At 36.7% G+C, this 72,089-nt stretch overlaps 3 protein-coding genes across 3 annotated transcripts; all 3 read left to right on the top strand.

Moving 5' to 3' along the window:
• Positions 1–25,754: 25,754 nt before the first annotated feature.
• On the top strand, positions 25,755–26,690 carry LOC102285563 (olfactory receptor 4F3/4F16/4F29). Its single transcript, XM_014481306.2, has one exon. It carries the CDS (start codon positions 25,755–25,757, stop codon positions 26,688–26,690), a length of 936 nt encoding a protein of 311 aa, XP_014336792.2.
• Positions 26,691–46,868: 20,178 nt separating this feature from the next.
• LOC102285856 (olfactory receptor 4F3/4F16/4F29) lies at positions 46,869–47,801 on the top strand. The gene has a single exon (XM_070378536.1). The coding sequence runs from the start codon at positions 46,869–46,871 to the stop codon at positions 47,799–47,801; it is 933 nt and encodes a 310-aa protein (XP_070234637.1).
• Positions 47,802–63,333: 15,532 nt separating this feature from the next.
• On the top strand, positions 63,334–64,272 carry LOC102284451 (olfactory receptor 4F3/4F16/4F29). The gene has a single exon (XM_005905312.2). It carries the CDS (start codon positions 63,334–63,336, stop codon positions 64,270–64,272), a length of 939 nt encoding a protein of 312 aa, XP_005905374.2.
• Positions 64,273–72,089: the final 7,817 nt, after the last annotated feature.

A 72,089-nucleotide genomic window follows, 5' to 3' on the forward strand; every position in this document is an offset into this window, starting at 1 on the left:
CTCTTATCAAAACTCTGTTAGCCTTTGCTCTGCTTCATTTTGTACTCCAAGGCCAAACTTGTCTGTTACTCCAGTTAACTCTTGACTTCCTACTATTGCATTTGAATCCTCTATGATGAAAAGAACATCTTTTTTGGCTTTAGTTCTAGCTGGTCTTGTAGGTCTTCTTAGAACCATTCAACTTCAGCTTCTTTGGCATTAGCGGTTGGGGCATAGACTCGTATTACTCTGATATTGAATGGTTTGCCTTGGAAAGGAATAGAGATCATTCTGTCATTTTTGAGATTGCACCAAAGTACTGCATTTCAGAATCTTTGTTGACTATGAGGGCTACTCCATTTCTTCTAAGGGATTCTTGCCCACAGTAGTAGATATAATGGTCATCTGAATTAAATTTGCCCATTCTCATCCATTTTAATTCACTAATTCCTAAAATGTCAATTTTCACTCTTGCCATCTCCTGTTTGACCACTTCCAATTTACCTTGATACATGGACCTAACATTCCAGTTTCCTATGCAGTATTGTTCTTTACAACATTGGATTTTACTTTCACTACCAGACACATCCACAGCTGGCCATCATTTTCACTTTGATTCAGCCTCTACTTTTGTTCAGCCTCTTCATTCTTTCTGGGGATATTTATCCCCACTCTTCCCCAGTAGCATATTGGACACCTACTGACCTGGGGGGCTCATCTTCTAGTTTCATATCTATTTGCCTTTTCAAAGGCAAATAGGGGTTCTCAAGACAATAATACTGAAATGATTTGCCACTCCCTTTTCCAGTGTACCATGTTTTGTTAGAACTCTCCACGATGGCCCGTGGATTTCCCCAAACCTGACAATTCTGAGACCTTCATTTTCCTTACCCCCGATTATCTCCTATATGCAATGCTATGTTTCATTAATACTCTCTTATGTTTAGCCTGACTGTTGCAGTTTTATCAAATCATAGTCACCTTTTCCTCAAGCCCTAATAAAACTATCTAGCTTTTGTAGCTCAGCTCAGGGAGTGTGAATGATCACAAAGCTTGCGCTATGAGAGCAAATAGCAGAGTTAGGACAAGCCAGAAAGAGATCTGTGAGGCAGACTCTAAACATGGATGAGCTAATGCAATGTAGCAAACAAAATTCTATGTGATATTAGTAAATCATTGTCCATGCCATGTTCACTTAATGGTTCTTGGGATGTCAGAAAGAACACTGCATTTGAAAACAGAAGACTTGTGATCAATTCTTAGCCCTAAGTTTATGGGAAGTTGGAGTAAGTCCTTTCTCTCATCCCTTCCACACTCAACTCACTTTTTAAAAAGAGTTTCATAACTTTATGGTTGCTACTCATATTTATGAAGATTTCATAAAATTGCAAATAGTTGCAATACAAAAGGCAGTTATTACAATGCAACATTGTTCATCAGCATCTCTTGAAAAACCCAGTATAATTATTGAGCAACAATATTGCATGGGGAAATTGAATAACTGTCAGTTCAGTTCAGTTCAGTCAGTTGTGTCCGATTCTTTGAGACCCTGTGGACTGAAGCATGCCAGGCCTCCCTGTCAATCTGTTTTTCTAAATTGAGGCATAATTTACACACAATAAAATGCACAGATCTTAAGAACTCAGTTTTATAAGTTTTAGCAACAATAACTCCTTGAACTTAGTTTCACCATCTAGAAAATAAAGGAACTGAGCAGGTGACACTAAAGCATCCTTTCAAGTCTAACATTTCTATGACCTTATAGCACAATGCCAGTCCAGTACCTAATGAACCTGACTGTAACGATGGTATTCTCTGTGCTGAGTCCTACCATATTCACTTCTTTTCCCTCATCTTCAGTTGATTATAAATCCCGTATCCCACAAAAAGCCATCCCTTTGTATTATATTAGTCTTCCTCTTCTCTAGTTACTTTCGTCACTCTTACAGGATTATTTAGCATATTATTGTAAATCCTCTATGTCATTTATTTTGCCCTTTATCATAACTATCTGTAATCAATCAATAAGCATTTTCTAGATAAATACTAAGCACAAGGTATTGTTCTAGGACATTAAGGATTCCATCAATTATTATATTCTTTGCAGCCAAAGATGGAGAAGTCAGCAAAAACAAGATCAGGAGCTGACTGGGGCTCAGATCATGAACTCCTTATTGCCAAATTCAGACTTAAATTGAAGAAAGTAGGGAAAACCACTAGACCATTCAGGTATGACCTAAATCAAATCCCTTATGATTATACAGTAGAAGTGAGAAATAGATTAAGGGACTAGATCTGATAGACAGAGTGCCTGATGAACTATGGACGGAGGTTGGTGACACTGTACAGGAGACAGGGATCAAGATCATCCCCATGGGAAAAAAATGCAAAAAAGCGAAATGGCTGTCTCAGGAGGCCTTCCAAACAGCTGTGAAAAGAAGAGAAGCAAAAAGCAAAGGAGAAAAGGAAAGATATAAGCATCTGAATGTAGGGTCCCAAAGAATAGCAAGGAGAGATAAGAAAGCCTTCCTCAGCGATCACTGCAAAGAAATAGAGGAAAACAATAGAATGGGAAAGGCTAGAGATCTCTTACAGAAAATTAGAGATACCAAGGAAACATTTCATGCAAAGATGGGCTCAATAAAGGACAGAAATTGTATGGACCTAACAGAAGCAGAAGATATTAAGAAGAGGTGGCAAGTATACACAGAAAAACTGTACAAAAAAGAGCATCATGACCAAGATAATCATGATGGTGCGATCACTCACCTAGAGCCAGACATCCTGGAATATGAAGTCAAGTGGGCCTTAGAAAGCATCACTATGAACAAAATTAGTGGAGGTGATGGAATTCCAGTGGAGCTATTTCAAATCCTGAAAGATGATGTTGTGAAAGTGCTGCACTCAATATGCCAGCAAATTTGGAAAACTCAGCATTTGACACAGGACTGGAAAAGGTCAGTTTTCATTCCAATCTCAAAGAAAGGCAATGCCAAAGAATGCTCAAACTACCACACAATTGCACTCATCTCACATGCTAGTAAAGTCATGCTCAAAATTCTCCAAGCCAGGCTTCAGCAATACATGAACAATGAACTTCCAGATGTTCAAGCTGGTTTTAGAAAAGGCAGAGGAACCAGAGATCAAATTGCCAACATCCGCTGGATCATGGAAAAAGCAAGACAGTTCCAGAAAAACATCTATTTCTGCTTTATTGACTATGCCAAAGCCTTTGACTGTGTGGACCACAATAAACTGTGGAAAATTCTGAAAGAGATGGGAATAGCAGACCACCTGACCTGCCTCTTGAGAAACCTATATGCAGGTCAACAAGCAATAGTTAGAACTAGACGTGGAACAACAGACTGGTTCCAAATAGGAAAAGGAGTACATCAAGGCTGTATATTGTCACCCTACTTATTTAACTTATACGCAGAGTACATCATGAGAAATGCTGGGCTGGAAGAAGCACAAGCTGGAATCAAGATTGCAGGGAGAAATATCAATAACTTCAGATATGCAGATGACACCACCCTTATGGCAGAAAGTGAAGAGGAACTAAAAAGTCTCTTGATGAAAGTGAAAGAGGAGAGTGAAAAAGTTGGCTTAAAGCTCAGCATTCAGAAAACGAAGATCATGGCATCTGGTCCCATCACTTCATGGGAAATAGATGGGGAAACAGTGGAAACAGTGTCAGACTTTATTTTTTGGGCTCCAAAATCACTGCAGATGTTGATTGCAGCCATGAAATTAAAAGATGCTTACTCCTTGGAAGGAAAGTTATGACCAATCTAGATAGCATATTGAAAAGCAGATATATTACCTTGCCAACAAGGTCCATCTAGTCAAGGCTACGGTTTATCCAGTGGTCGTGTATGGATATGAGAGTTGGACTGTGAAGAAAGCTGAGCGCCGAAGAATTGATGCTTTTGAACTGTGGTGTTGGAGAAGACTCTTGAGAGTCCCTTGGACTGCAAGGAGATCCAACCAGTCCATTCTGAAGGAGATCAGCCCTGGGATTTCTTTAGAAGGACTGATGCTAAAGCTGAAACTCCAGTAGTTTGGCCACCTCATGTGAAGAGTTGACTCATTGGAAAAGACTCTGATGCTGGGAGGGATTGAGGGCAGGCGGAGAAGGGGACAACAGAGGATGAGATGGCTGATGACATCACTGACTGGATGGACATGAGTTTTAGTGAACTCCGGGAGTTGGTGATGCCAGGGAGGCCTATGCTAAGTCACTTCAGTCGTGTCTGACTCTGTGGGACCCCATAGATGGCAGCCCACCAGGCTCCCCCATCCCTGGAATTCTCCAGGCAAGAACAGTGTAATGGGCTGCCATTTCCTTCTCCAATGCATGAAAGTGAAAAGTGAAAGTGAAGTTGCTCAGTCGTGTCCGACTCTTAGCGACCCCATGGATTGCAGCCTAACAGGCTCCTCCGTCCATGGGATTTTCCAAGCAAGAGTACTGGAGTGGGGTGCCGTTGCCTTCTCCGGCCAGGGAGGCCTGGCATGCTGCTATTCATGGGGTTGCAAAGAGTCGGACATGACTGACAACTGAACTGAACTGAACTGAACTGAACCCTTAAGGCATTTACATATTTTCACATACTAAAAATATAAACAATAAAAATTCTTACATAAAAATGTCAAATAAGTGGCATGAGCATAGAATTTTTGAGGCATAAATGATACCTATGAATTGGAGTGATCAGGGCTGTCTTCAGAAAGAAATCAATATCTGTGATGCAGTTTAAGATTGGATATAATTTATTTTGATATATAAATTCATATCTGCCTCTTAAAAAAATTACTGAGATGTGATCAGAGAATATCTCCCAGTCTGAGGCATTGTTTAATAAGCTAGCTACAAAAATAATGATAACAAGCAGAAATAAAGTAAAAACAGTAGCTACCATGGGTAAGATATAACAATCACATCTTTACAGACACTATCTTGTTTGATATTCACAAAAACCATAAAAGTTACTATCAACTCCTTTTCACAGTGAAGGAAATTGAGACCACAAAGGAGAAAGCCATAGGTTAGTACAGTAAGTGGTGGAACTAGTATTAATTCCCTAGTCTTCCTCTCAACCAATACTATTCTCATGATTTTCTGATTATTTAACATACCTTACTCCCTTTCTGGATACCTTGTATTTTACTCTTAGCATCCTAGGCAGATCCCCAGTGAGAGAGATGGAAGCTTTGTCCTTAAGTATTTACAAGCATTTGAGTTTCTTAAGCTGTTTCAAACACATTCATAAATTCATCATGGTTATTGAAATAACCATTGTAGAAAAAGGCAAATCTGTGTAATACCTGCATCTCAGAGCTCCTGGTTGAGTTCCCAGACTCAGTTCTCATCCACATGAACTCTTTTAGTTTCCCATAGAGGAGACTCTGCTCATATGTGCACTCTCATTAACAGAGAAAACAAAGCTGCTCAGTGTCCACATTAAGAAATAAAGCCCCGCATTACACTGAGTCAAATTCTATTCCCACTTACAAAACTGCCTTCCTGCCTTCTCTAATTCCCTTTCTTGAATTTCAATCTTGGATAACAATGAATAAAAAAAAAAAAAAGTAACTTCAGTTTCTGACTGCATATGCTGTTTCCTATCATTTGTATTAATTCTTGCTCATTAAGCTCAACTGAAGCTGCTTGTACAAGGTAGCAATTAATGTCTTTACAAAATGATCCTGTCATCAAAAATGTCTTTTCAGTACTGGCCTCTGGGGACTTCAACATGGTACACCAGTATCCTCAAGCTATTTCTATATTTGTCACCAACCTACTCATATAAAGACGTAACAAGACCCAACTCTGTTACCAAAGAGTTAACCACCTTCAACTTTTCTTGGTTAAAACTACCATTGCTTAGTGTTCAAATAGCTGTAAAATGCTATTGTTATGAAAGATGTGACTAATTAGCACACAGGAGAGTCTGACCAAATAATACTGCAGAGACTTTGGACTGCCAATATGAGTTCATTTAATCAAGGGAATTGTCACCCAGAATCCTGACACACCAGCAGAGGAAGGTATAGGTTAGTCACAAAAGGGAAGAAAAAGAGATCAGAAAAAGTTTTACCAGCTTTACAACAAATGCTAAAGGAACTTCTCTAGGTGGGAAACACAAGAGAAGAAAAAGACCTCCAAAAACAAACCCAAAATAATTAAGAAAATGGTAAAAGAAACATACATATTGATAATCACCTTAAATGTAAATGGATTAAATGCTCCAACCAAGACAGACTGACTGATTGGGTACAAAAACAAGACCTGTATCTCTGCTGTCTACTGGAGACCCATTTCAGACCTAGGGACAAATACAGACAAAAAGTGAGGGAGTGGAAAAATATATTCCATGAGAATTGAAAAAAAAAATCTGGAGTAGCAATACTTATATAAGACAAAATAGACTTTAAAATAAAAAGACTGAATTCAATCATTTAATAAAATCTTTATAAATTAAAAAAGATAAAATATTATTAAAATTTTAAAAAATTCTTACACTTGGACCTTTTCAAATGTTGTGATCTGAACTCTTTGAATTACATGCATCAGAATTCAATAAAAGCAAACCTAAATAACCTAGAAAAAAAAGAAATGTAGAGTTTCAGATTTATGAGGAAAAGATTTAAAAATCTTTTTTTGTGTGTGTATATATATATATATGAATATATATATGAATATATTGAACTGCATTGCATTAAAAATGGCTGAGGTGGTAAATTTTATGTTTAAAAATTTAAACATATATTTATTTATTTAAATTTAAAAAAATATATTTAAAAAGGAACTTATTGACTCAGCTTATTGGGATGTCCAGTAGTGGAGCCAGCCTCGGGGACTCCAGGGAGTCACTAACTTGCACACTTTTAGATTTTGCTCTGTCATTTACTCCATTTCTCTTGTTCCTTTCCCCACCCCCCCTTTTTTTTTTCTCTCTTCCTTCTCTATTGACTATCTCTTTGCGAGGATGCTAAGTCGCTTCAGTTGTGTCCTACTCTTTGCAGCTATGTGGACTGTAACCTGCCAGGCTCCTCTGTCCATGAATTTTCCAGGCAAGAATACTGCAGTGGGTTGCATTGCCTCCTCCAGGGGATCTTCCTGACCTAGGAATTGAACCCACATGTCCTCTGTCTCCTATATTGATAGGTGGGTTCTTTACCATTAGTGCCACCTGGGAAACCCATTTATCTCTTTACATTGATCTTATTTTCCTCTGCTGCACATGGACTTTTTTGTGCATGGTGTGGAGAGAAAGGAGAGGCTGTAAATAACTCAAAGTTTAAGTCATTCTAGCAGAGTGACCCTGTAGAAAAGGGAAAATTATTCTTTCCTAGCATCTATAATGAAACACAGTGAGAGAATCTTAATTGTCATTGTTTTGGCTCCATGCCAGGGCACTCATGGGCTAAGTGTGGACACATGCCCACCCTAGCTGCAGGGGCCAAGGTTATCTTGTTCACAACCTTCAGATAACTATGTGAATTTGAGGAGGAACATTTCCCAAACATGGAATGTGGGGTAAAGCTATCAGTGGAAGGAGAGAAGTGATTTAGGGCAGCCAAAAAGTTTTCACATATCACTTTTTTATTTGAAATAGAAGTTAATAACCACTGCTGTGGTGTTCTTCCTCCCCATCCTCACAGGTAAATTACTAGTTCTAAAATATTGATTTACCAGTCCCTCACACATATTAAAGACATCAACTCCTATATCATATTTGTGTTCAAAATGCTTCCCTAATTTGTTATTTTCTTTTTAATTTTGCTTATTATATTTTGCAACATTAAAGTTGTACTTTTCATGATTCTAACTCCATTGAGCTTTTAAATTGTGATTTCATAGTTTTATTTTCAGGAAGTCCTTTTCCATTCCAATACATAATGAATATTTATGAACATGTATTTCTGAAATATTTATCCACCTGAAATATAATAGGAGAGGATCTAAATTTTTCAGATTTGCTTATTAATTTTTTAAGCACCATTCAGTGAATAATCATTTCCTTTCTGGTTTGTAGCAATTTATACTACATTATTATATAAAATATAGTCTTTGTCTCTCAGACCCACATGTAACATGTCTTTGGACATTTTCTCTTGGATGCTTCATATGTCTTTTGACTGAACAAATTCAAAACAGTATTCATTATCATCACTGAAGACCATGTCCTCCAATATCATCTATTCAGTCTTAAAAATAAGAAACCCAGGAGTGATTCTTTCACTCTCACCTTCTTCCTCTCCCTCTTCCATTCTTTCTCTCTTTTTATCTTAATTTGTTACTCATAAAGCAAACATCTTGTGCCTACTAAGTGCTAGGTGTTATGTAGGCTTTTGGGATGAATCAGTAAATAATTTAACAATTTGTTTTCTTGTGAACCTTATATTCTAGTGGAGCTATCCAGACAATAAGTAATAAGCAAAACAAACAAATTTTGTAGTAAGTTGAGAAGAAATAAGTACAGTAGTAATATAATAGTGTAGGCTAAGATGAATCTGAGACATCAGACTGAGGGGAGAGAGTTGCATTTCTTAGAAGGGTGGATTAGGTAGGGATCATTGGGAGGTGTCATTGAGCAAAGGCTTGATACAGATGAGTGAGTTAGTAATACAGAAAAGGCACCCACCCCATCAGAGATATAGCCAGTAAAAGGCTGGTGTTCTTAGGAAAGATCAAGATGTTTACTGTGTCTTTGTTAGTATAAAAAAGTAGGAGAATAGTAAACTATTCAAGGAGGCAAAGGGAAGCAAATTTAGGGGGGTTCTGTAGACCACTGTAAAGAATTTGGCTTTTACTGTAAGGAAGGTGGGGGGGCCTCTGGAGGGTTTTGAGAAGAGAGGTGATATGATATCACTTACATTTACAATTATTTTTATGTCTGGTTGTCCTGCTGAGAATAGCTTAGGAAAGGTGGTGCAGTGGTGTCAGCAGTGATGTTAGGAGTCTATTGCAGAATTTAAGGGACAAGAGAGATAGTGGCTTGGGTAGCAGTACAGATGCTAAGATGCTAGTGGTGATATTTTGAAGGATTGGTGTTTAGTCAATAAGTCGTGTCCAACTCATTTGTGACCCCATGGGCTGTAGCCCACCATAGTCATCTGTCCAAGGATTTCTTAGGCAAGAAGAGTGGAGAAGGTTGTCATTTCCTTCTCCAGGGGATCTTCCCCACCCCAGGATTGAACCCCAGGATCTGCTACATTGGCAGGTGGATTATTTGCTACTGAGCCACCAGGTAAGTCCTTTGAAGAGTTAACAAATAGGATTTTTAACTGAAGGAATAGTGGATGTAAGAGAAATGATTTCAAGTTTTTTGACTTAAGCAACTGCAAGGATGAATTTGTCATCATTTAAGATGAAGGGGTAGGTAAGAGCAGAAGCTCAATTTAGTACTCTTTGCATCTAATATGTTTATGGTATGTGCAAGTGCAAATGTAAAGTAGGCATCTGAATAAACAAATCTCAATTACCTAGTAGAGAGCAAGAGACTAACACACAAATGTTATTAAAAGATGTGATACTAGGTGAGATAACCTAGAGCATGAATATAGTTAGAAAAGACATGAAGTTAAAGACATGAGCCCTGATATCCTCTAACATTAAGAGTTCAGAGAAAACATGAGTAATAATTAATAAGACAAAGAAGGAGCTATTGGGTTCAGTTCAGTTCAGTTCAGTCGCTCAGTCATGTCCGACTCTTTGCGACCCCATGAATCGCAGCACACCAGGCCTCCTTGGCCATCACCAACTCCCAGAGTTCACTGACACTCACGTCCATCGAGTCAGTGATGCCATCCAGCCATCTCATCCTCTGTCGTCCCCTTCTCCTCCTGCCCCCAATCCCTCCCAGCATCAGAGTCTTTTCCAATGAGTCAACCCTTCGCATGAGGTGGCCAAAGTACTGGAGTTTCAGCTTTAGCATCATTCCTTCCAAAGAAATCCCAGGGCTGATCTTCAGAATGTTGGACCTCCTTGCAGTCCAAGGGACTCTCAAGAGTCTTCTCCAACACCACAGTTCAAAAGCATCAATTCTTCGGCACTCAGCCTTCTTCACAGTCCAACTCTCACATCCATACATGACCACAGGAAAAACCATAGCCTTGACTAGACAGACCTTTGTTGGCAAAGTAATGTCTCTGTTTTTGAATATGCTATCTATTTCTTTTAATTTCATGGCTGCAGTCACCATCTGCAGTGATTTTGACGCCCCAAAGAATAAAGTCTGACACTGTTTCCACTGTTTCCCCATTTATTTCCCATGAAGTGATAGGACCAGATGCCATGATCTTCATTTTCTGAATATTGAGCTTTAAGCCAACTTTTTCACTCTCCTCTTTCACTTTCATCAAGAGACTTTTTAGTTCCTCTTCACTTTCTGCCATAAGGATGGTGTCATCTGCATATCTGAGGTTATTGATATTTCTCCCAGCAATCTTGATTCCAGCTTGAGCTTCTTCCAGTCCAGCATTTCTCATGATGTACTCTGCATATAAGTTAAATAAGCAGGGTGACAATATACAGCCTTGACATACTCCTTTTCCTATTTGGAAGCAGTCTGTTGTTCCATGTCCAGTTCTAACTTTTGCTTCCTGACCTGCAGACAAATTTCTCAAGAGGCAGGTCAGGTGGTCTGGTATTCCCATGTCTTTCAGAATTTTCCACAGTTTATTGTGATCCACACAGTCAAAGGCTTTGGCATAGTCAATAAAGCAGATAGATGTTTTTCTGGAACTGTCTTGCTTTTTCCATGATCCAGCAGATGTTGGCAATTGATCTCTGGTTCCTCTGCCTTTTCTAAAACCAGCTTGCACATCAGGAAGTTCACCGTTCACATATTGCTGAAGCCTGGCTTGGAGAATTTTGAGCATTACTTTACTAGCATGTGAGATGAGTGCAGTTGTGCGGTAGTTTGAGCATTCTTTGGCATTGCCTTTCTTTGGGATTGGAATGAAAACGGACCTTTTCCAGTCCTGTGTCCACTGCTGAGTTTTCCAAATTTGCTGGCATATTGAGTGCAGCACTATCACAGCATCATCTTTCAGGATTTGAAATAGCTCCACTGGAATTCCATCACCTCCACTAGCTTTGTTCGTAGTGGTGCTTTCTAAGGCCCACTTGACTTCACATTCCAGGATGTCTGGCTCTAGGTCAGTGATCACACCATTGTGATTATCTCGGACATGAAGATCGTTTTTGTACAGTTCTTCTGTGTATTCTTGCCACCTCTTCTTGATATCTTCTTCTTCTGTTAGGTCCATACCATTTCTGTCCTTTATCGAGCCCATCTTTGCAGGAAATGTTCCCTTGGTATCTCTGATTTTCTTGAAGAGATCTCTAGTCATTCCCATTCTGTTGTTTTCCTCTATCTTTGCATTGATTGCTAAGGAAGGCTTTCTTATCTCTTCTTGCTATTCTTTGGAACTCCGCATTCAGATGTTTGTATCTTTCCTTTTCTCCTTTGCTTTTCGCTTCTCTTCTTTTCACAGCTATTTGTAAGGCCTCCCCAGACAGCCATTTGATTTTTTTGCATTTCTTTTCCATGGGGATGGTCTTGATCCCTGTCTCCTGTAGAATGTCACGAACCTCATTCCATAGTTCATCAGGCACTCTATCTATCAGATCTAGGCCCTTAAATCTATTTCACACTTCCACTGTATAATCCATAAGGGATTTGATTTAGGTCATACCTGAATGGTCTAGTGGTTTCCCCTACTTTCTTCAATTTAAGTCTGAATTTGGTAATAAGGAATTCGTGATCTGAGCCATAGTCAGCTCCTGGTCTTGTTTTTGTTGAGCTACTGGATTCATAGAAGAAAAACCAGGATTGTGCAGTGCCTGGGAAACCAAATAAAGAAAATATGAAGATTGGAATAAATACCTAGGTTTAAAAATGGGACTAAGAGTAAATCATTAGATTTAAATATGGAGATAATTAGATAGCAGAAAAACAAGTGTTAGGGGAAATTTTTCATTGAAATGGATTATTTGAGAGAATGCAAAAGAAGAATTAGACAAAGACAGCAGAGACAACTCTTTTGAAGAATTTTACTGTAAAAGTTTTTAGAGAAATGGAAGTAGCAGAAAGGAAAGTCATATCAAAAATTTTAGTAAGACAGCAGCTGTAGCACATGGTAAAAGCCATGGGGATACAGTAAAGAGGGAAACATGGGCGATGGTGAAGAGAGATGGAAAAGCTGGAGTAGTTCTTGTATGCACAAGAGGGAAGGGTTGTATTGAGTGAAGTAGAGTTTGGTTAGATCCTAATTCCTTTGGCTTAGAAAGAAGAGAAGAAACTTATCATTTGCCATCCTAAGCTGCAATCCTGTGTCTATTTTCAGAAGTGGTGTGGCAGCTAATTTTCTTTGTTATAGTTGTTGCTTTTGCCTGATAATTTGATTTTGCTTTATAAAACAATGTGAATCATTTTACCTTTATTCTGTTGGAGAAGGTATGCTATAGAGAAGAATAAGAAAGAATGTTTTTGGTTATCATTTTAAAGATGAAGCTAAGCTTTATTGACTGTATAATTTGGCTTAATACATAGATTGAAATTATGCTATGAAAACCTTACTCTGTGCTGTTCTGAGGACTCAATAAAATAATATACAAAAGGACTGGTTTCCAAAGTCACTTTATTTTCATATTTTATTTATTTTTAAAAATTTAACTTTACAATATTGTATTGGTTTTAGAATATCAAAATGTTATTTTGTCAAAATTTTGTCCTCAAGTCTTTAAAAATATTTTTCTGTGTTTTTCAAATTCTTAAGATGAATATGTACTACTGAAATTATCATAAAATAATTAAAAATGGAAAGATCACTTTAAATTTTGCTGTGCAATGCATATTCAGTCACCATAAAATAAAGATTCAAAATAGTTCTAGAGTATGACAGAAATTCTCTTTGTCATAAGAAAATGATAAACCTCTTATTTCCTCTCATTAACAGCTTCTTTGCTTGAACTATACTAGGAAAAACATCATAGGTGATAACTCCCCAGGTCAAGTGGTTTCAGTCTCAGTAGCATCACTTGGTCACTGCCCTCTGGGGCTGTAATTAGCTTCCACTCTTACTGTGACATCATTTTATACACAGAAGTATTTGTGTCTATAATTATCCTGAGTATGATCTGGTTGATTTTTGGATAGAGATATCTGAATCTTTAGCAGATCTCTTGGTTCCTTTGGCAAAACAGGTAGGTGAGGGTTATTTAAATAGTATGAAAATCAGAGAGCAAAGTTTCCTATGTTCTAAATTTAGATGATTTTGGTGATGTGATTAAAATGTTCTCAAGTCAGATCTGCTTTATTACAGCAGCCTCTAGATTGGCTTCTTCTCTTTTTGTCCCTTCATTCCAGTTTATCTGTCATATGACAAATCAATCACTTTTTTTTTGATTTCTGGTCTCATCATTAATTCCTTGCTTCTAAGTCTTTGCTCATCTCCATTAACTATACTCCACGATCTTAAGTTCAAACTCAAGGTCAGGTAAAACTAGTCTCAACTTTCTTATTTTCCACTGTTCTCTTAATTTCCATTCACCAAACAACTTGCATTCTTCACCGGTATCCCAGAGCACCTTGAACTTGTCATTTCTCATAGTGTAGTATCTGCTTGAAATGATTGTTCAAACTCTATCTCCATGTATCATAATATTTACTAGTCATAAAAACTCTTCAGTGCCCTATTTCCCCCTTTGTCTTCTCTGATCAACATCGCCCTGGTTTTCTCCTTCCACTTTACTCAGGTATTTCTAAGTCTGTAACAGTCTCTTACTGGGCCTAATAGATTTATGTAAAATGCTAGATAGGCATTGTCTTTCTAAACAAATAACACAGGATGGTCAGTAAACATATAAATAAGAAGGGATGGTAGAACAGGAATTAAGAGATCTAGGATTACATTCGTTTGAGTTGCCATCTGGATCCATAACATTGCTTGATATGCATATAAACTGTCTTTGTATTTTCCACTTGTACAGGGTTGCCAACAGCTATGGCTAAATGATGTCAAGTGAATGTTGAAAAAGATGGTAGTTTAGCAGCAAAATTCTTATTTCCTGAGGGGCACATATTTGTGGGTTTGCTTCTTCCTTCTAAGCAAATCTATGTGAATTTTTATATGATCGAGCACAACCTTTGAAAAATTCCAAGAAGCATCCCCCCCCTATAGATGCAAATGAACCAGTGTTATCTGAGGTGGTCAGAAAAGGCTTCAAAATAGTTTTTATGAGAATTTATTAATAGTTTTGGCTGTAGGAGAGGAGTGTTGGGGAAATGTACAGTCTGACATTATGTCTCAGAGCATAAACTTCTTACAAAACAAGCCCTTTGTTTTCATTTAGGAGTTCTTGGGAAATAATCCTCATAGAACCTTTAAAGCTACAGGAGACCAGTATAGACATGAAAACCTGACTTGACACTGGCTCCACTTAATCATCTTACACTAACAAACTCAGAAGTAAAGGTTTTTTTTTTTTTTTTTTTTTAAATATTTGGAAAAGTTAGCTGGTAAAGAATCTGCCTGCAATGTGGGAGACCTGAATTTAATCCCTGGGTTGGGAAGATCCCCTGGAGAAGGGAATGGCTACCCACTCCAGTATTCTGGCCTGGAGAATTCCATGGATTGTACAGTCTCTGGGGTCCAAAGAGTCAGACATGACTGAGTGACTTTCACTTGAATACTTGGAACTTAGAATTGGGACATATAGCTAGATGGTCCTTATATTGTATTCAGTTCAGTTCAGTTCAGTTGCTCAGTTGTGTCCAACTCTTTGCGACCCCATGGACTGAAGTGTCCCAGGCCTCCCTGTCCATCACCAACTCCCAGAGTTTACTCATACTCATGTCCATTGAGCTGGTGATGCCATCCTACCATCTCATCCTCTGTCATCCCCTTTTTCCTTCCACCTTCAATCTTTCCCAGCATCAGGGTTTTTTCCAAATGAATCAGTTCTTCACATCAGGTGGCCAAAGTACTGGAGTTTCAGCTTCAACATCCGTCCTTCCAATAAACACCCAGGACTGATTTCCTTTAGGATGGACTGGTTGGATCTCCTTGCAGTCCAAGGGACTCTCAAGAGTCTTCTCCAACACCACAGTTCAAACCATCAATTCTTTGGCACTCAGCTTTCTTCATAGTCCAACTCTCACATCCATACATGACTGCTGGAAAAACCATAGCTTTGACTACATGGACCTTTGCTGGCAAAGTAATGTCTCTGCTTTTTAGTATGTTGTCTAGGTTGGTCATAACTTTTATTCCAAGGAGCAAGTGTCTTTTAATTTCTTGGCTTCAGTCACCATCTGCAGTGCTTTTGGAGCCCAGAAAAATAAAGTCTGCCACTGTTTCCACTGTTACCCCATCTATTTCCCATGAAGTGATGGGACCAGATGCCACGATCTTAGTTTTCTGAATGTTGAGTTTTAAGCCAAGTTTTTCACTCTCCTCTTTCACTTTCATCAAGAGACTCTTTAGTTTTTCTTCACTTTCTGCCATAAGGGTAGTGTCATCTGCATATCTAAGGTATTGATATTTCTCCCAGCAATCTTGATTCCAGCTTGTGCTTAATCCAGTCCAGCATTTCTCATGATGTACTTGGCATATAAGTTAAATAAGCAGGGTGACAATATATAGCCTTACTCCTTTTCCTATTTGGAACCAGTCTATTGTTCCATGTTCAATTCTAACTGTTGCTTCCTGACCTGCATACAGATTTCTCAGGAGGTGGTCATGTGGTCTGGTTTTACCATCTCTTTAAGAATTTTCCACAGTTCAGTGTGATCCACACAGTCAAAGGCTTTGATATAGTCAATAAAGCAGAAATAGATGTTTTTCTGGAACTCTCTTGCTTTTTTGATGGTCCAGTGGATGTTGGTAATTTGACCTCTGGTTCCTCTGCCTTTTCTAAATCCAGCTTGAACATCTGGAAGTTCATGGTTCACCTACTGTTGAAGCCTGTCTTGGAGAATTTTGGGCATTACTTCACTAGCATGTGAGATGAGTGCAATTGTGTGGCAGTTTGAACATTCTTTGACATTGCCTTTCTTTGGGATTGGACTGGAAACTGAACTTTTCCAGTCCTGTGGCCACTGCTGAGTTTCCAGATTTGCTGGCATATTGAGTGCAGCAGTTTCACAGCATCATGTTTTACTACCCCTTATTGTGCTCCCACTTATGGTAGGTACTGATTACATATATTTTATGCATATCATACCAACTAGTTCCCACCATGCCCTACAAGGTAGATATTGTGAGGAAACAGGGTCGGAGAGGTTAAGTAACTTTTCCATGCTCACATAGCAAGTGAGTAGTGTAATCTGGATTTAAAAACAGTCCTGATAGAAACCCAAGCTACTCACAGCTGTACTGTAGTCATCTCAAATCAGGATAGCAGTTGTAATTCACATTTGTGTTGCATTGTAAAACATGATCTTTCTATTCATTATCACATGTGATATTCACAGAAATTGTGTGAGCCTGGCTAGGCAAGCACTGAAGGAGTTTGCCTTTTCAAACTGAATCACTTGCTTAGTGGTGGGAGCCAGATATTTACTTTTATCTCAACTCTGGTACTCACGGTGAAGAACCTGCTTGCCAATGCAGTAGACATGAGAGATGCAGGTTCGATTTCTGGGTTGTGAAGATCCCCTGGAGAGGGAAATGACAATCCACTCCAGTATTCTTGCCTGAAGAATTCCGTGGACAGAAGAGCCTGATTGGCTACAGTCCATGGGCTCAAAAGAGTTGGACATGACTGAGTGACTTTCACTCACTCACTCTCTCCTTTTATACTCTCCTGTTTTTTAACTCTTCCTTTTATCATCATATTGCATATCTCTCCTAATTTCTCCCTTTCTGTGTCTTTCTCTCTTTCATTTTTTTTTCTATTTTCTCTGTTCTCTATTCCTCTCCACCTCTCAGATTATTGCCAAACTTCATGAAATTGAGTGTTGTAAATTCAGAGAAAAGTTTCCTCCTATTCCAAAGCAAGATATGTTATAGAGTGTGGGTGCCTCTAGATGGAGACTGTTAGTTGTGGTTGCTCTCTATTTTTTTTTTAAATTTTTTAAAATTTTATTTTATTTTTTAACTTTACAATATTGTATTGGTTTTGCCATACATCAAAATGAATCTGCCACAGGTATACACACGCTCTCTATTTTGAGATGAGAAACATTCTTTGCATTTGGAATTTATTTGAAAAGATGATGGAGAGAGGAGAACAGCAGAGTAATGGCTTCTGGAGTGTGTAGGGGTTACTAACCAACCTCTCATTCTGAAACAATACACTCACTTTCACACCTAGTTATAAACTTTGGGTGATATGCAATTGAAAATTTTAAAGAATTATGGTTAATAGCAATAGATCCACAGGTTACACACCAAGGTGTTAGCATTCATATTTAAAAAGACATCACATCCATCCTCTTCCTGAAATCCTTTCCCTGTAGATGATACTAGTCCCTCCTTTGAATTTCTATTGTTCTTTTCCCTTCACACATTCAAAAAACATTTTTCTCTACTGTTTGTATGGCACATATTGTATATTTACTTATATTGTAGCTATTATGTGTGCAATTTATGTCTTTCCAATGGATTTATAGAGTTTGTGACTTACAGAAGCTAGGAAAAAACACCCAGACCATTTATGGCCTGTAACTGTCAAAAAAACTTTATGAAATAATTAAAACTTTTATTAACTTTTGAGGAGAATAAACATAGAGAGGCAGATATGATAGTGTGATAGTAAATATTCTTTTAAATATTTTGTTATTGTCGTGTCATTTCAAATAAGCCACAAAATAAGAAGAGTGAGCACACAGTCTGGCAGTAATGAATAATCCTATTTTTGTATACAGTTTATTTCTAACATTCAATGGGTCACCTTTTTGGTATTTAGTTATTATGGTTATGCAAAATAATTTATTGCCTATCATAGGGTGTTTTGTAAATACTGGTGTTGTCAGTTTTAAGTCAAAGAAATTACATTTTTAATTTTGATTTTTTGCCTTTTTTCTTAGGCTGTCTTCTACAGGATCAATAATTTCTGGATCAGGAATCCAGATGCCTGGGTTCTTGTCTGCAGTTCTGTGAACTGAACAATTCATTTTTCATTTTAAAAAATTTACTTATTTTTATTGAAGGATAGTTGCTTTACAGTACTGTGTTGGTTTCTGCCAAACATATACACAGTTTTTATTTTTGAGTCTTAGGTTTTTCATCTGAATAATGGTAAATCTGGACTGGACCATGTCTTAGATCAAAATATTGGGAAGAATCCACTGGTTTTCTTAAGCCTCACCACACAGAAGTCTTCATGGTTTTTCATCAGTTGCTGAATATTTCTGGCTCTTTCCCCAGTATTTCAGTCATTCTTTCACAAATTTTTACCTCACTGGCCCTTTTCATTCCATTTCTTTCCCATAATGAACAGGCTATGTTGTTGTCAGTTCCCTGGCCCAGACTCAGATTTCTGATGCCTGAAAAGATTGATACTATAGAAAGTGGGTACCTTGAGATTATAGACTGTAGGATCAGGAAGTGATGGCAAAGTCATTTGGTTTAATTGACTGTAGAGAGACTGAGTTCTGTAGTGGTGAGTCAGAATTGGGGTCATATCACAGTGAGAGCTTCTGCAAGTTTTGGGGGAGAGGGATATTTTAAGATCATGAGAACATCAACTTGATATGCATATTTTTTTTTTTGAGAATATTCTTTAAATTTCTGGAGCTGTGTATACAAAAGAAGAATGTTATTAAATCTTTTCTTTGCATCCCAGCATCTTCTAAAGGAGCAAAAGCTCACTAACTGTTTTCAAGGCTCACCTTCTACCAGAAATTCATTATGGTGGGTATTTGGACACAGAGCAATGGACTCTTCTCTCCCCCCTCCATGTCCTCTCCCCCAAACACACAAACATACTTAAAGCTTAAAAAGCACTAACTCTTTAGTATCACACTTGGGTGTATGTGCTCAAGCCAAAGAGATGACTCTGGTGCCCTCCTATAATGTTACTAAGGTTTTGACATTCTTCTCATTTCAGAAATAAGCTAAAAATGTAAAAGTGTAAATGATCTTGGAGATATAACACACCTGCATGGATTTCAGACACAGTAATCATGATGATATCAAATATCAAAGCAGGTACAATAAAGGAAAATATTGAATACTTTAAGAGGATAGAGATACCACAGAGCAGGGAAAGAGAGTGGGTAGGTGAAGCTGAGACATTGATGAGGAAAAATGTAATATTTCAATATTTCCAATTGCTGGCAATGAACACCTTAATATGTGTGGACTAATAGAGACTATTTGCAGGAGTATTTCACGTCACCTGCCGTGATATAGGCATACGGTTTAGCAGAAATGAGGGTGAAATCCCAAATATTTGTACATGTCTTAGGCCTGAATTAAAGTCTTGCAGGGCCAGGTGTAGGCTCTAGAGGAAACTTTATTGAGTAGTGTGGCCAGTAGAGAGCTCTGTGTGATTTTGATAAAACTTTTAAAAGATGGGGAGATTTACCTTGAAGATATTATGCTAAATGAGATAAACCAGTCAGAAAAAGATAAATACTGTATTGTTCCTCTTGCACGAGGTATGTAAAGTAGTCAAATTTATATAAACAAAGTAGAATGTGGTTACCAGAGGGGCTGGAGGAAGGGGGAAAAGGAGTTGTTGTTTCATTGGTTTAGAGTTTCAGATTTTCAAGATGAAAAAGTTCTGAAGACCAGTTACACAACAGTGTGAGTATGCTTAATATTACTGAAAGTGAAAGTGAAGTCACTCAGGCATGTCTGACTCTTTGCGACCCCGTGGACTGTAGCCCACCAGGCTCCTCCATCCATGGGATTCTCCAGGCATAAATACTGGAGTGGGTTGCCATTTCCTTCTTCAGGGGATCTTCCCAACTCAGGGATTGAACTCAGGTCTCCTGCATTACAGGCAGACACTTTAACCTCTGAGCCACCAGGGACCTATTCTCTTAAAAAGGATTAATGTTCATTTTTTTAATAGTTGAGTAATAGTCCATTGAGTATATGTACCACAGCTTTCTTATCCATTCATCTGCTGATGGACATCTAGGTTGCTTCCATGTCCTAGCTATTGTAAACAGTGCTGTGATGAACATTGGGGTACATGTGTCTCTTTCAGTTCTGGTTTCCTTGGTGTGTATGCCCAGCAGTGGGATTCCTGGGTCATATGGCAGTTCTGTTTCCAGTTTTTAAAGGAATCTCCACACTGTTCTCCAAAGCGGCTGTACTGGTTTGCATTTCCACCAACAGTGTAAGAGGGTTCCCTTTTCTCCACACCCTCTCCAGCATTTATTGCTTGTAGACTTTTGGATAGCAAGCATTCTGACTGGCGTGAAATGGTACCTCATTGTGGTTTTGATTTGCATTTCTCTGATAATGAGTGATGCTGAGCATCTTTTCATGTGTTTGTTAGTCATCTGTATGTCTTCTTTGGAGAAATGTCTATTTAGTTCTTTGGCCCATTTTTTGATTGGGTCATTTATTTTTCTGGAATTGAGCTGCAGGAGCTGCTTGCATATTTTTGAGATCAATTCTTTGTTGGTTGCTTCATTTGCTATTATTTTCTCCCATTCTGAAGGCTGTCTTTTCACCTTGCTTATAGTTTCCTTTGTTGTGCAAAAGCTTTTAAGTTTAATTAGGTCCCATTTATTTATTTTTGCTTTTATTTCCATTATTCTGGGAGGTGGGCCATAGAGTATCCTGCTGTGATTTATGTCAGAGAGTGTTTTGCCTATGTTTTCCTCTAGGAGTTTTATAGTTTCTGGTCTTACATTTAGATCTTTAATCCATTTTGAGTTTATTTCTGTGTACGGTGTTTAGAAAGTGTTCTAGTTTCATTCTTTTACAAGTGGTTGACCAGTTTTACTGCACCACTTGTTAAAGAGATTTTCTCCATTGTATATTCTTGCCTCCTTTGTCAAGATAAGGTGTCCATAGGTGCATGGGTTTATCTCTGGGCTATCTATTTTGTTCCATTAATCTATATTTCTGTCTTTGTGCAAGTACCATACTGTCTTGATGACTGTAGCTTTGTAGTATAGTCTGAAGTCAGGCAGGTTGATTCTTCCAGTTCCAGTCTTCTTTCTCAAGATTGCTTTGGCTATTCGAAGTTTTTGTATTTTCATACAAATTGTGAAATTATTTGTTCTAGTACTCTGAAAAATAATGTTGGTAGCTTGATAGGGATTGCATTGAGTCTATAGATTGCTTTGGGTAGTATACTCATTTTCACTATATTGATTCTTCCAATCCATGAACATGTTATATTTCTCCATCTATTTGTGTCATCTTTGATTTCTTTCATCAGTGTTTTATAGTTTTCTTTATATAGGTCTTTTGTTTCTTTAGGTGGATTTATTCCTAAGTATTTTATTCTTTTCGTTGCAATGGTGAATGGAATTGTTTCCTTAATTTCTCTTTCTGTTTTCTCATCATTAGTGTATGGGAATTTGAATCCATTCTAATGAGGTGGATGAAACTGGAGCCTATTATACAGAGGAAGTAAGTCAGAAAGAAAAACACTAATACAGTATATTAACACATATATATGGAATTTAGAAAGATGATAATGATGACCCTATATACGAGACAGCAAAAGAGACACAGATGTAAATAACAGACTTTTGGACTCTGTGGGAGAAGGCGAGGGTGGGATGATTTGAGAGAATAGCACTGAAACATGTTTATTACCATATGTGAAATAGATCACCAGTCCAGGTTCAGTGATAAACAGGGCCTCAAGGCTGGTGCACTGGGATGACCCTGAGGGATGGGATGGGGAGGGAGGTAAGGAGGGGGTTTCAGAATGGGGACACATGTACACCTATGGCTGATTCTTGTCAATGTATGGCAAAAACCATTACAATATTGTAAATAAATTAGCCTCCAATTGAAATAAAGAAATTAATTTAAAAAAAGGAAAAAAAGGATTAATATGGTAAATTTTTTATTATGTGTTTCTTAACCACAATAAAAAAAATGGCAAGATTCATAAGAGCAGTGAGTCTGACTGACAGGATAAAAAGAATGAAGTTATATCTTCAATAAGACCCATTTACTCTTTCTTTTAATATTCTTGCCCATATCTGATGTTTGATATTCCTCAGCTTTATTTATGTTAATCTCAGTCAACCCACTATTCTATAGTTTGTTTCTTCTTAATTCATTTCCATCTCAGGTTTCAGAAAACTCTCACTCCTAGGTGATGATCCATCAATTAAGCAGTTTCCCTCCAACATTGCTCTATGAGGATAAATTATATGGAGAGAAGAAATTGAAAATGATCATAAAAGAGAGAGGGACAATGTATGTTTATTTTTAATTTTTTAAGGAACTTCCATACTATTTTCCATAATTGCTGAACCAATTTACATTCCCACCATCAATGAGGGTTCTTTTTCTCCACATCCTCTTGAACACTTGTTATATGTTGTCTTGTTGATAATCAGCATTCTGCAGTTGTGAGGTGGTATAATGTGGTTTGATTTGTATTTCTCTGATGATTAGTGATGCTGAGCATCTTTTCATATGTCTGTAGCCATCTGTATGTATTCTTTAGAAAAATATTTATTCATGTCTTCTGTCCATTTTAAAATCAGTTTCCTTCTTTGATCTTGAATGAATTCCTTGTATATGTTTGATATAGACTCCTTATTGAGTATATCATCTGCAAATATCTTCTCCCATGCAGTAGCCAGCCTTTTTGTTTTGCTGATAGTTTCCTTCAATGTGCAAAAACTTTCTGGTTTGATGTTTTTCCAATTTTTTATTTTGCTTTTGTTTTCTTTGCTTAAGGAGACAGATCTACCTCCCTAACCCCAAAATATTGCTAAGACAAATTCTTAGAATGTGCTGCCTGTTTTCTTCTGGGAGTTTTTATGGTTTCAGATATTAAATTAAGCATTTTATCCATTTGAGGTTATTTTTGTATATAGTGTTAGAAAGTGGCCCAGTTTTATTCTTTTGCATATAGCTGTCCAGTTTTCCAGGACCATTTATTGAAGAGAGTGTCTTTTCCCCACTACATAGTCTTGGCTCCTTTATTGTAAATTAGTTAACCATGTAAGTTTTATTTTGGGGGGGGATGGCTTTCTATTCTGTTTCAAAGATTCATGTGTCTGTTTTTTTGTGCCAGTACCATAGATTTTTTGTTTTTATAGCTTTGTAATAAAGTATCGGAGAAGGCAATGGCACCCCACTCCAGTACTCTTGCCTGGAAAATCCCATGGGTGGAACAGGCTGGTAGGCTTCAGTCCATGGGGTCGCAAAGAGTTGGACACGACTGAGCAACTTGACTTTCACTTTTCACTTTCATGCATTGGAGAAGGAAATGGTAACCCACTCCAGTGTTCTTGCCTGGAGAATCCCAGGGATAGGGGAGCCTGGTTGGCTGCCATCTGTGGGGTTGCACAGAGTTGGACACGACTGGAGTGACTGAGCAGCAGCAGCAGCAGCAGCAGCAGCAGCAGCAGTAGCAGTATAGTATCTGGTCCCATCACTTCATGGCAAATAGATGGGGAAACAGTGGAAACAGTGGCTGACTTTATTTTTGGGGCTCCAAAATCACTGCAGATGGTGACTGCAGCCATGAAATTAAAAGATGCTTACTCCTTGGAAGGAAAGTTATGACCAACATAGACAGCATATTAAAAAGCTGAGACATTACTTTGTCAACAAAGGTCCATCTAGTCAAGGCTATGGTTTTTCCAGTGGTCATGTATGGATGTGAGAGTTGGACTATAAAGAGGGCTGAGTGCAGAAAAACTGATGCTTTTGAACTGTGATGTTGGAGAAGACTCTTGAGAATTCCTTGGACTGCAGGAGATCCAACCAGTCCATCCTAAGGGAAATCAGTCCTGGGTGTTTTTTGGAAGGAGTGATGTTAAAGATGAAACTCCAGTACTTTGGCCACCTGATGTGAAGAGCTGACTCATTTGAAAAGACCCTGATGTTGGGAAAAATTGAAGGCAGGAGGAGAAGGGGACAACAGAGAATGAGATGGTTGGATGGCATCACCGACTCAATGGACCTGAGTTTGGGTAAACTCCAGGAGTTGGTGATGGACAGGAAGGCCTGGCGTGCTGCAGTTCATGGGGTTGCAAAGAGTTGGACAAGACTGAGTGGCTGAACTGAACTGAGTATATTTTGAAATCAGTGAGCATGACACAGCCTGCTTTATTCTTCTTGCACAAGAATGTTTTGGCTATTTGGGGTCATTTGTGTTTCCATATAAATTTTAGAATTGTTTGTTCTAGGTCTGTGAAAAATACTACTAGTATTTTGATAAAGATTGTATTGAATCTGTAGATTGCTGGGTAGTATGCACAATTTTAACAATATTTTAATAATATGTCCAATCCATGAGCATAGTATATGTTTTCATTTATTTGTGTCTTCTTCAATTATTTTTTATCAATGTCATGTAGTTTTCAATAAAAAGGTTTTTCACTTCACTGGTTATGTGTATTTCTAGGTATTTTGTTCTTTTTGATGTAATTATAATTGGGATTGTTTTCTCAATTTCTCTCCCTGATTGTTTTTCCTATATATAAATACAACAGATTTATGTATATTGATTTCTATATCCTGAAAACTTACTGAATTTATTTATTAGTTCTATTTTTTTTTTGTGTGTGAAATCTATAGGGTTTTCTGTATATATTATCATGCCACCTGCAAACAGTGGCAGTTTTATTTATTCTTTTTATTCTTTTATTTATTTTATTTTTATTTATTTATTTTTTTATTATTTTATTTATTATTTTTTTATTATTTTTCTTCTTGTCTGATTTCTATGGCTTAGATTTCCAATAATATGTTGAATTAATGTGGCATTGGTGGGCAGTCATCATCTTCTTCCTAATTTTAGAGCAAAAGCTTTCAGTTTTTCATCATTGAGTATTTATGTTAGTGGTGTGTTTGTTGTATATATCCTTTATTATCTTGAGGTATATTTCCTCTATACAAACTTTGTTGAGAGGTTTTTATCATAAAAGGATGTTAGATGATATGGTTTCTTGAGTTATATGTATGTCTTCATCACCATCATCACCATCACCATCATCATTTTCATGATTATTTAGCAAGTGTGAAGAATATATTATCAAATATTTGTCATTTATAATGTGAACAGTACCACATAAGTACAAGCATACCACATTTTGTTGTTCTTCACAGATACTGTGTTTCTCACAAAGTGAAGGATTGTGGCAATAATGCATAGGGCAAGTCTGTTGGTGCCATTTTCCCAACAGTATTTTCTCACTTAGTGTCTCTGTGTCACATTTTGGTAATTTTCATAATATTTCAAAAATTTTCATTATTATTATATTTGTTATGGTGATTTATAATCAGGGTTGATCTATAATCAGTGATGTTACTACTATGACTCATTAAAGGCTCAGATGACAGCTAGCATTTTTTTAACAAAACATGTATTTTTAACTTAAGGTATATATATATTGTTTTATACAAAGTGCTATTACATATTTAATAGACTACAATATATTTTAACAAAGCTTTCATATGCACTGGGAAACTAAAGGTTCATATGACTTGATTTTCTGTAATATTTATTTTATTACAGTGGTCTGCAACAGAACCCATCTTATCTCTGAGGTATACTTGTAATTAATGCCACTCTTATCACTAATAATAATAACTTCTTTCATATTTTCTTAGTTCTCATTATTTCAGCAGCAGCCCTGTTGGCTGGATTGATGGATGGAGGGAATCACTCGGTGTCTGAGTTTGTATTTCTGGGACTCACTTATTCATGGGAGTTCCAGCTGCTCCTCCTGGTGTTCTCCTCTGTGTTCTATGTGGCAAGCATGACTGGAAACATCCTCATTGTGTTTTCTGTGACTACTGATCCTCACTTACATTCCCCCATGTACTTCCTACTGGCCAGCCTCTCCTTCATTGACTTGGGAGCCTGCTCTGTCACTTCTCCCAAGATGATCTATGACCTTTTCAGAAAGCGTAAAGTCATTTCTTTTGGAGGCTGCATTGCTCAGATCTTCTTCATCCATGTCATTGGTGTTGTGGAGATGGTGCTGCTCATAGCCATGGCCATTGACAGATATGTTGCCATATGTAAGCCTCTCCACTATCTGAGCATCATGAGCCCAAGGATGTGCATTTTGTTTCTGGCTGCTGCCTGGGCCCTTGGTGTCAGCCACTCACTGTTCCAGCTAGCATTTATTGTTAATTTGCCCTTCTGTGGTCCGAATGTATTGGACAGCCTTTACTGTGATCTTCCTCGGCTCCTCAGACTGGCCTGTACAGATACTTACAGACTTCAGTTCATGGTCACTGGCAACAGTGGGTTTATCTGTGTTAGTTCCTTCTTTATACTCCTCATCTCCTATATCTTCATCCTGTTAACCGTTTGGAAACGCTCCTCAGGTGGTTCACCCAAGGCCCTGTCCACTTTGTCAGCTCACATCACTGTGGTTATTTTGTTCTTTGGTCCAACCATGTTTGTCTATACTTGGCCACACCCCAATTCCCAAATGGACAAGTTTCTTGCTCTTTCTGATGCTGTTCTCACTCCTTTTTTAAATCCAGTCATCTACACATTCAGGAACAAAGAGATGAAGGTAGCAATGAAGAGAGCTTTCAGACCATTCATGATTTTTAGGAAGATTTCATAAATAGTGATAGAAGAATTTTATCCTGATCATCATGTCACCTGTATCTGAAATTTTAGAATTAGCTTTTTTGTTCATTAGAGATTAATTTGAGTGTTACCACAGTCTTTAAGAATGCTCCTCTTCCTTAAAGATGATGAAGATTTAAACAAATAAAACTTTAATTCAAAACTTATGTTGATGCATATGGGATTGCACATATGTGTACTAATTATAATTATAAATCATTTCTTTCTAGGTAGTTTCTTTGCCTCTCTTTTCTCTTGTAACTATAAATTTATTATTATTTCAATATATCCATGTATTTACTCATAATCTGCCTCTTGAGGTAACTTATATGCTAATTATTCAATTACCATTAAATCTAAGTAGACTGTGAAAGGATAGATATGCATATTACAGTCTCCTGAGACTCACTGAACAGCAACAACAGCAATAACAAAGAGATATAATGAAAAAGTTGATAGAGACATTTAAGTCAAATCATAAAAAATACATAAATAATCCAAAAAAGAGACAACAAGGGGTAAAGAAAAGAACAAAAACTGGGAGAAACAGAAAATAAATGATAAAATGGTAAAGCTAAATGACCATTTTAATAATCTCATTAAATATAAAGGTCTGCATACTAATTGAAGACAAGTCATCAAATTAGGGGAAAAACCCTAAATATATGCTGTGTACAAGAAACTCACTTTAAATATTATATATATGTGTGTATATATGTATATATATATGTTATATGTAGAAGAATGGAAAGTATACCATGTAAATGCTAATCAAAAGAAAATGGGAGCAGTTATATCAGTTAGGAAACAGGAAACCTATGTAAGGCTATCAACCAATTTTATCCAGTAATCATTTGCAGAAAAACCTACCTGACAACAGCAAAATGTATACTCTTTTCTCAAGTGCACATGAAATATTCTTGAAGACAGAACATATTCTGGACAATAAAGCAGACTTACCAAATTAAAAGAATTAAAATTACACAAAAAAATTCTCTGAAAGTAATAGAATTAAACTAAAAATAAATGGAAAGATATCTGAAAATTCTCCTAATAATTGGAAATTAAACAGTATACTTCACATAATACATAGGTCATAAAGAAAGTGATAAGGGAAATTACAAAGTATGTGAGTTGAATGGAAATGAAAATACAATATCAAAATTGGTGGAATTTGGCTAGAGCAGTGTTTAAAAAGTTTATACAATTTAAAGCTAATATTAAAAAATAAAGAAATTATTAAACCAGTTAATATTTCACTTTAGGATGAGAAGAGAAAGTTAAATACGGATAAAGAGAATGAAGAAAACAATAATGATAATAGAAAAAAAAAAACTTCTTGAAAATAGAAAAATCTATAAAGAAATAACATTGAAAAAAAGGAAAATTTTTTCTAATTTTATTTTATTTTTAAAGATAATTGTAACAAATATCAAAATGAAACACAAAATGTGTTCCCCATCCTGAAATACCATCCTCTAATTTTTGAGAAATATCAATACAATTCAAAGAGATTGCTGAGAAGGTTAAAATGTCATTATTAGAAGGGGAAAATGTTATCTCACTATACTCTAGACACATCAAGAGAATAATCATAAGATATTATGAGTAATTACCCATACTTTTAATTCTAATGAAATATTTTAATTCTTGAAAAATATGAAATATACAAGTTGACTTAAGTATAAACAAACAACTTGAATAGTTTTATATTAGCTAAGGAAATTGAATTCCTAGTTTAAAACCCTTCATCCAAAATCTCTAAAAGTCCAGATAAATTTTACTGGCAAATTCTGTCAGACATTTATGGAAGAGATATATCAATTTTACACAAATTTCCCAGAAAATCATAGGGAGGGAACTTCCCAACTTAGTTTCTGAGATCAACATTGCTGTGATATAAAAAAAAAGACACTATAAGAAACAAAGAAAAACAAAAAAATACAGATTAATATCCACCATAAACAGAGACACCAAATGCTCAACAAAGTATTTGACAGTCAGGATAGGATATAAATAGATGTGATAAATACATCATAACTAAGTGGGGTTTAGTCAAGGAATGAAAGGCAGGCTGAAGAGTTCAGTATCAATTGACAGAAAAAAAGATTTAAAACTACATGATTGTCTTAATAGATGTAAAAAGAAAAGGACAAAATTAAATACCTAGGGGCTTCCTTAGTATCTCAGTCAGTAAAGAATCCACCTGCAATGCAGGAGACCTGAGTTCACTCCCTGGGTCAGGAAGATCCCTTGGAGGAGGAAATGGCAATCCACACCAGTATTCTTGCCTGGGAAATCCCATGGACAGAGGGACCTGGTGGGCTACTGTCCATGAGGTCTCAAGAGTCAGACACGACTTACCAACTAAACCACTATTCATGATAAAAATTCTCAATAAAGGGAAAAAAGGAATTTCCTTAATCTGATTAAGACCATCAACAAAATCTTACAGCTAACATTATACTCATTGGTGAAAGACTGAATATTTCATTCTAAGACTGGGAACAAGGCAAAGATCTGCATCCTTACCACTCCTACTTATAATCACACTAGATATCCCAGCCAGTGGAATAAGGCAAGAGAAGAAGAGACATGCAGTTTAGAAAGGAAGAAATAAAATTGTCTCCATGCACTAAAGATAAGATTTTCTATATAGTAAATTCTAATGAATGTGTAAAACAAGCTTCAAAAACTAAAGTGAGCTCTGTAATATATAAAATTCAGTTGTATTTCTACATACTGGAGATGAACAGTTGGAAACCAAAATATTTATTTTAAAGATGACATTTATGATAGCACTTATAAACATGGAATACTTAACTGTAGATATAACAAGTGTATGCTGATAATTACAAAACACTGATGCAATAAATCAAAAAATATATAAGGTGGCTGAGATGGTAAAGAATCTGCCTTCAGTGCAGGAGACCTGGGTTCCATCCCTGGGTTGGGAAGATTCTCTGGAGGACGGTGTGGCAACCCACTCCAGTATTGTTGCCTGGAGAACCTCCATGGACAGAGGAGCCTTCTGGGCTATAGTCCATGGGGTAGCAAAGAGTTGGACACAACAGAGTGACTAAGCACATCAGAAATCATAAATTGGAACACTGTGACGTTAGTCATATGTCAATTCTTGCCAAAGTCATCCATAGATTCAACAAAGTCCCAGTCAAAACACCATCATTGTCAGGTTTTGGTATTAGGGTGATGGTGGCCTCATAGAATGAGTTTGGAAGTTTACCTTCCTCTGAAATTTTCTGGAAGAGTTTGAGTAGGATAGGTGTCAGCTCTTCTCTAAATTTTTGGTAGAATTCAGCTGTGAAGCCGTCTGGTCCTGGGCTTTTGTTTGCTGGAAGATTTCTGATTACAGTTTCAATTTCTGTGCTTGTGATGGGTCTGTTAAGATTTTCTATTTCTTCCTCGTTCAGTTTTGGGAAGTTGTACTTTTCTAAGAATTTGTCCGTTTCTTCCACGTTGTCCATTTTATTGGCATATAATTGTTGATAGTAGTCTCTTATGATCCTTTGTATCTGTGTTGTCTGTTGTGATCTCTCCATTTTCATTTCTAATTTTATTGATTTGATTTTTCTCCCTTTGTTTCTTTATGAGTCTGGCTAATGGTTTGACAATTTTATTTATCCTTTCAAAGAACCAGCTTTTGGCTTTGTTGACTTTTGCTATGGTCTCTTTTGTTTCTTTTCCATTTATTACTGCCCTAATTTTTAAGATTTCTTTCCTTCTACTAACCCTGGGGTTCTTCATTTCTTCCTTTTCTAGTTGCTTTAGGTGTAGAGTTAGGTTATTTATTTGACTTTTTTCTTGTTCCTTGAGGTATGCCTGTATTGCTATGAACTTTTCCCTTAGCACTGCTTTTACAATGTCCTATAGGTTTTGGGTTGTTGTGTTTTCATTTTCATTCATTTCTATGCATATTTTGATTTCTTCTGTGATTTGTTGGTTATTCAGCAGCATGTTGTTCAGCCTCCATATGTTGGAATTTTTAAAAGTTTTTCTCCTGTAATTGACATCTAATCTTACTGCACTGTGGTCAGAAAAGATGCTTGGAATAATTTCAATTTTTTTTGAATTTACCAAGGCTAGATTTATAGCCCAGGATGTGATCTATCCTGGAGAAGGTTCCATGTGCGCTTGAGAAAAAGGTGAAATTCATTGTTTTGGGATGAAATGCCCTATAGATATCAAATAGGTCTAACTGGTCTATTTTATCATTTAAAGATTGTGTTTCTTTGTTAATTTTCTGTTTAGTTGATGTATCCATAGGTGTGAGTGGGGTATTAAAGCCTCCCACTATTATTATGTTATTTAATTTCTCCTTTCATACTTGTTAGCATTTGTCTTACATATTGGGGTGCTCCTATGTTGGGTGCATATATATTTATAATTGTTATATCTTCTTCTTGGATTGATCCTTTGATCATTAGGTAGTGTCCTTCTTTGTCTCTTTTTACAGCCTTTGTTTTAAAGTCTATTTTATGTGATATGAATATTGCTACTCCTGCTTTCTTTTGGTCTCTATTTGCATGGAAAATCTTTTTCCAGCCCTTCACTTTCAGTCTGTATGTGTCCCCTGTTTTGAGGTGGGTCTCTTGTAGACAACATATATAGGGGTCTTGTTTTTGTATCCATTCAGCCAGTCTTTGTCTTTTGGTTGGGGCATTCAACCCATTTACATTTAAGGTAATTATTGATAAGTATGATCCCATTGCTATTTACGTTATTGTTTTGGGTTCAAGTTTATATACCGTTTATACAGGCCAATATCACTGATGAACATAGTTGCAAAAATCCTTAACAAAATTCTAGCAATCAGAATCCAACAACACATTAAAAAGATCATACACCATGACCAAGTGGGCTTTATCCAAGGGATGCAAGGATTCTTCAATATCTGCAACATTAACCACATTAACAAATTGAAAAATAAAAGCCATATGATTATCTCAATAGATGCAGAAAAAGCCTTTGATAAAATTCAACATCCATTTATAATAAAAACTCTCCATAAAGCAGGAATAGAAGGAACATACCTCAACATAATAAAGCTATATATGACAAACCCACAGCAAACATTATCCTCAATGGTGCCACAAAAATTGAAAGAAATTTCCCCTAAAGTCAGGAACAAGACAAAGGGTGCTAATCAATCATTCTCACCACTACTATTCAACATAATTTTGGATTGGAAGAATTTTGAAAACAGCAATCAGAGCAGAAGAAGAAATAAGGAGGGAATCCAAATTGATCAAAAAGAAGAAGTACCCCCAAAAAACCTCTCACTGTTTGCAGATGACATGATCCTCTGTCAAAGAGTTAATAGAAAACCCTAAAGACTCCACCAGAAAATTACTAGAGCTAATCAATGCATATAGTAAAGTTGCAGGATGTAAAATCAACACACAGAAATCAGAATAAGACTTGCATTCATTGATAGTCATGCTTAATAATGAGAAAACAGAAAGAGAAATTAAGGAAACAATTCTTTCCATTCACCATTGCTATAGGAATGCAATTTTATCTTTGGAAGAGAATAAAATACTTAGGAATATATCTACCTCAAAAGAAACTAAAGACCTATTATATGGAAAACTATAAAACACTGGTGAAAGAAATCAAAGAGGACACTAATAGATGGAGAAATATACCATGTTCATGGATACCATGTTCAATTGGAAAGAATCAATATAGTGAAAATGAATATACTTTTACCCAAAGCAATCTATTCTAGATTCAATGCAATCCCTGAATCTGATCAGCTGGGGCTACCAACAGTATTTTTCACAGAGCTAGAACAAATAATTTCACAATTTGTATGGAAATACAAAAATCCTCAAATAGCCAAAGCAATCTTGAGAAAGAAGAACGGAATTGGAGGAATCAACCTGCCTGACTTCAGGCTCTACTACAAAGCCACAGTCATCAAGACAGTATGGTACTGGCACAAAGACAGAAATATAGATCAATGGAACAAAATAGAAAGCCCAGAGATAAACCCATGCACCTATGGATATCTTATCTTTGACAAAGGAGGCAAGAATATACAATAGAGAAAACACAATCTCTTTATTGAGTGGTGCTGGGAAAACTGGTCAACCACTTGTAAAAGAATGAAACTAGAACACTTTCTAACACCATATACAAAAATAAACTCAAAATGGATTAAAGATCTAAATGTAAGACCAGAAACTATAAAACTCCTAGAGGAGAACATAGGCAAAACACTCTCAGACATACATCACAGCAGGATCCTCTATGACCCACCTCCCAGAATATTGGAAATAAAAGCAAAAATAAACAAATGGGATCTAATTAAAATTAAAAGCTTCTGCACAACAAAAGAAACTATAAGCAAGGTGAAAAGACAGCCTTCAGAATGGGAGAAAATAATAGCAAATGAAGCAACCGACAAATAATTAAACCAAAAATATATAAGCAACTCCTGCAGCTCAATTCCAGAAAAATAAGTGACCCAATCAAAAAATGGGCCAAAGAACTAAACAGACATTTCTCCAAAGAAGACATACAGATGGCTAACAAACACATGAAAAGATGCTCAACATCACTCATTATCAGAGAAATGCAAATCAAAACCACAATGAGGTACCATTTCACGCCAGTCACAATGGCTGTGATCCAAAAGTCTACAAGCAATAAATGCTGGAGAGGGTGTGGAGAAAAGGGAACCCTCTTACACTGTTGGTGAGAATGCAAACTAGTACAGCCACTATGGAGAACAGTGTGGAGATTCCTTAAAAAACTGGAAATAGAACTGCCATATGATCCAGCAATCCCAGTGCTGGGCATACACACCGAGGAAACCAGAACTGGGGTACACGTGTGCACCAATGTTCATCGCAGCACTGTTTTTAATAGCCAGGACATGGAAGCAACCTAGATGTCCATCAGCAGATGAATGGATAAAGAAAGCAGTGGTACATATACACAATGGAGTATTACTCAGCCATTAAACAGAATGCATTTGAATTAGTTCTAATGAAGTGGATGAAATTGGAGCAATTATACAGAGTGAAGTAAGCCAGGAAGAAAAACACCAATACAGTATACTAATGCATATATATGGAATTTAGAAAGATGGTAATGATAACCCTGTATGCGAGACAGCAAAAGAGACACAGAAGTATAGAACAGTCTTTTGGACTCTATGGGAGAGGGAGGGGGGGTTGATTTGGGAGAATGGCATTAAAAAATGTATAATATCATATAAGAAATGAATCACCAGTCCAGGTTCGATGCAGGATACAGGAAGCGTGGGGCTGGTGTACTGGGATGACCCAGAGGGATGGTATGGGGAGGGAGGTGGGAGGGGGTTCAGGATGGGGAACACATGTACACCCATGGCGGATGCATGTTGATGTATGGCAAAACCAATACAATATAGTTACATTAAAAAAATCAGATTTTTAAAGATATCAACAAACAGATTTTAAAATCTTTATGGAAATGCAAAGGAACTATAATAGCCAAAATAAATTTTTAAAAAGTAAAATTGAATTTTAAAATGTATACATAGATCAAGTAACAGAAAGAAGAATCAAGAAATAAACCTACAAATATGTTAAAACACAATTCAATGGAGAACAGGGAGTTGTTTCAACAAATCGTGCTGAAATAAACATTTATAAGGGCTACCCAGTTGGCACAGTGGTGAAGAATCTGCCTGCCAGTGCAGGAGATGCAAGAGATGTGGGTTGGATCCCAGGGTTGGGAAGATCCCCTGGAGTAGGAAATGGCAACCTGCTCCAGTATTCCTGCCTGGAAAATTCCATGGATAGAGAAGCCTGGCTGGCTATGTAGTTAGAAAGAGTCAGACATTGAGCACACACAAACAAACATTCATAATGAAAATTAAATCTCAAGCTATATCTGACACCTTTTTAACTCAAAAATGGTCATAGACCTAAATGTAAAATCTAAAACAATAAAACCTCTAGAAGAAAGTATTAGAGAAAATTTAGTCACCTGAAGCTAGTAAAGATTTCTGAGATATGAAACCAAAAACATAAAATACAAAAAGTTATAAATTGTTCTTCAGCAAAATTGAAAATGTCTGCTCTGTTAATGAAATGACAACCCATATAAGTGGGATGAGTATATTTGCATATCACATATCTGAAAAATGACTTGTATTTTGAATCCATAGGGAACTCTCAGTAATTAAAAAAAAAAGATGCAATTTAAAGTAACAAAAGGCTTGAACAGATACTTTACCAAACAAAATCTGTAACTTAAGGAAGAAAGAGAATAAAAATTGGATAAAGTTCTAAATTCATATATAGGCCAACCCTTTGATATCTATGTAATTTAGATAATCTGTCTAAGAATATGTAACTACATCTACTTCACAGTGTGGTTGTGGAGATTTAACAGACTGTGCATGAAAGTGTTATTTCTGAAGTCAATTTAACCTCAATTCCTTATATATTCTCTCTACCTTTTTTCATGGAATATTGTATGGTTTTATCTCCATGTACTGGGCTTCTCTGGTGGCTCAGATGGTAAAGAATCTGCCTGCAGTGCAGGAGAACCAGGTTCAGTCCCTGGGTTGAGAAGATCCCCTGGAGAAGGGAATGGCAACCCACTCCAGTATTCTTGCCTGGAAAATTCCATTGACAGAGAAGCCTCGTAGGCACAGTCCATGGGGTCACAAAGAGTCAGACAGGACTGAGTGACTAACACTTTCACTATTATTCTTATTATATATTTTGTGTTTAAGTTGAATATTATTGTAATATCAACATAGAAATGATGAGATTATTATACTAACACATATATATGGAATTTAGAAAGATGGTAACAGTAACCCTGTATACGAGACAGCAAAAGAGACACTGATGTATAGAACAGTCTTTTGGACTCTGTGGGAGAGGGAGAGGGTGGGATGATTTGGGAGAATGGCATTGAAATATGTATAATATCATATATGAAATGAGTCGCCAGTCCATGTTCAATGCATGATACTGGATGCTTGGGGCTGGTGCAATGGGACGACCCAGAGGGATGGTATGGGGAGGGAGGAGGGAGGAGGGTTCAGGATGGGGAACACATGTATACCTGTGGCAGATTCATTTTGATATATGGCAAAACCAATACAATATTTTAAAGTTAAAAAATAAAATAAAAATGCTGCTGTGGCATTTACCTTTAATCATCATAAAGATTAAAATAGCTCTAAAACATGTTCAGTGGTACCTTTGTCATAAGAAACCTGAATGTCTCATTTTTCCTCATTTACAGCTTCTTTGCCTGGCTACAGTAGGAAAACCAAAACGACCACAGGTGATAATCCCCCAGGCCAACTGACTTCACTTTAGCAGTCCCAGATCTCCACAGCATCACTTGGTCACTACCCTCTGGGGTTGTAATTAGCTGCTGCTTTGAGTGTTTTATACTATTCGTGTGTGTCTGTAATGATCCTGCATAGGACCTGGTTGATTTTGGGAGAACTATATCTGTCTGAATCTTTAATGATGGTGTTTTCTTAGTTCCCTTGACAAAACAGGTAGGTGGGGCAAAAATAAAATCAGTAGTGAATAAATTACTACTAGCCAAGTTTTCTGTATTCCAGGAATGTAAAAACTGAGTTTTTCTGTAGCTTGCTGTGATGTTAACCTTCTGTGGAAGTTTTCTGCCTGCACTAGAGAAGGAGGATAGAGTAGGGATCAGGCCCATGAAGAGGAGTCATGTATATGGACAGTTGAAGGTATGAGTTAGGGGAAGTGCACAACAAGCCTTCAAAGAATGAGCATAAATCTGTAGAAGAATATCAGGGAATGCTCATCTTCTTTTCTAAGTATCTCAAGTGTTGGTCCTTACGTTAAAATTTTAATTTTTTTGGTATCATGTGTTTTTCTTTCTGGCCTGTGATTTATTGTCAGTCTGAGTATATCGTTGTACTATACAGTGACTAGAAATGTTTCAGCCCTTTGTAACCTCCTGTTTCGCCTGCCATTTTATTTCTCTGTCTTTTCATCTAATAGTTAAAGTTCTTTTTGGTTGATTTCAAGCTGCTGAGCATTGCTGGTATGTGTTACAATAGAGTGGCATGTAGAGTCTCTGAAAACTTTGTCTTCTAGCCCCTGCTGCTGCTGCTAAGTCACTTCAGTCGTGTCTCACTCTGTGCGACCCCATAGAGGCAGCCCACCAGTCTTCCCCATCCCTGGGATTCTCCAGGCAAGAACACGGGAGTGGGTTGCCATTTCCTTCTCCAATGCATGAAAGTGAAAAGTGAAAGTGAAGTCGCTCAGTCGTGTCTGACTCTGAGTGACCCCATGGACTGCAGCCTACCAGGCTCTTCCGTCCATGGGATTTTCCAGGCAAGAGTACTGGAGTGGGGTGCCATTGCCTTCTTCGTTCTAGCCCCAATGGCGTCCTTTTATTCATTCATTCATTCTTTGACAACTCATCACATTTATTATATGATTAATTCCTTAATGAACCCATTTGATATTTATAATGTGTGCCTATGATACACTGGCCCTAAACCACCTGTTTCCAAAGTAGAAAACATATGTCAACTGGTATCTCAATTTATTTTATTTCTTCCCTTTACTCTATCATCCCACTCTCTTCACTGTCCCATCATTTCTCTATTCCCTCCCTTAGTTCTCAGTTTTCATGCTTGGTTCTTGATTCACTCTTCTTGATTCACTTTTTGGCTTCTATGGCTCACAGCCCATTGTCCTCCTGTCTCCCGGATTGTTCTGCCCAAGTCTTTGGCTCCTTTGCTTCCTTTCACACTATCAGTGTAACGTTCTACATGGTGGGATCTTTGCTTTATTTCATTTATCTTGTCTTTTCCCTCTGTACTCTTGCTCTCAGAGAACTAATTCACTCTTATATATTAATTTATCACTCTTACGTGAGTTATGATACAATTATGTCTTGAATCTATACTTCTTTCCATATATCCTGTCCCATATTTCCACCTGGTATCTCACTAATAACTTAAACTCTAATTGCTTAATATAAACATGATAATCTATTTTCTCCACCTTTGTAAATTCCATGTCCAACTACCCTCTTTTAAAAAATGAATCCACAATTGTCCTATTCATCCACACATCTTGGTGTCACTTTTGACTTCTGTCTTTCATGTTCACATCAACTTTAATACATCACCAGTTTCTCTGGGTTTTTACTTCTCAATATTTCTCTCTTCTGTATCAATACTGTTGCAGATCAACTATGTAGTCCTCATCAGCAGCATGGCCTCCCAGATCTGCTTTATTTCATCATTCTCTTAAGAGGATTCCCTGGTTCCATTGCTTCTTTCCTCCAGTTGCCTTATCACAGTAGTGGGTAGAGTATCTGCCTTAATAACTAGCCTCATCATCAATTCCTTGCACACTCTTTGTCATTGACTTCCTGTAATTATTTAATGTCTTGAATAACTGAGATTAGTTCTCAATGTCAGGCAGAAACTAATCTGTACCAGTCTTTCTTCTCTTTTCTGAAACAATGTCTATGAAATAGACAATCTGCATGCTTCACCATTAACCTAGTGAATTAACCTAATGAATACATAACCAAAGTTATGTATTTTTAATATTTTACCATTTGATTGAAATGACATTTTAGATCCCATGTTCATATATTGTACTATTTACCATGTCTTAAAAGTATATACAGTGTTATATTTGCTATGCTGTCTTTTTTAATCTTTGGAATTACCTTTTCCCACTCTTCTCATATTTTAGAGATCTATTCCACTTCTGTGACCTACATCACACAATGCCTGATGTATATTTACATATGTGTTTGATAAAGATTGACTTTGTACAAGATTGGTCTTTTACGAGACCTAGTATATAGAAAGCAAATTCATTTTAAATTAACAAAATGAATAAGTGAGGAGATAAGAATGGGAAAAGAACATTATTAAGACTTCAGTCTTGAATAACCATTTGACTTTATTATATGCCTAAACTGCTTCTTTTTTTTTCACTTGTACAGTCAAAGTGAAAGTCATAACTAAAGAATTTAATATGCCAAATGAAAAAGACAGTTTGGAGAAAATTGTATTTTCCTTAGCAGCTGATATTGCATACTTTGGCTTCCTTGTCTCAGCAGATCAATACATATTTGCTCCTGGATGGACCCAGCCTTCAGAAATCCCTTGAAGCACCTGCTCTTGCCCTTTCTTCTTACTTGCCCCACTTTTAACCATAAAGACAAGAGAAATATCCACTGTTAGGGAAAAGTTAACTTTTTTAATATGAGAAATTGAAATTTATGGCTTTGGATTATTGGGATGGCAGTAGTGAAAAGGTCACAACCTGATGAGAGCACTAAGCTTCTTCCTGCAACCTTAGGCTCTCCGGTTAATACATTCCTTGAGAAGTAAAAGTATTTGGGAAATGTTCTTAATTGATTGGGTGCAAGTGTAGGCATAAATAAGGTCTAGTTTAAATGTTAATAATTTAGAATAATGAAGGATTCAGAATATCAGGAATAATTATTTATACTTAATAGCCACTTAGGGCTTCCCAGGTGGCACTAGTGGTAAAGAACCCACCTGTCAATGCAGGAGACATAAAAGACTTGGGTTCAATCCCTGGGTGGGGAAGATCCCTTGGAGGAGGGCATGGCAACCCATTCCAGTATTCTTACCTGGAGAATCCCATGGACAGAGGAGTCTGGAGTGCTACAGTCCATAGGATTTCAGAGTCAGAACTGACGGAAGCAACTGACCACGCACGCATATGTGCTAGGTTATGAGGTAGGTATGTTTACATACATATCATATATTTCTCACAACAACCTACAAGGGAGGTATTATTATCTCAATGAGAAATAGTGAGAAAACTGAATCTCAGATAAAGTAACTTTTCCATGCTTACACAGCAAATTTGCAGCTGAGCTTCAACTAAAATATAAAAGACTAATGCCAAAGTCCAAGCTATTAACCATTCCACTATAATGCATGAAAGGAAATCTGTGAATTTTTGCATTTTTGGACTGAGGAAATTAAGAGATGAATGTTTGAAAATGATTTCTGGACTTTTTAATATGAACATATAGCCATGTGATAAATCCACCACATAGAAGAACCACACCTTTGAAAATAACAATACTGTGACCCTAATAACAGATGCTGCCCAGACAGAGAGCCCTCCTGGGATGGTAGAATATAAAGAAAACATACATGGGGGAGAATTTTATGTGCTTGTTGTCTATTGTCCTGTACACCTTTTTCTGCTTAGTATATGATAGACTCCTCAAGTCATAATAAGAGTTGAATTTTTTTACTGTGAATTAAATGTATATATCATTGTGCAGTGTGAAGGCAACCTGCCATTCATTATCAAGTGTGGTTTTCACAGAAACTCTGTGAGCCTGACTGGGCAGGTAATAGAACCATCTGCCTTCCTTAAATGCAACCCAATGTTGCAAAGTCAGGAGCAGCCCTGAATCAATGAATTAAAGGTGAGAGGGTGATGTTCTCCTTAACTGACTTGGGTTCTCAGAAATAGAGGCATGGTATTTCACACTCTCTGAACCCTTATGTGTTCTCTCTGTTCTCCTCTTGCTTCTTTTTTTTTTTTTTTTTTGTCATTGTGCATATATTTTCTAATTTCTCCTCTATCCAATCTTTAAGATTTTATTTTGAATTTTATTTTAAAATTTTATTTAAAATTTATTTTATTTATTTTAATAATAAACGTTATTTTATTTTAGTTTAAAATTTTATTTTAAATTCTCTCTATCCAATCTTTAAGAATTTATTTTAAATTCATTCTTTCTCTCTATTTTATTTTTCTATGCACCCATAAACTTTTGGAAAACAGGTTGAGTGCTGGCTATTGGTTTGGAGATGAATGCTAGCTAATCCCCAACGAGAAATGTGTTGTAAAGCTATAGGTGTCTTCTCACTGGAAGTCTAATGGTCTGGTCTACTCTAAGTTTTTAAGTAAGAAACTTTCCCTTAAGTGTATTTAAACTATTGAAAAAGATGATGGGGAGAATCAAGAATAATAAAGATGGAACGACTTTAATACAGCCTTGGGTTATTAATGCCTGTGTGCTCAGTTGCTCAGTCGTGTCTAACTCTTTGTGACCCTATGCACTTTTGCCTGCCAGACTTCTCTGTTCATGGGATTTCCTGTGCAAGAATACTAAAGTGGGTTGTCATTTCCTCTTCCAGGGCTCTTCCTAACCCAAGGATAGAACCCGGGTCTCCTGCATCTCCTGCATTGGCAGGCAGATACTTTACTACTGAATCACCCATAACCTCTCAATCGAGAACTATCTTTTGATTTTCTATGTGTCTGGGTATATACCATGAACTGTATACATGTGAATAATGGTGCTTGTTTGTGTGCTGAATCACCTCAGTCTTGTCCAACTCTTTGCAACCCTGTGGACTGTAGCATGCCATGCACCTCTGTCCATGGGATTCTCCAGACAAGAATACTGGAGTGGGTTGCCATGCCCTCTTCCAGGGGATATTCTTGAGCCAGGAACTGAACTTGTGTCTTGTTTCTCATGCATTGCAGGCAGACTCTACCCACTGAGCAACCTGGGTAGCCTGTGAATAATGGTAGTTAATATTAAAGAGCATTTTCATATTATGTAATTCAAGATATTTACCAAAATTTGTATATATCTTCCTTCTTGCTTTCAGTAATTCTTCTAGACCCAGATAAGTATTTATGCCCTTGGAGCAGCTTAGCCACCTGGTATTGCTGACAGAAGTTATCTTCTATACTTGAATCTCTAGAACACACTTCCACCACTTCCCCCACCCCCACCCCAAATCATCAAAATCTCACTATTTAATTGACATATTGTATTCTGCATTCAGTTCAGTTCAGTTCAGTCACTCAGTCGTGTCTGACTCTTTGCTACCCCATGAATTGCAGCACGCCAGGCCTCCCTGTCCATCACCAACTCCTGGAGTTCACTCAAACTCAAGTCCATTGAGTCGGTGATGCCATCCAGCCATCTTATCCTCTGTTGTCCCCTTCTTCTCCTGCCTTCAATCTTTCCCAGCATCAGGGTCTTTTCCAATGAGAGAGCTCTTCCCATCACGTGGCCAAAGTATTGGAGTTCCAGCTCCAACATCAGAACTTCCAATGAACACTCAGGACTGATATCTTTTAGGATGGACTGGTTGGATCTCCTTGCAGTCCAAGAGTCTTCTCCAACACCACAGTTCAAAAGCATCAATTCTTTGGCACTCAGCTTTCTTTATAGTCCAACTCTCACATCCATACATGACAACTGGAAAAACTATAGCCTTGACTAGATGGTCTTTTGTTGACAAAGTAATGTCTCTGCTTTATAATATGCTGTCTAGGTTGGTCATAACTTTCCTTCCGAGGAGTAAGTGTCTTTTAATTTCATGGCTGCAGTCACCATCTGTAGTGATTTTGGAGCCCAGAAAAACAAAGTCAGCCACTGTTTCCCCATCTATTTCCCATGAAGTGATGGGACCAGATGCCATGATCTTCGTTTTCTGAATGTTGAGCTTTAAGCCAACTTTTTCACTCCCCTCTTTCACTTTCATTGAGAGGCTTTTTAGTTCTTCACTTTCTGCCATAAGGGTGGTGTCATCTGCATATCTGAGGTTATTGATAATTCTCCCTGCAATCTTGATTCCAGCTTGTGCTTCTTCCAGCCTAAAGTTTCTCATGATGTACTCTGCATATAAGTTAAATAAGCAGGATGACAATATACAGCCTTGATGAATTCCTTTTCCTATTTGGAACCAGTCTGTTGTTCCACTTCCAGTTCTAACTGTTGCTTCCTGGCCTGCATACAGGTTTCTCAAGAGGCAGATCAGGTGGTCTGGTATTCCCATATCTTTCAGAATATCCCACAGTTTATTGTGATCCACACAGTCAAAGGCTTTGGCATAGTCAATAAAGCAGAAACAGATGGTTTTCTGGAACTCTCTTGCTTTTTTGATGATCCAGCAGATGTTGACAATTTGATCTCTGGTTCCTCTGTCTTTTATAAATCCAGCTTGAACATCTGGAAGTTCATGGTTCAGGTATTGCTGAAGCATGGCTTGGAGAATTTTAAACATCACTTTACTAGTGTGTGAGATGAGTGCAATTGTGTGGTAGTTTGAGCATTCTTTGGCATTGCCTTTCTTTGGGATTGGAATGAAAACTGACCTTTTCCAGTCCTGTGGCCACTGCTGAGTTTTCCAAATTTGCTGGCATATTGAGTGCAGCACTTTCACAGCATCATCTTTCGGGATTTGAAATAGCTCCACTGGGATTCCATCACCTCCACTAGCTTTGATTGTAGTGATGCTTCCTAAGCCCCACTTGATTCCACATTCCAGGATGTCTGGCTCTCAGTGAGTGATCACACCAGTGATTATCTAGGTCGTGAAGATCTTTTTTTGTACAGTTCTTCTGTGTATTCTTGCCACCTCTTCTTAATATCTTCTGCTTCTGTTATGTCCCTACCATATCTGTACTTCATTTAGCCCATCTCTGCATGAAATGTTCCCTTGGTATCTCTAATTTTCTTGAAGAGATCTCTAGTCTTTCCCATTCTGTTGTTTTCCTCTATTTGCATTGATCGCTGAGGAAGGCTTTCTTATCTCTCCCTGCTATTTTTGGAACTCTGCATTTAAATGGGTATGTCTTTCCTTTTCTCTTTTGCTTTTTGCCTCCCTTCTTTTCACAGCTATTTGTAAGGCCTCTTCAGACAGCCATATTCTTTTTTTGCATTTCTTTTCCATGGGGATGGTCTTGCTCCCTGTCTCCTGTACAATGTCCCGAACCTCCATCCATAGTTCATCAGGCATTCTGTCTATCCGATCAGGTCCCTTAAGTCTATTTCTCACTTCCATTGTATAGTCATAAGGGATTTGATTTAGGTCATACCTGAATGGTCTAGTGGTTTTCTCCACTTTCTCAAATTTCAGTCTGAATTTGGCAATAAGGTGTTCATGGTCTGAGCCACAGTCAGCCCGTGTCTTGTTTCTGCAGACTGTATAGAGCTTCTCCATCTTTGGCTGCAAATAATATAATCAATCTGATTTTGGTGTCGACCATCTGGTGATGTCCATGTATAGAGTCTTCTCTTGTGTTGTTGGAAGTGGGTGTTTGTTATGACCAGTGCATTTTCTTGGCAAAACTCTATTAGTCTTTGCCCTGCTTCATTCCGTATTCCAAGGCCAAATTTGCCTGTTACTCCAGGTGTTTCTTGCCTTCCTACTTTTACATTCCAGTCCCCTATAATGAAAAGGACATCTTTTTTTTTGGGTGTTAGTTCTAAAAGGTCTTTTAGGTCTTCATAGAACCGTTCAACTTTAGCTTCTTCAGCATTACTGGTTGGGGCATAGACTTGGATTACTGTGATATTGAATGGTTTGCCTTGGAAACGAACAGAGATCATTCTGTCGTTTTGGAGATTACATCCAAGTACTGCATTTTGGACTCTTTTGTTGACCATGATGGCCACTCCATTTCTTCTGAGGGATTCCTGCCGGCAGTAGTAGATATAATGGTCATCTGAGTTAAATTCACCCATTCCAGTCCATTTCAGTTCGCTGATTCCTAGAATGTCAACATTCACTCTTGCCATCTTTTGTTTGACCACTTCCAATTTGCCTTGATTTATGGACCTGATATTCCAGGTTCCTATGCAATATTGCTCTTTACAGTATCAGACCTTGCTTCTATCACCAGTCACATCCACAGCTGGGTATTCTTTTTGCTTTGGCTCCATCTCTTCATTCTTTCTTGAGTTATTTCTCCACTGATCTCCAGTAGCATATTGGGTACCTACTGACCTGGGGAGTTTCTGTTTCAATAATGTTAATAATGGATAGTGTATGAATACCTCTGGTTAGTTTTGATTTTCACCAAGAAAAATTATTATTTATTTATTTTTTTTGTTAACTTGATCATTTTCTCTAGAGTCAATCTTTCTAGAATAAGAATCAACAGACCTAGCTTTTGGTTTCCAGTTCTTCCAGTTATGTAAACCTGGATGTGGCCTCGTGTTTTTCATGTGAATGATAACCATCTTGGACAAAATGGCCCATATATAATTCCACAATAGCTTTTCATCTCATAATACTGAGAATATGTGCTTTTCGTCACCAAAACCTTGGTCCTTTTTCAGTAATTACTGAGTTTCTTGTCTTCCCCCCATCTTGTGCCTCCACTACCTTCCTCTGCATGTCTATCCCATAAATTTTATCCCCTGGTGACTCTCTCCAACTTGATGAGCAGCAGAAATTGGTTGCTCCCTGCACCCTACTCCAAGCCTCAGGTTTCTGGTAACAGAAAGTGTGCACGTTAAGACTGTGGACCATTGGATTAGGAGATGATAGTGTAGTTATATATGTAGATGAGAATAGAAAGACATTCATCCCAATGATGCTGACCCAGAATTGGAGTCAGAATATAGTGACAGAGTCAGTTGTGTAGTCTGTGATGAAAGAGGGCACCAGTCAGATGGCCCTTTGAGTGAGAAGGTCTGAAGTTGTACCTAAAAAATGAAAGATATCAGTATACCTGTTCTACTGCATTTCATTAAGTCCTAGATAAATTAACCTCTAGCAGATGTTTTCAGGGACTGCTCTATTCTAGAAGGAGTGGTTGAGACGGGTGTCTGCACACAGAGAAACACAACACCATTGTCTGCTTACCCTCCACCTCACATATAAATACTATATGTATTAAAGAACTAACTAACTTTGTATATTATGATTTAAGATCAAGAAGGAATCTCATCTGCCCTCCTATAATGGGACTTATTAGTGTTTGATATTCCTCATATTTTATAATTATAAATAAAAAATATAAAATACAAATTGCCTTGAAGATAAAATACCTGACTAGATTTCAAAGTAAAATTAAGCAGGATAATATCAGCTATCTGAATAGGTTATCATGCAAGTGATAATACTTTAAAGCATAAGGGGGTATCAGTGAACATAAGAGATGACATTAAGGGAAAGCTGAGACACCGATGAATTACTACTTAATATCTCAACTATTCCAAGTGCTGACTTCAATACCTTCACATGTATGAACAGAAAAATGCTTTCAGAGATATTTTACATCATCTGTGGCTGCTTTAGAAATTTCTGCCTTAGCAGAAATTGCAGAAATTCCCCAAATATACATTTATTAGGTCTAGAGAAAGCTTTTCCCACCTAGCTGCTGTAGGCTCCATTATGAAAGTCTTACTGAGTTTTGAGTCCAGTTTAGGGATTTTGTAGTCATGAAAAATTACGTGGAAACTAGAGGCACCCAGAATAGCCATGGACATGATAAAATGTGATGGAAACAGTGGTTGTTTTATTTCTTATTGAAGTCCACATACTTCCCCTGCTTTACTATACTTGTGGGACCTCCAGTTTTACATACCACATTCTCTTTATTTTGTCTCAATCTACAGCTTATCCTGAGATAGGGATAAAAGACAGGAGACTATCAGTTCATGTCTCATGTAACTTTCAATCCAGGTGACAATCGACCAGTGAATCATGTTTTCCTCTCATCACTACTTTTTGTCAGTGAATTGTGAGAAAAGTGGATTGTGAGAATATATGTAAAAACATGATGGAATATTTTGGAAATGAGGAATAGTCAATATCAAAGGTGAAATTTAAAATCTTTACTTATTGGCTATGTCAGATCTTAGTTCTAGCACGTGGGATCTTTGATGCATTATGTGGGATCTTTTGTTGAGATGCACAGACTCTATAGCTGTGACTGCAGAGCACTGGCTCAGTTGCTCCGAGGTATGTGGGATCTTAGTTCCCCAAGCAGGGGTCAAACCCCTGTTCCCTGCATGACAAGGTGTACATCTGACCACAGGACCACTAGGGAAGTCCCCAGAAGTGATATAAACAGCTGATGAATTCCATGGACACGTTGGAATCTTTTGTATTTGCCTACTCTTAATTTAAGAACAGAATGTTGAAGTGAGAGTATTTGTGATGATAGGTTTGAAGTACATTGCAGCTCAAACATTGTGATGATACTATGTTGATTGTTGTCTTTTTGCATGTGTATTTGAGGAATTGGATAGTTATATACTTTTCATTCATTATGAGAATACTGAAATCAGAAATTATCATCTCCATAATCACACTTTCCTCTTCATTTTCATATTTATCAGTATTTCAGTGGCAGCCCTGTTGGCTGGATCGATGGGTGGAGGGAATCACTCGGTGTCTGAGTTTGTGTTTCTGGGACTCACTCATTCATGGGGGATCCAGCTGCTCCTCCTGGTGTTCTCCTCTGTGCTGTATGTGGGAAGCATGACTGGAAACATCCTCATTGTGTTTTCTGTGACTACTGATCCTCACTTACATTCCCCCATGTACTTCCTACTGGCCAGCCTCTCCTTCATTGACTTGGGAGCCTGCTCTGTCACTTCTCCCAAGATGATCTATGACCTTTTCAGAAAGCGTAAAGTCATTTCTTTTGGAGGCTGCATTGCTCAGATCTTCTTCATCCATGTCATTGGTGGGGTGGAGATGGTGCTGCTCATAGCCATGGCCTTTGACAGATATGTTGCCATATGTAAGCCTCTCCACTATCTGAGCATCATGAGCCCAAGGATGTGCATTTTGTTTCTGGCTGCTGCCTGGGCCCTTGGTGTCAGCCACTCACTGTTCCAGCTAGCATTTATTGTTAATTTGCCCTTCTGTGGTCCGAATGTATTGGACAGCCTTTACTGTGATCTTCCTCGGCTCCTCAGACTGGCCTGTACAGATACTTACAGACTTCAGTTCATGGTCACTGTCAATAGCGGGTTTATTTGTGTTAGTTCCTTCTTTATACTCCTCATCTCCTGTATGTTCATCCTGTTAACTGTTTGGAAACGCTCCTCAGGTGGTTCACCCAAGGCCCTCTCCACTTTGTCAGCTCACATCACTGTGGTTATTTTGTTTTTTGGTCCAACCATGTTTATCTATACATGGCCACACCCCAATTCCCAAATGGACAAGTTTCTTGCTCTTTCTGATGCTGTTCTCACTCCTTTTTTAAATCCAGTCATCTACACATTCAGGAACAAAGAGATGAAGGTAGCAATGAAGAGAGCTTTCAGACCATTCGTGAGTTTTAAGATTTCATAAATGATATTAAAAGGATTTTATCCTGATCATTATGTTGCCTGTATCTGGTATTATGAAATTAGCTCTTTCTAGTTCATTAGCTCTGAGTGTTACCACACTCTAAAAGACTGCTTCTCTTCCCTAAAGAGAATAAACATTCAGACAAATAAAACCTTAAATCAAAATTTATGTTTATTTATATGGGATTACACACATATGTTCTAATTATAATCATTTCATTCTAGCTAGTTTCTTTACTTCTCTTTTCTTTCAAAATTTTAAACTGATAATTGTTTCAATTTGTCCATATATTTACTCATAATCTACATCTTGAAGTAACCAAGATGCTAATTATTCCATTGATAATCTCCACATTTACCAAGAATGGGTCTTTCTCTCATTCCTTTGGTGAGTTGGATAATACTCACATGTCATCCAAGTCCTTCAGGTTTATTATATCAGTTATCTCTTTGTAATTTTGAGGATATAGATATCTTCTTCAGTAGGAAAATCTTCTGTTAAGATTCTCCCTCAACAAGTTACAAAGTACTGATTCCAGGCTAAGGAAATACCAGTCTCTCTGGCCTCATTGTCTTCTGCCTTTCTGCCTCTTTTCTCACTACTCTTTCTCTTAATTACCAATATTTTTTATTGGTGACATAAACCCTGTTGGGAAGATTTTTGAAAGCCTAAACAAATGACACTACTGGTTTCCTACTGTTCACATATAGGTATATTCATGAACCAATTATTCATTCTTTTATCTGTCTCCTAAAACCATTCATTTCTCTTTATATATGGCATTGTATTTATTCTGTATCTGGGATTGTTTCTAAGAATACGTTGAAGCACCTCAAGATGTATGGCCTGGAGGAGATAGAGATATGAATCAAATATTTTCAATGCAAATTTATAGAACATTTTGTAGTGCACTGTAAAAATCCAACATTAGTTTCCAGTGCTTGCCAAAGTGTCATACGTCCAGTATAGCCTATTTTTTCCATTTGTGTGCTGTGTGCTAAGTCACTCAGTTGTGCCCAACTCTTTGTGACCCCATGGACTGTATAGATTGCCAGGCTCCTCTGTCCACGGGATTCTTCAGGCAAGAATACTGGAATGGATTGCCATGCCCTCCTCCAGGGGATCTTCCTGACCTAGGGATCAAACCCACGTTCCTTAAGTCTCCTGCATTGGCAGACACTTTCTTCACCACTAGAACCACATGGGAAGCCCCAACATCCAGTCCAGATTCCTTCAAACCTACTCTGTACACAGGGATCCAAGTGATAGTCATAAATATCTAGTCTGTTCATATTGCCTTCCTTGGAGGAAGATTTTAAGTTTTCCTTGCCTTCTCATTCTCCTAGAAAGAGTATCCCACTACTTATTTCAGCCTCATCCTGTATAAATCTCCTCTCATTTTCTCTCAGTGTAGTTCCAGGTTTCACTCCCAGTGCCCACTCTGGCCTCAAGGGGAAGCACAGATTGTTTCCCCTTCAGGGAATCTTTTGTCTTCCATTCTTAGTCAACATCTATTTATCATTTAGATTTTAGCTCCAGTTGCGTCTTCAGGAAATCTTTACTGACTTTGTTGCTTACATCAAATCCTCTATTACAATATGACAGTGTAACTTTCATGTTTGCAATTTTGCATTTGTTTCTGTGGTTGTTTAACTAATATCTGCCTCTGCCTCTAGTATATAAAACCTCAAGATGGGAGAACTATCAATCAATTGCACTGGGCACAGTCCTGGCAACGGGGTAGTCAATAAATATTAAGATAACTTAATGAATTAATTTTATGCATCCTTTTATGTAATACTTTTATGTATTAAGATTTCTCTCTATATGATGTTTTATTTCTTTTTGTGTGTGTTTTCTTTTAATAACTTTGAAGGTTTATAGTTTTTTTTTAATTTATTTATTTTAATTGGAGGTTAATTAGTTTACAATATTGTATTGGTTTTGGCATACATCAACATGAATCTGCCACAGGTATACACGTGTTCCCTATCCTGAACCCCCCTCCCACCACCCTCCCCATACCATCCCTCTTGGTCATCCCAGTGCACCATCCCCAAGCATCCTGTATCATGCATCCAACCTGGACTGCTGATTCGTTTCACATATGATAATATACATGTTTCAATGCCATTCTCCCAAATCAACCCACTCTATCCCTCTCCCACAGAGTCCAAAAGACTGTTCTATACATCTCTGTCTCTTTTGCTGTCTCACATACAGGGTTATCATTACCATCTTTCTAAATTCCATATATATGTGTTAGTATACCACCCTTATGGCAGAAAGTGAAGAGGAACTAAAAAGCCTCCTGATGAAAGTGAAAGTGGAAAGTAAAAAAGTTGGCTTAAAGCTCAACATTCAGAAAGCGAAGATCATGGCATCTGGCCCCATCACTTTATGGGAAATAGATGGGGAAACAGTGGAAACAGTGGCAGACTTTATTTTTTTGGGCTCCAAAATCACTGCAGATGGTGACTGCAGCCATGAAATTAAAAGATACTTACTCCTTGGAAGGAAAGTTATGACCAACCTAGATAGCATATTGAAAAGCAGAGACATTACTTTGCCAACAAAGGTCTGTCTAGTCAAGGCTATGGTTTTTCCAGTGGTCCTGTATGGATGTGAAAGTTGGACTGTGAAGAAGGCTGAGCGCAGAAGAATTGATGCTTTTGAACTATGGTGTTGGAGAAGACTCTTGAGAGTCCCTTGGACTGCAAGGGGATCCAACCAGTCCATTCTAAAGGATTTCAGCCCTGGGATTTCTTTGGAAGGAATGATGCTGAAGCTGAAACTCCAGTACTTTGGCCACCTCATGCGAAGAGTTGAATCATTGGAAAAGACTCTGATGCTGGGAGGGATTGGGAGCAGGAGTAGAAGGGGACGACAGAGGATGAGATGGATGGATGGCATCACTGACTCGATGGATGTGAGTCTGAGTGAACTCTGGGTGTTGGTGATGGACAGGGAGGCCTAGGGTGCTGCGATTCATGGGGTCGCAGAGTCGGACACGACTGAGCGACTGAACTGAACTGAACTGAATACTGTACTGGTGTTTTTCTTTCTGGCTTACTTCACCCTATATAATAGGCTCCAGTTTCACCCACCTCATTAGAACTGATTCAAATGTATTCTTTTTAATGGCTGAGTAATACTCCATTGTGTATATGTACTACAGCTTTCTTATCTATTCATCTGCTAATGGACAGCTAGGTTGCTTCCATGTCCAGGCTATTATAAACAGTGCTGTGATGAACATGTCTCTTTCCATTCTGGTTTCCTCAGTGTGTATGCCCAGTAGTGGGATTGCTGGAACATAAGGCAGTTCTGTTTCCAGTTTTTAAAGGAATCTCCATACGGTTCTCCATAGTGGCTGTACTAGTTTGCATTCCCACCAACAGTGTAAGAGGGTTCCCTTTTCTCCACACCCTCTCCAGCATTTATTGCTTGTAGACTTTTGGATCGCAGCCATTCTGACTGGCGTGAAATGGTACCTCATTGTGGTTTTGATTTGCATTTCTCTGAGGATGATGTTGAGCATCTTTTCATGTGTTTGTTAGCCATCTGTATGTCTTCTTTGGAGAAATGTCTATTTAGTTCTTTGGCCCATTTTTTGATTGGGTCACTTATTTTTCTGAAATTGAGCTGTAGGAGTTGCTTGTATATTTTTGAGATTAGTTGTTTGTCAGTTGCTTCATTTGCTATTATTTTCTCCCATTCTGAAGGCTGTCTTTTCACCTAGCTTATAGTTTCCTTTGATGTGCAGAAGCTTTTAATTTTAATTAGGTCCCATTTGTTTATTTTTGCTTTTATTTCCAGTATTCTGGGAGGTGGGTCATAGAGGATCCTGCTGTGATTTATGTCGGAGAGTGTTTTGCCTATGTTCTCCTCTAGGAATTTTATAGTTTCTGCTCTTAAATTTAGATCTTTAATCCATTTTGAGTTTATTTTAAACTTCCAAAGTCATTCTGTGAGGCTACCATTACCCTAATATGAAAACCTGACAAAGATGACACACACACACACACACACACACACACAAAAACTACAGGCCAATATCACAGATGAACATAGATGCAAAAATCCTTAACAAAATTCTAGCAATCAGAATCCAACAACACATTAAAAAGATCATACATCATGACCAAGTGGGCTTTATCCCAGGGATGCAAGGATTCTTCAATAATTGCAAATCAATCAATGTAATACACCACATTAACAAACTGAAAAATAAAAGCCATATTATTATCTCAATAGATACAGAGAAAGCCTTTGACAAAATTCAACATCCATTTATGATAAAAACTCTCCAGAAAGCAGGAATAGAAGGAACATTTCTCACCATAATAAAAGCTATATATGACAAACCCACAGCAAACATTATCCTCAATGGTGAAAAATTGAAAGCATTTCCTCTAAAGTCAGGAACAAGACAAGGGTGCCCATTCTCACCACTTCTATTCAACATAGTTTTGGAAGTTTTGGCCATAGCAATCAGAGCAGAAGAAGAAATAAAGGGAATCCAAATTTGAAAAGAAGAAGTAAAACTCTCACTGTTTGCAGATGACATGATCCTCTACATAGAAAACCCTAAAGACTCCACCAGAAAATTACTAAAACTAATCAATGCATGTAGTAAAGTTGCAGGATATAAAATAAACACACAGAAATACTTTGCATTACTATATACTATTAATGAGAAAATAGAGAAATTAAGGAAACAATTCCATTCACAATTGCAATGAAAAGAATAAAATACTTAGGAATATATCTACCTAAGAAACAAAAGACCTATATATGGAAAACTATAAAACACTGGTGAAAGAAATCAAAGAGGACAAAAATAGATGGAGAAATATACCATGTTCATGGATCGGAAGAATCAATATAGTGAAAATGAGTATACTACCCAAAGTAATCTATAGATTCAATGCAATCCCTATCAAGCTACCAACAGTATTTTTCACAGAGCTAGAACAAATAATTTCACAATTTGTATGGAAATACAAAAAACCTCGAATAGCCAAAGCAATCTTGAGAAAGAAGAATGGAACTGGAGAAATCAACCTGCCTGACTTCAGGCTCTACTACAAAGCCACAGTCATCAAGACAGTATGGTACTGGCACAAAGACAGAAATATAGACCACTGGAACAAAATAGAAAGCCCAGAGATAAACCCATGCACCTATGGACACCTTATCTTTGACAAAGGAGGCAAGAATATACAATGGAGAAAAGACAATCTCTTTAACAAGTGATGTGGGAAAACCAGTCAACCACTTGTAAAAGAATGAAACTAGAACACTTTCTAACACCATACACTTAGTTTTAATTACTCATTGTATATAACATAGGTAATGCTGTAATTTTGTGTTACCTCAAATTTAGTACCCATTGACTCCTCACTGTGGGCTTTTGTGGCTCAGATTGTAAAGAATCTACCTGCAATGCCGGAGACCCAGGTTCAATCACTGGGTTGGAAAGAAGGAAATGGAGAAGGAAATGGCTCCTCACTATAGTAGAAATTAGTATACATGCCTTTTATCTTTTACCCACCCCCTATCTTTTCCCCCTTCATCACTCAATTTTATTTGATAACTTAATTCTTAGTTCTTTTAATCATTACCTCTATACTTTAAAATAATAATTAATCACCCTTAAAGTAATTTTGAATCCCTCCTACTGTGAAAGATAAAGAAATCATAATATTTCAGTAGAAATATTTTTGTTTTTAATTTTTTACTAATATAATTATTCTTTTTTAAAATATATTTTCCAGTTTTATTGATATATAACTGACATGTAACTAATTACTCTTTATAGTGTTATAGTTTTTAACACATGTATTCTATTCTTTAACCATAGTCCTCAGGATTCCCAGGACTGTTTAATATTAAACTTCATAATTTACTATTACCATGTTATATCTGTTCAGGTTTTGAATAGTGAAGTTCATTCTCTGTTTTCTTCAGTAAGGCCTCATGAGAACTTTGTTTCCTAAACTTTTTTTTTTTTTAAGTTTCTTTATTTTGTGCACACGAGGTTTGATAACCAGTTGGATTTGCCTTAATGTGACCCATGCTATATTTTTTACCCCTGGTTTCTGATAAGCTCTTTAGTCTGTAAATTCAATGCTTCTTTTGTTTTGGAGAAGTTTCCTTTTTCTTTATTTTGAATAATTTCTATACTAAACATTATGAACTCTCTTTAAGAAAAACTAATTTTTAATTTGTTGGATATTATTTTAATCTATATTTTTCTTTAATTCTTTTAAACTCCATTCTTTTTAGAATATTTAAGCTTCCACTTTTTTCTTCTGTTAGTGATCCTCATTTCTGTCTCTTTCATTTTGTTATTTACTTCTTGAAATTTCCAGTTTATTTTTTGTCACTTCATATTTTCTGTCATTTATTTAATTTGACTCATATTTTCTAAATGTCATTTCAGAAAGAAGATATCTTTACATTTTCACTGAAAATTTGCTTATAATTTTCACTACTTCATGGCATAACCTATTATGTGTTTGCTGTTTATCTTATGTCATTTTCCCTTTTCTTTCTTATTGAAGTATATTCACACAGGTCATCATTGTTTTATAATAGAATCATTATGCTATGAAATATAATTTTATCATTAATCTATTAATACACTAGATATTTGAAAGGATATCATGAAGGAGGAGAAGGTGGGGGTGATTGTGATATATGATAGAAGGCAGTTGAGTTTTGGAATGTGGTTTTCAAAATACCTCTCATTCATTAGTATGACTCAAGCCTGGGCTGCTGGTCTAACTACTGACTCAGAGTGGAGTCATATTTGTTAATATTTATCATGTATCTTATTATTTGTCTGTTTCTTCTCATTATATAATGGCAATTGTCAGCTGTCTGGATGCTTTCCCCCACTTCTTGCCATGCTATACCATGGCCTAACTATTTCAAAGGTGCTGTATCTGTATCTTTCTCTTTAAGTTCCATTACCCCATCACTTTCTAATGTGAGGGTTCACACATTCTGATATTGCTGTTTAAAGTGAGGATCACTGGTTTTATTCTCAACATAGCTACCTCTTTTTGAAACTACTGAACTTCCTGACTGATTCAAGATCTTTAGAGGAATGCATTTTCTTTTGGTGTTCATTCTTGTCCTATTTCAATTTTTATGGCACGTAGTTTTACTTTACATGTCATGCCTTGGAATTGTAGGTAGATTTCCTGGTTTTTATAAGAATGGAGTTCACATTTATATTTCATCTCATTATTTAAAGAAAGAGAGGGAGAAGCATCTCAAGACTGGAATCTTAGACTGAAACTCTGAGTTTATTTACATAGTTGAGGTTGACCTACAGTTTTATCTGTTATGCATGCCTGAAATTTGGATTCACGATCCTGTGCTTCATGAATGTGTTGGGTAATATTGACTTTTCTATAATTTAAGAAAGAAAGAGAAGAAAAAATTGAGAAAGTCCTAAATTCATATATAGCTCAACCTTATAATATCTATATAATGTCAATAATTTTTCTGAGATTATGTGGTAACAATTATATCTACTTCACAATATGGTTCTGGGGCTTCAATAGAATATGTATTAAAGTATTATTTTTGAAGTCAATTTAAATCTCATTTCCTTATATATTCTCTTCTCTTTCTTTTTCATGGAATATTGTGTGGCTTTATTGCTGTGTAATAGTCTTAATACTTCTTAATATATTCTGTGTTTAAGTTGAATATTATTGTGATAATCAACATTTTAAAAGACAATTTAAAATGTTACCCTGGAAATCAATTTTAATCATCATAAAGTAAATATTTAAAATAGTTTTAAAAGATGGTCAGTAATTGTTTTTTTTTTTTTCTAATTTTATTTTATTTTTAAATTTTACATAATTGTATTAGTTTGTCAAGTGTCTCATTTCTCGTCATTAACAGCTTCTCTGCTTGGCTACAGTGGGAAACCAAAATGACCATAGGTGATAATTCCCAGATCTCTGCAGCACCACTTGGTCACTAACCCCTGGGGTTGTAATTAGCTGTTGCTCTGACTGTTTATATAACTATTTTTATGTGTCTGTAATGATACTGCATAGGATCTGGTTGATTTTAGGAGAACTATATCTATGTGAATTCTTAATGATGCTGTTCTCTTAGTTCCCTTGACAAAACAGGTAGGTGGGAAGGACAAAAATAAAATCCATAGTGAGAAAATTACTGAGCCAAGGTTCTTGTTCCAGGAATGCAAAAACTGAGTTTTCCTCAGCTTGCGGTGATGTAACCTTCTCTGTGGCAGTTTTTGGCTGGCACGAGAGAAGGAGAATGGATCAGGAATTAGGCTCATGAAGGAGACTCACGTATATGCATACTTCAAAGAATGATAATAAAGTTGTAGAAGAATACCATGGAAGACTCAATGTATTGTATGACTACAAGTTTCCCAAGTGATTGTCCTCATTTTAAAATATTTATTTTTTTGGTCTCATGTGCTTTTTTTTCTGGCCTGTGGCTTATGGTCAGTCTTGACTGTCTGGTTGTACTGTCCAATGACCAGAAACCTTTTACACCTTTGTAACCTCCTTCTTCACTTGCCATTTCATTTCTCAGCCCTTTTCACCCTAATAGTTAAAGTGGTTTTTTTTTTGGTTGATTTCAAGCTGCTGAGCATTGCTGGTGTGTGTTACAACAGAGTAGTTCGTAAGTTCTCTGCAATCTTTGTTATCCAGCCCCTAATGGGGACCTTTCATTAACTCTATCTTAAACAACTCTATCACATCTATTATATTATTCATATCTTAATGAACCTGTTTGATGTTTATAATGTGTACCTATGAAATACTAGGCTGAAATCACCCAGTTGCAAAGTAGAAACTTATGTCAGATGATATCTCAGTTTTCTTATATTACTTCTCCTTTTATCATCCCCCTTTCTTCACTGTTATAGAATTTCTGTACTGCCTCCTTTTGTTCTGTTTTCATTTGTTGTTCTTGATTCACTGTTGTGTTTTGGCTTCTCTGGTTCACAGCCAATTGTCCTCCTATCTCCATGACTGTTCTGCCTAGCTCATTGGCTCCTTTGCTTCCTTCACTCTGTCAGTGTCATGTTCTACATGGTGGGATCTTTGCTTTATTTCCTCTTTATTTTTTCCCCTCTATACTCTTTCCCTCAGAAAACTTACTCACTCTTATACATTCATTTATTACATTTACATGGATTAGTATGCAGTTATGTCTTGAATCTATGCTTCTTTCCATGTATCCTGTCTGATATTTCAACCTGGATATCTCACTGATAGCATTTCTCAACTCCCTCCTTTTGTTCTGTTTTCATCCTTCATTCTTGATTCACTGTTGTGTTTTGGCTTCTCTGGCTCACAGCCAATTGTCCTTCTACCTCCATGACTGTTCTGCCTAACTCATTGGCTCCTTTGCTTCCTTTCACACTGTCAGTGTGCCATGTGACACTGTCACTTGCTTAATGTAAATGTGATAATCTCTTTTCTCCATCATCACAAATTCCATGTCCAGCTATCCTCTTTTTAAAAATGAATCCATGACTATTCTATTCATGCATACATCTTGGTGTCATCTTTGACTTCTCTCATGTTCACATCAACTTTAATCAGTCACCAATTCCTTTGGGTTTTTACTTCCCAGTATTTCTGTCTTCTATATTTATATTCTTATAGATAAAACTGTGTAGTCCTGATGCTTCTCCATGGCCTCCCTGATCTGTTTATTTCATCATTTTCTTAAGGGATTCCCTACCTTCATTTTTTTTTAACCTTTGATTGACCTATTCCAGTTATGGTTGGAGTATTTTCCCTAATGACTGACCTAATCATCAGTTCCTTGCTCCCAATCCTTCATTGTCTCTCTACACTTATTTAATAATTCTTAAATAGATTAGTTCTCAGTGTCAGGCAGAAACTAACCTTTACCATTTTTCTCCTCTTCTCCAAAGCAACATTTGTGCTGTAGACAAACTGCATGCTTCACTGTTAACTCAATGAATACCAAACTTGCCTACTTTTAATGTTTTGTTGTTGTTTTTCAGTTGCTAAGTTGTGTTTGACTCTTGCCACCCTATGTACTGCAGCACACCAAGCTTCCCTGTCCTTTACTATCTCCTGGAGTTTGCTCAAATCCATGTCCATTGAGTTGGTGATGCTATCTAACCATCCCATTGTCTGCCACCCTCTTCTTCTGACTTCAATCTTTCAGCATTAAGGTCTTTTTTAGTGAGTCACCTCTTCGAATCAGGTGATCAAAGTATTGGAGCTTCAACTTCAGCATCAGTCCTTCCAGTGAATATTCAAGATTGATTTCCTTTAGGATTGACTGGTTTGATCTTGCAATCCAAGGGACCATCTTCTTTAAATGAAATTTTAGTTTCTATGATTGTGTATTATGATATTTACCATCTCTAAAGCTATACACAAATGTCACATTTGCTGTGCTGCCTTTTCTCGTCACTGTAGTTACTTTCTCTACTCTTCTCATATATTAGAGAATCTGTTCCATGTCTGTGACCTCATCACACAATGATGTATATTTATATACATGTTAGATAAGGATTGAACTTGTACAACATTGGCCTTTCTTGAGACCTGGCACATAGAAAGCAAATCTATTTTAAATTAGCAAATAAATGAGAAATTAAGAATGATAATAAAACATAAGACTTTGGTCTTAAGTAAACATCTGACTTTATAATGCGCCTAAACGACCTCTGTTTTCTCAAATTGCATAGTTAAATTGGAGGTCAAAACTAAAGAATTCAATATGTCTAACTCCGAGAGTTGGTGATGGATAGGGAGGCGTGGTGTGCTGCAATTCATGGGGTCGCAAAGAGTCGGACACGGCTGAGCGACTGAACTGAACTGAATTGAAAAGAGCAGTTTGGAGAATATTGTATTTTCCTGAACACCTGGTACTGTATAGTTTGGCTTCCTTGCCTCAGCTCAATACATATCTGCTCCTGGATGGACACAGCCTTTGGAAACCCCTCAAAACACCTGCCCTTCTCCTTTCTTCCTTCTTGACTCACTTTTATCTTTAAACATTAAAGAAATATCCAGTATTGTCTGAAGTGGTCAAGAAAAACTTAACTTTTTTAATGTGAGGAATTGAAATTTATGACTTTGGATTATAAGGATGACAGTAGTGAAAGGGTCACAGCCTAAGCAGAGCAGTAAGCTTCTTCCTCTCAGGCAGTCTTTGGTTAATATCTCTCCTGAAGAGTACACTTATTTGGGAAATATACTTAAGTCATTGGGTACAAGTGTAGACATAATTTATAAAACAAGATCTAGGTTCAATACATTAGAATAATGAATGATTCAGACATTTGGGAATATTGTCAGTCTTTGAAAGCCACGATGTAAATAGTCCTTACTATATAATAAGTACTATTTATTGTGTCATACTATGTGCTAGGTACTGAGGCAGGTATGTTTACATACATATATCATTTATTTCCCACAACACCCTGCAAGGGAGGTATTATCTCTTTGCTAATAATGACAAAACTGAAGCTCAGAAAGGTCAGATAACTTTGTCATTCTTACACAGCAAGTGAGCAACTGAGCCTCAATGAAAGAAAAAAAAAATTCCTGGTTGACATCAGAGCCTAAGCTATTAACTCTTTTACTGTAAGGCATGAAAAGAAATATGTGACGTTTTGTAATTGTAGGACTGAAGATAGAGACCAAAATTTGGAAATTATTTCTGGACTTTTGATATGAGTATATATCCATGTGAAAAATCTATGATATAGAAGAACCACATGTTGAAAATAACTGTACTCTAACCTGCAATAGTAAAAGCTGACAGGGCAGAGAGCCCTCCCGGGATAGTAGAATGTACAGAAAATGTACATGGGGGGAATTTCATATGTCTGCTGTGTATTGTCCTGTATACATTTTTCTGCTTGGTATATGCTAGACTCCTCAAGTCATAATAAGAGTTGAATTTCTACTGTGAATTACATGTGTGTATCATTGTGCAGCATAAAAGCAACCTGTCCATTCATTATCAAGTGTGATTTTCATAGAAACTTTGTGAGCCTGACAGGGCAGGTGACAGAAGCATCTGCCTTCCTTAAATGCAATCCAATGTTGCAAAGTCAGGAGCAGCCCTGAATCAGTGAATTAAAGGTGAGAGGGTGATGTTCTCCTTAACTGACCTGGGTTCTCAGAAATACAGGCTATGGTATTTTGTACTCTCTGAACTCTGATGTGCTCTTTCTCTTTTCTCCTCTTGCTTCTATTTTATCATTTTGCACATCTTTTCTAATTTCTCCTCTATCCAATCTTTAAGATATTTTAAATATTTTAAATTTATTTGTTCTCCTTTCTCTCTATTTTACTTTTCTATACATCTCAGATTATTCCATATACTTCCTGAAAATAAGTTGAGTGCTGACTGTAGGTATGGAGATGAAATATTAGCTAATCCCAATGAGAAATACGTTGTGAAGCCTTTGGTGCCTTCTCACTGGGAGACTACTCATCATGCTCTTATAAGTTTTTAAATGAGAAACTTTCCCTTAACCATGATGAAACTATTGAAAAAGATGATGATAAGAATCAAGAATAAACCAAAAAGAATGATAAAGATCATTGACCTGTAGTCATGGCTTTAATAAGGCCGTTGTTGTTAATATACCCTCACAGTTGAGAACTATTTGTTGACTACTGTATGTATCTGGGTATATAATATGAGCTATATACACATGAATAATGGTACGTAATATTAAAAGGCACCTTGATATTAATTGATTCAAGGTATTTCTTTCTCTTTCTATTTAGCTTTCACTAATTCTTATAGAGTCAAATCAATAGAGAGTGGCCTTCCCCACCTGCTATTGCTGACACTGGTAATCTTATATTATTGAATGTCTAAAACACATTCCAAATATTTATCTTGCTATTCACTTGACAGGTGTTATATCCACATTAGACAGTATTTGTTATGTGTTCAATTCATGTGTTTTCAACTGTTTTCCCTGCTCTTTGATTTACACGTATTTGTAAAAAAAAAAAAGTTTTTATGAACAAAATTGTCAATAATAGCTAGTATGTTTACATTATAGCTAGTGAGTTTAATTGACCTTCTTTAAGGATAATAAAATTTAGGAAGACTAAAAGAAAGGTCTCCTTAGAGACAGCAACTTAAGTGTTTTACAGTTGTAATGACCAGTTGCATAACCAGCAAAAAAGACACATCAGTACAGAAATATATTTGCAGTGAATAACCACTTTCCCAAATATAATTTTCTATTTTACTAGTTGAATAATCTTTAACTAGGCACTCACTTTATGTATTTTATTATTACACTAATTATATAATTTAATGTTAATAATGGACATTGTATGGAAATAGTGTTTTGTGGATTTTTATTTTGCTTGATTATTGTCTGCAGGGTCTATCTTTCTTGGAATAAGAGTCAAGAGCTCTAGGTTCTGGTCCCCAATTCTTCTAGTTGTGTGAACCTGGTTGGGGGTCTCATGTTTTTCATGTGATTGATAATCACCTTGGACAAAATGGCCCATAAATAATTCCATGAAAACTTTCCATCCACACTGAGCACATATTTTTTCCTCACCAAAGCTTTGGAGGTTTTTCAACAATTACTAAGCTTCTTGCCCCCATCCTGCCCCCACATGCCTCCATTACTTTCCCATGTACATCCATCCCACCAGTCCTCTCCCCTGCTGATTCTCTCTGCCCTGATGAGCAGGAGATAGTGGTTATTTCCTGCCCACTACTCCAAGCCTCAGGTTTATGGTAACACTGTGCACCTAGAGAATGTGGACCATTGGACTGGGATGTGATAGCATAGTCAGTGCATGTAGATGAGAGTAGAAAGACATTCATGCCAGTGGTGGTGACCCAGAATTGGGGTCCAGGCATAGTGAGAGCTTCTGTCAGGTTTGCAGACTGGGATGAATGAGGGCATCAGTCAGATGGCCCTTTGAATGAGAAGGTCTGGAGTTGTACCTCAAAAAATGGATATCAGTATAGCTGTTCTATTGCTTTTCATTAGACCTGAAAATAATTAACCTCTAGTAGGTGTTTTCAGGGAATACTTTCTACTATAGGGAGCGATTGAGATGGGTGTCTGGACACAGAGAAACACAACACTATTGTCTGCTCACTCTCCACCTCACATATAAATACTATGTGTATTAAAGAACTAAATTCTGTGTCATGTTTTATATAGTATGCTGCTGCTGCTGCTGCTAAGTCGCTTCAGTCGTGTCAAACCCTGTGCGACCCCATAGACAGCAGCCCACCAGGCTCCTCTGTTCCTGAGATTCTCCAGGCAAGAATACTGAAGTGGGTTGCCATTTCCTTCTCCTTATATATAGCATGATTTAAGATCAAAAAGAAATCTTATTTTCCCTCCTAAAATGTGAGTTAAATTTGATATTCCTATTTTATAATTGTAAATTGAAAGAATGGGATACGAATTGCCTTTAAGATTAAATATCTGAACAGATTTCCAAGCCAAGTAAGCAGGATAATATCAACCATTAGAGGAGGTAATTGTGCAGGTGGTACTGAATACTTTTAAGGATAGAGGGATCTCAGTGGACTTAAAGGTAACAACAACTGAGGCACTGATGAATTACAAATTAATATCTCAACTATTTCAAGTGCTGACCTCAGTACCCTCACATGTATGGACAGAAAGCAAATGTTTTCAGAGATATTTTACATCGTCTGTGACTTTAGGAATATACCTTAGCAGAAACTGCAGAAAACCCTCAAATACACATTTATTAGGCCTGGAGAAAGCCTTTCACACTTAGCTGCTGTAGGCTCCATTATGAAAGCCTTACTGAGTATTGAGTCCAGTTTAGATATTTGTAGCCATGAAAAATTATGTGGAAACTAGAGGCACCCAGAATAGCCATGAATATGATAAAATGTGATGGAAAACTGTGTTTGTTTTATTTACTAGAATCTGCATACTTCTTCTGTCCTGTTGTACTTGCAGGGCCTCCAGTTTTACATATACTAGCATTTTCTTAATCTACAGTCTATTCTAGTCTACAGTCTATCCTAATTCAGTATCTATTCATGTCTTATGTCCTGTTCACTCCAGGTGACAATTGACCAGTCAATGTTTTCCTCTCATCACTAATTTTTGTAAACCGTGAGAAAAGTAGATTATGAGATATACATAAAAGCATGATGGGATATTTTGGAAATGTGGAATAATCAGTATCAGAAGAGATTTAAACAGCTGATGAAGTCATGGACACTTTTGTTCTTGCCTAATGTGTTAATTTGAGAGCAGAGCATTGAAGTGTGAGTATGGATGATGTTTGAAGTATGTTGCAGCCCACACTTTGTGATGATATAATGTTAATTATTGTTATTTTTGTATAGTTGATGAACTGGATAATTACATACTTTTCATTCATTATGAGGACATTGAAAAATCAGAAATTATCTTCTCCATAATAACACTTTCCTCCTCATTTTCATAGTTATCAATATTTCAGTGGCAGCCCTGTTGGCTAGATTGATGGATGGAGGGAATCACTCGGTGGTGTCTGAGTTTGTGTTTCTGGGACTCACTTATTCATGGGAGTTCCAGCTGCTCCTCCTGGTGTTCTCCTCTGTGTTCTATGTGGCAAGCATGGCTGGAAACATCCTCATTGTGTTTTCTGTGACTACTGATCCTCACTTACATTCCCCCATGTACTTCCTACTGGCCAGCCTCTCCTTCATTGACTTGGGAGCCTGCTCTGTCACTTCTCCCAAGATGATCTATGACCTTTTCAGAAAGCGTAAAGTCATTTCTTTTGGAGGCTGCATTGCTCAGATCTTCTTCATCCATGTCATTGGTGGGGTGGAGATGGTGCTTCTCATAGCCATGGCCTTTGACAGATATATTGCCATATGTAAGCCTCTCCACTATCTGAGCATCATGAGCCCAAGGATGTGCATTTTGTTTCTGGCTGCTGCCTGGGCCCTTGGTGTCAGCCACTCACTGTTCCAGCTAGCATTTATTGTTAATTTGCCCTTCTGTGGTCCGAATGTATTGGACAGCTTTTACTGTGATCTTCCTCGGCTCCTCAGACTGGCCTGTACAGATACTTACAGACTTCAGTTCATGGTCACTGTCAACAGTGGGTTTATCTGTGTTAGTTCCTTCTTTATACTTCTCATCTCCTATATGTTCATCCTGTTAACTGTTTGGAAACGCTCCTCAGGTGGTTCACCCAAGGCCCTCTCCACTTTGTCAGCTCACATCACTGTGGTTATTTTGTTCTTTGGTCCAACCATGTTTGTCTATACATGGCCACACCCCAATTCCCAAATGGACAAGTTTCTTGCTCTTTTTGATGCGGTTCTTACTCCTTTCTTGAATCCAGTTATTTATACATTCAGGAATAAAGAGATGAAAGCAGCAATGAAGAGAGTATGCAAACAGCTAGTGATTTATGGGACGATTTCATAAATGACGTGATGAAGTCTTCTCACCAACCATAAGGTAGCTTTATGCTTCTGTCTTTGGTATTTTAGATCAGGAATTTGAAGCATCAAATTTTGCTTTGAGTGTGTCAGATCTGTAACTTATTTCTAAATGATAAATATATTTATTCCTGTGAGCCATTAAACACTGTACCTCTGTATCTATGTAAGTCCAATTTAATTACTTTCAGCAGTGTTTTCAGTTTTTGGTGAATAAGACTTGCATATCTTATTTTCAGATTCATCCTAAAATTTCCATATTTTTGATATGGTTATAAACTGTTCTGTTGGGGTTTAATGTAGAATTGTTTGTTGTTAATATATAGAAACACAACAGACTTTTGTTTATTAACATTATGTCCTGCACATTTGCAAAACATTACTTCTACTAGTGTTTTACAGATTAAGCAGGATTTTCTTCATATATGAGAATTTCATCAGCAAATAAAGACATTTTTCATCTTTTATTCTGGTGTGGATTTAATTTATTCATTTCTGTTGCCTTATTACACTTAGCAAAGTCAAATGGTACAGCGTTAAATAGAAGTGGTGGCATTGGACATCAATGACTTGTTCTTATTCTTTTGAAAGAAGCATTAAGTCTTTCATCATTAAATATGATGCCAGTTATAGGTTTTTAGATGCCCTGTTGATATGATTTTTTTCTTAAAAATATTTTATAGAATTTACCCAATGAAGTCATTTGGGCTAGGGGTTTTCTCTGCAGAAATGTTTTCAACTAGAAATTTGATTTTTGGTAGTTTGTGCCTTATAAGAAACTTTTACATTCATCTGTGTTTTCAGATTTTTTTTGAATAAGTTCTTTGTAATATTTCCTTACTGTCTAATCAAAATATCTGTAAGATTGGCAATGTTTTTCTCTCTCACTGTGTATATTGGTAGCTTTTTTTTTTTTTAATTTAATTTTATTTTTAAACTTTACATAATTGTAGTAGTTTTGCCAAATATCAAAATGAATCCACCACAGGTAGCTTGTATCTTTATTCTTTTTAAAAAATGTTTTCTAAATTGTCTTTACTCTTTTTTATCTTTCATCATGGCTAGAAGTTTTTCAACTTTCTTGATGTTCTCCCATTTAAATTTCATTGATTTTTCTCTATTGTTTTCTCTTTTAATTTTCATTTTTATTGTTTATATTCTCCTTTATTTTTCTAGTTTAGGGGGAAACCATAATCATTCATAATGAGACCTATCTTCTTTTGTAATATAAGATTTTAATTGTATTAATTTCTCTCTAAGCCACTGTTTAACTGTTTCACATAACTTTTTACATATATTGTTTCCTGTCATTCAGTTCAAATTGGAAAAGAAGAAGTAAAACTCTCACTGTTTGAAGATGACATGACCCTCTACACAGAAAATCCTAAAGACTCCACCAGAAAATTACTAGAACTAATCAGTCACTACAGTAAAGTTGCAGGATATAAAATCAACACACAGAAATCCCTTGTCTTCCTATACACTAATAATGAGAAAATAGAAAGAGAAATTAAGGAAACAATTCCATTCACCATTGCAATGAAAAGAATAAAATACTTAGGAATATATCTACCTAAAGAAACTAAAGACCTATATATGGAAAACTATAAAACACTGGTGAAAGAAATCAAAGAGGACACTAATAGATGGAGAAATATACCATGTTCATGGATTGGAAGAATCAATATAGTGAAAATGAGTATACTACACAAAGCAATTTATAGATTCAATGCAATCCCTATCAAGCTACCAACGGTATTCTTCACAGAGCTGGAACAAATAATTTCACAATTTGTATGGAAATACAAAAAACCTCGAATAGCCAAAGCAATCTTGAGAAAGAAGAATGGAACTGGAGGAAACTACCTGCCTGACTTCAGGCTCTACTACAAAGCCACAGTCATCAAGACAGTATGGTACTGGCACAAAGACAGAAATATAGACCAATGGAACAAAATAGAAAGCCCAGAGATAAATACATGCACCTATGGACACATTATCTTTGACAAAGGAGGCAGGAATATACAATGGATTAAAGACAATCTATTTAACAAGTGGTGCTGGGAAAACTGGTCAACCACTTGTAAAAGAATGAAACTAGAACACTTTCTAACACCATACACAAAAATAAACTCAAAATGGATTAAAGATCTAAATGTAAGACCAGAAACTATAAAACTCCTAGAGGAGAACATAGGCATAACCCTCTTTGACATACATCACAGCAGGATTCTTTATGACCCACCTCCCAGAATATTGGACATAAAAGCAAAAATAAACAAATGGGACCTAATTAAACTTAAAAGCTTCTGCACAACAAAGGAAACTATAAGCAAGGTGAAAAGACAGCCTTCAAATACTTTCTAATTTTTAATTTGAAACACATGAGTTATAATTTCCATGGAAATTTTCCAGATATCATTACATTATTGAGTTTAATTTATTTGCCTTTTAGTCAGTAACCTAGTTTGCATAATTTGAATATTTTTAAATTTGTGGAGACTTGTCTTACGGTGCATAGGACAGCAGGTTCCTATCTTTCCTTGTATTGAGTGCTGAACAACCTATAGAGACTGGTCTTTTGGGACAGCTCAGAACCTAAGAAAGTGGAGGACATTCAGTTACAGCTGGTGCTGCCCTGTGGGACTGGGGATAAACACAGAACTGAAAGGTTTACTCCAGGAAGGAGGAAAGGAAGCAAAGGGAGCCTAATTCTTAGAAATTCGAAGTGTCTTCTGGGTGAAGCACACAACAGAGGATGAGATGGTTGGATGGCATCACCAACTCAATGGACATTGAGTAAACTCCAGGAGTTTACTGGATGGTGATGGACAGGGAGGCCTAGTGTGCTGCAGTCCATGGAGTCACAAAGAGTTGGACACGACTGAGTGACTAAACTGAACTGAATATCTATTTTGCTTACGCTAAGTGCTAAGATATTGGAAGAGCTCAGTCTTGTGGACCAGCTAATAAGAAAGAAAAGGGATGAATGTTCTCCAACAGCTGGCATTGTTCTGTGAAATTGGGAAAGAAAAAAAAAAAAAAAAACAGAAAACTGTGGCTTTTCCTCCAGAGGACTAGGCAGGAAATAATGGGAACGTTGTCCTCAAAAACATTAAAGCACACACTCCAAGGAATTGGTCTCTATCTTCATATTGAGTGCTTCTGACTCTATGGGCTAGTTGAAACAATCCCATAAAGCCTGGGAGAGAAAGCTGCTTCTTCAAATGATTAAATAACAAAGGGAATCTACAAAGAAACATAAAGAATCATGATTCAAGGAAGAAAACAAACTTCTAACTCATTTAAAAGAAATGGATATTTGTGAATTGCTGACAAATAATTCAAAATTATCATCCTAAATAAACTCAGTGAACTATAAAAGAACACGGTGGACAACAAAATGAAATTGAGAAAGCAATACTTAAATAGGATATCAACAGAGATAGATGTAATAGAGAAAAGGACCAAACAGAAATACCAGTGCTAAAGAATACAGTAACTAAATGGAAAAATTCCTAGAGAGGTTCAAACACAGATTTGATAAAACAGAGGAAAGAATCAGTAAATTTGAAAATAGGTCATTTTAACTTATTCTGACAGACAAAAATTAAAAGATAAAAAGAGTGAAGAAGGCCAAATGAGACTATGAGACTACATCAGAAGAAGCAATATAACATTGTGAGATACCCAGCAGGAGTAGAAAGAAGGGGCAGAAAGCATATTTAAATAAATAATGGCTGAAAACTTCCCAAATGCATGGAAGAAAATGGACATCCAGAATCATGGGAACCAAAGGGATACAAATAGGTTAAAAGTAAAAAGATTTACACTAAGGTTTACATTTAGAAGCATCTTGTTAAATGTCAAGGACAAAAAGAGAACTTTGAAAGCAGAATTAGGAACATGGTTTATCTCAATTGAGGAAGCCTCCATAGGACTGTCAATGGATTTTTCAGTAGAACATTTGCAGGCCAGGAGAAAATGGATGAGTATATTCCAGGCACTAAGGATTAAAACTGCCAAATGAAAATACTTCACTTGATAAAGCTGTCCTTCAAAAATGAAGAGATATTTCCAGTTTTTTAAGGAATCTCCACACTGTTCTCCATAGTGGCTGTACTACTTTGCATTCCCACCAACAGTGCAAGAGAGTTCCCTTCTCTCCACACCCTCTCCATCATTTATTGCTTGTAGCCTTATGGATTGCAGCCATTCTGACTGGCGTGAAATGGTACCTCATAGTGGTTTTGATTTGCATTTCTCTGATAATGAGTGATGTTAACTGCCTTATGATCCAGCAATCCCACTGCTGGGCATACACACTGAGGAAACCAGAAGGGAAAGAGACACGTGTACCCCAATGTTCATCACAGCACTGTTTATAATAGCCAGGACATGGAAGCAACCTAGATGCCCATCAGCAGATGAATGGATAAGAAAGCTGTGGTACATATACACAATGGAGTATTACTCAGCCATTAAAAAGAATACATTTGAATCAGTTCTAATGAGATAGATGAAACTGGAACCTATTATACAGAGTGAAGTAAGACAGAAAGAAAAACACCAATACAGTATACTAACGCATATATATGGAATTTAGAAAGATGGAAACAATAACCCTGTGTACGAGACAGCAAAAGAGACACTGATGTATAGATCAGTCTTATGGACTCTGTGGGAGAGGGAGAGGGTGGGGAGATTTGGGAAATATCATTGAAACATGTATAATATCATGTATGAAACGAGTCGCCAGTCCAGGTTCGAAGCACGGTACTGGATGCTTGGGGCTGGTGCACTGGGACAACCCAGAGGGAGGGGAGGGAGGGAGGAGGGTGGAGGGTTCAGGATGGGGAATGCGGGTATACCTGTGGTGGATTCATTTCAATATTTGGCAAAACTAATACAATATTGTAAAGTTTAAAAATAAAATAAAATTAAAAAAAAAACAAAGTTAATAAAAGTAAAAAAAAAAAAATGAAGAGATAGACTATCTCAGATAAAACAAAGTAGAGAGAGTTCATCATCACTAGATTTGCCTTGCAAGAAATGCTAAAGAGAGTTCTTTAAGGTGAAGCAAAGGAATTATTTAGCAAGATGAAAAATGTGAACGTGTAAAACTCACTGGTAAAAGTAAATATATATTCAAGTACAGAATATGCTAATACTGTAATGGTGATGCATAAATAATTTTGAACTCTATCATAAAAATCAAAAGGTGAAAGCAATAAATATAACTAACTATAGTAACTTAATGGATTCTCTTAATATAAAAAGATTTGTGAAACCGATAACATAAAGTGTGTCAGATGGAAGATGGAAGTAAAAATGAAGAACTTTTGTATGTAATCAAAGTTTTCATCAACTTAAAATGGACTGTTACAACTGTAAGATGTGTTTGAAAGCCTCATAGTGGTGGTTTGGTTGCTCAGTCATGTCCAACTCTTTGTGACCCCATGGACTATAGCCTGCTAGGCTCCTCTGTCCATGGGATTTTCCAGGCAAGATTATTGGAGTGGGTTGCCATTTCCTTCTCCAAAGCCTCATAGTAAACAAAGATTAAAAAAAAAAAAAACTGTAGTGGATACACAAAGTATGAAGAGAAAAGAATCAAAGCACACTGCTACAAAAGAGATCAAATCACAAAAGAACATAGTAGGAGAAGAGGAAGCAAAGGAACTACAAAACAGTCGGAAAAAATGAAAAAAAAAGGCAATAATAACTCCTTGTTCATGTGTGTTCATTCACTTCAGTCATGTCTGACTCTTTGCAACCCTATGAACCATAGCCCACCAGTCTCCTCTGTCTATGGGATTCTCCAGGCAAGAATTCTGTGTTGGGCTGCCATTTTCCCCTCCAGGAGATCTTCCCGACCCATAGATTGAACCCGAGTCTCCTGTATCTCCTGCATTGCAGGCAGATTCTTTACTACTGAGCCACCAGGGAAGCCCTAATAAATCCTCACTTAGCTACAACTACTTAACTGGATTAAATGCTTCAGTTAAAAGATATAGAGTGACTGAATGGATATAGAACAAGATACAACTCTGTGCTGCTATAGGTGACTTATTTGAGCTTTGAGGACACAACATAGGTTGAAAGTGAGGAGTGGAAAAACATAGTCCTTAAAAGTATAACCAAAACATCACAGGAGGGGGCTAATATTATATCAGACAGACTTAAAATTAAAAAAAAAAAACTGTCACAATAAAGAAGGCTGTTATATTATAATTAAGGAGTCAGTTCATTAAGAGGATATAATAAATATAGTTCTATATGTATCCTACATCAGAAAACCTAGAAGTATGTGGCATATATAGAAAGATCTGAAGAGGAAAATAGCAATAGAGTAATAGTAGGGATCTTCAATATCCCACTCTCAACAATGGATGGATCATTCAGATATAAATCAATAAGAAAATAAAGGAGTTGCACAATACCATATAACAAATAGACTTAACAGACATATACAGAGAATTTCATTCAACAATAGCAGAGTATACATTCTTGTTAAGTGCAAACAGGACATTCTCCAGGACAGATCATATATTAGCCTTCAAAACAATTTTTAGAAATTTTAATAGTATTGAACTTGCTTCAAGTATGCTTTCTGACAAAAATAGTATGAAACTTTCAATAAAAGAAGGAAAATTCCCACAAATATATGGCAATTAAACAACACATTCCTAAACAACCAATAGGTCAAAGAAATAATCAAAAGGGAAATAAAGTCATAAGCTGAGACCAAAGAAAAAGGAAAATAGACATTCAACATGTCAAAACTTATAAATTGCAACATAAGCAGTTCTAAGAAGGAATTTATATGATAAACGCCTACCTTGAAAAAAAAAAAAAGATCTCAAATCACAATTTAACTTTATACCTTGAGGAATTATAAAAAAAGAACGAACTAAGTGCAAAGTTAGCACAAAGAAGGAAATAACAAAGGTGAGTGGAAATAAATGAATTAGAGAACAGAAAGATAACACAAAAATTCAAACAAATTAAGAGCTAGTTCTTTTTCAAAAAAGATTAACAAAATTAACAGAATTACCAAGAAAAAGAGAGGGGGCTCAAACAAATAAAATTATAAATGAAAAATAGACATTACAAATGATACCACAGAAATACAAAGGATCTTAATTTTTACGATGATAAAATAAATGCCAACAAATTGCATAACCTACAAAAAAATGGATAAATTCCTAGAAACATATGACCTATCAAGAATGAATCATAAAGAAATAAAAATCTGAACAGATTAATAATGAGTCAGAAGATTAAACCAACAATTAAAAATTTTTGAATAAAGAAACACCCAGGATTGAAAACTTCCTGAGCCATTCAATTATACTAAACATTTAATAAAGGATTAATATGAAAAAAGAAAGGAAGAGCATCATAAGTAGATGACTATAAAGAAAGATGTGGGAGAATTAGAAATACTAGTAGCTAGAAGCATTAACAATTAAAAATAATAAAGAAGGATTAATATCAACCCTTCTCAAACTTTTCCAAAAAATTGAAGATGGGTAATCACTCCCAGAATTATTTTATGAAGGCAGTGTTACTGGGTGTTAATGGATGGGTGATTCAATACACAGTTAAAAATTGTGATATATTACAATAACAGAATGAAGGATAAAAACAATATGCTCATGTTAGAAACAAAAAGAATTTGACATAATGTAATATCCTTTCTTGATAAAAACTCTCAACAAGTTACATATAGGTACTGGGGGTTTTTAAGGCAGTGAAACTATTCTCTATGATACTATAAAGATTTATACACACCATTAT

This window comes from Bos mutus, chromosome 10, assembly GCF_027580195.1.
Source record: "Bos mutus isolate GX-2022 chromosome 10, NWIPB_WYAK_1.1, whole genome shotgun sequence".
NCBI lineage: Eukaryota > Metazoa > Chordata > Mammalia > Artiodactyla > Bovidae > Bos > Bos mutus.

Bases quoted from the DNA above. Each gene is read 5' to 3' on its own strand.
- LOC102285563 (XM_014481306.2), top strand. From the start codon at position 25,755: ATGGATGGAGGGAATCACTCGGTGTCTGAGTTTGTATTTCTGGGACTC.
- LOC102285856 (XM_070378536.1), top strand. From the start codon at position 46,869: ATGGGTGGAGGGAATCACTCGGTGTCTGAGTTTGTGTTTCTGGGACTC.
- LOC102284451 (XM_005905312.2), top strand. From the start codon at position 63,334: ATGGATGGAGGGAATCACTCGGTGGTGTCTGAGTTTGTGTTTCTGGGA.